Source organism: Triticum aestivum, chromosome 7D, assembly GCF_018294505.1.
Source record: "Triticum aestivum cultivar Chinese Spring chromosome 7D, IWGSC CS RefSeq v2.1, whole genome shotgun sequence".
NCBI lineage: Eukaryota > Viridiplantae > Streptophyta > Magnoliopsida > Poales > Poaceae > Triticum > Triticum aestivum.
The window spans coordinates 334,143,725-334,215,813 of record NC_057814.1 but is presented as its reverse complement, the minus strand read 5'-3'; positions in this window follow the sequence as shown (position 1 = coordinate 334,215,813).

Sequence of the window (72,089 nt, the reverse complement as noted above, 5' to 3'; positions counted from 1 at the left end):
GTATAGGGTTCCACCCCACATCATCTTGGTATCATGAGCCACATCGATCATGATTTTGGGGCACCCCTCTTTGTTTTCTAGCTTAGTTGTTGATTTTGTCCGTACTTCGAAAATTCCCCACAAAAATAGCCCCCAATTTTTTTTGTAATTTGTTGGTTTGATGATGTTTTGTTGGATTTGATCCATGGATTTGCTTTGTTACGAGTGGATCTAACTTTCCCGCAATTTTCCCCACTTTCCATCCACGAAATCTCTCCAATTTTGCCCCTGAAATCATCAATTTCCGCCTCCAAAATCGAGTTCCTCGAGTTCATCCTCGGATTTGGAGCTCGGACATCCGGCCTGTAGCCCCGGACATCTGGCCCCTCGGACATCCAGCCCGTGGCCCGGACATCCGGCTCCTGGAGCGCAATTCGCACGCGGTTCTGGACATCAGGTCCCGGATATCCGGCCCCGACCCCGGATGTCCGACCCCTGGAGCATCAGCCTCCCGTGTTTTACCGTTTTGACTGTAACTTTCACATCCGGAGTCCAATTTTCGCGTTCTTTAGCTCGTTGAGTAGCTATTGACATCCTCTATCCATCTAGATAGGATACATCACCATTTTACTCCATCAATTTTTTGGCACTTTGGCATCTTTGCCTAGGGCTTCCACCATAACTTCCGCAAAACCACCTTAGCCTTCCGCAACCTAACCCATTTTGTTCCCCATTGAATTAGTGGTTGTTTGAGTAGTGATTTGAGTCTCCTAAGGTGTTTCGGCTACTTAGGAACGGTTGCTTCTTCATCAACCACCACCATACACTTACGCCGACCCAACTTAACCCAATTTTGTTTGAGCTTGTTTGTGTTGTGAGTTGTGTCTCCTAAGGTGTTTCGGCTACTTAGGTACCGTGCTTCCAACTCCGACACCGTGTATAGTCCAATACCTTACCCTCCACTTCCGCATTACGTCTCAAAACCCATCATTGCATTTCCGCAATCCCATTGAGCTTCCGCAAAACCACTACCGCTTTCTCGCTACTACCATCTGACATTTGACGTTTTTGAGATTTTGAGTTCGCGGTTTTTCCGTTTCCTAAGGTGTTTCGGCTACTTAGGGACAAGTCTCCATCATCTTGGTATCTACATCAAGAACACCGCCACTCATCATCGCCACGGACGATAACCTCCATATCATGTTGGTATCGTGGTATCCCTCCATTGTATATTACCTTGCAATTGCATTGTTAACCCCTAGCCCATTTTGCGTTACTTGCCTATCGAGACTAGCCATTTGAGTATTGCCGGCAACGTTACTTGTGCACATTAGTGATCATTGGTCTACACCTTCCATTGCATATATACCATATCATATTGGTATCATCTTGCTATCATATCATCTCTCGTGTCACAAGATTGTTCCCGCATATACAAAATTGCTATCTTGGTTTGTGCATTTCGCATAGTGGCTATCCAAAAAAAGGATAAGCTTTTAAGCAAAGAAAAAGAGTGAACAAAGAGCTTGTAAGCAAGAGCCAAAGCATCATACCACATTGCATATAAGATTTTCATATCCGATCATCTTGGATCATCTTGAGAGAAACATCGGGAGCCATACATACATAGCATACTTGGGATAGAAGTTGATACATTTTGCATATCATAGGTTGTGCACAAGTGTCGTATCCGCCTATAGAGCAATCGTGCTAGCGTCTCTCTTGAGTTGTGAAACACGAGCGTTTTCTGTGGACTCCATGTGTGTGCGTTTCCGTGTGCCATTCATTGCTATTGGTCTACTTGTTTCACTTGCGAATTTGTGAATCTCTTTTAACATTATTGACTCTTGCTAACATTTTGCATTAAATTTTTGTGCCACTATCCTCACCGAGCTACTCCATAACCTTTAGTTTGTAGGTGTGAGTGAAAAAGTCCGGCACCAATTCCACTATTCTTTCATCTCACACTGAGTGAAACGGGATACATCCTCAACTTTGGGAAAAGGTAACTTGATATCGTTTATCTCATTTCCTACTCACCTCTACTCGAGTCTTGTGATGGATAGGCAAGGCATTTCACCTTCGGTCTACAACAACAACGACGAGTTCGATGCAACGAAAAACTGTACCGACACCAAGATGCAAGCTCAAATGGAGGAGATCAAAGCCCTCATCAAGTCCTACAAGCGAACTTCCTCATCTTCGAGAAGACGCTCAAGAGCACATGCTTCCGAGATACCATCTCCGGCAAGGTCACATCAGCATCGACACCATCAGCAACAAGAATGTGAAGGTCAAGAGCTCAACACCAAAAACCGCTCAACGACTTCACCATCTCCCTTGGCATCTTCGCCAACCGACTTCAAGGCATCTTCGCCTATGGACATACGGCATCTTCGACAACAAGCACCTCAAGACTATGCTCAAGAGAAACTCCCTAAGATCAAATCCATGACTTCCACGAGCTACTACGACCTCGACAACGACCACGATATTCCTTTCTATGGGACTCAAGAACCCGAGGAGTATCTCGAGTGGGAGAACCTAATGGACGACTACCTCAAGCTACATCAAGTTCCTCCCGAAGATCAAGTGAAGTGCGCCACAAGAAACTTCCACGACTACGCCTCGACATCATGGCTTCACACACCTTTGGAGACCTACGACATGAGTTGGCCCAAGACAAAGAGAGCTTTGCGGAGAGAGTTTGTGCCTCCAACCTACACGGAACAACTTCTATGCCAATTGGAGAACACCACCCAAGGATCCAAGTTCATCGACGAGTACTTCAAGGAGATGAAGCATGCCTTGCGACGAGCCGGCATGGATGACCCCCTGTCAATGAAGTTCCACTTCATGATGGGATTGAACAACGACATCTCCAAGACTATCTTCCTCAAGAACTACAAGTCCCTCGACGACAACTACATTGGTGCTCTCAAGGCAGAACAAGAACTCATGAAGGCCAAGGCTTCTCCACCCCAAGCACACTTCTCGAAGACCAAGCTCAAAGACGACGAGCATGAGGCTAGTACCACCAAGATGTCCAAGCCCGATGAGCTCCAAGATGATGCTCCCAAGTTTGACTTCATGATAGAGGCGAAGGTGTCCCGATGTTTCGTTGAGATGGTGGCTATCGTTTTCTGTGGGAGTCGACCTTGACGATCCGACTATGAACGTGCGAGACGTCGCGCCTTACCAATCGCTAAACCAACTTCCGAGGGTTATTGACCACGCCGGAGCACGATCAACCTGACCACGAGGTCCTGTTTCTTGCGAGCAAACGAAGAATGAGCAAGAAACTAAGATTGCAATCTGGATATTGCGAATATAAGAGGAAAGCTTTATTAATGAAGGTGGGGTTCTGTGACGCCTTGGTCTGGTCGCTGAACACAAACGAAGTATGCGAAGTTGCAGCTATGGCGAACTTTTAATCTAAACAAAACCCAAAGTCTAAACGGTGCCCTAAGGGCTGTATAAATGGAGGAAGAGGGGGGAATTTTGGGGCCCTTGGGGAAGGGGTCCGAAACCAACCCTATCTCTTGTTTCCCCACACATACGAACTCTAAAAACAGCCTATACTTATGTATTTCGAAATTACATGGGCCTGGCCCAATAATAAGGTGACGCAGCACCTAGAATAGCCTCTGGACAAAATTTATGATGGTGCATCTTGTATATTTAGTCCAAGGCTTCATGCACTCATTATGGTGGCTTCAAAGTCCTGAAATCATCACTTGTAACTCTGTTCTTGTTCCCCTTGCGCATGCCATCATCTCCATGCTTGATCTTGCTCCAATGATCATCCTTCTTGTCCAAGCTAGGCCCTTCATTTGTAAGCAAGAAAAATGTATCCAATTTAGGCAGCATCATATTCTCATGAACATTAGAATCATTACCAAGAAATGAAAGTACCTGGTAATTTAATTGGCGTGCACGAGCTCTAGTAATTGGTCCTGTATATGTATCAGTAGGGGCTGTGGGTGTAACTTTGTTAGTGATGTCCTCATCATCCTCCCCTTCTTGAATTGAAGTCGTCCTCGACGGAAGCTCATCTTCCTCACCCAAGTAAGGCTTCAAATCTGCAATGTTAAAAGTGGGACTAACCCCAAAATCTGAAGGCAGCTCAAGTTTATATGCATTATCATTTATTTTCTCTAACACCTTAAAAGGACCATCAGCACGTGGCATTAGCTTTGATTTGCGAAAATTAGGAAATCTATCCTTACGCAAATGTAACCAAATAAGATCTCCAGGTGCAAACACAACATGTTTTCTACCCTTAGCCCCAGCAAGTTTATATTAGCATTCATACACTCAATGTTTTTCTTAGTTAACTCATGCATCTTTAAGATCAATTCAGCACGTTGTTTAGCATCAAAATTAACCTTCTCCGAAGATGGAAGAGGCAACAAATAAATAGGTGCACGAGGTAGGAAACCATACACAATTTCAAAAGGGCACATCTTAGTAGTAGAATGCAGCGACCGATTATAAGCAAATTCAATATGAGGCAAGCATTCTTCCCACATTTTCTTGTTATTCTTCAAAACAGCCCTAAGCATAGTAGACAATGTTCTATTGACTACTTCAGTCTGACCATTAGTTTGGGGGTGACAAGTAGTACTAAAAAGCAGTTTAGTCCCCAACTTAGCCCATAAACATCTCCAAAAGTGGCTAAGAAATTTAGTATCACGATCTGAAACAACAGTATTTGGCACACCATGCAAGCGAATAATTTCGCGAAAGAACAAATCAGCAACATTAACAGCATCATCGCTTTTATGACATGGTATAAAGTGTGCCATTTTCGAGAATCTATCCACGACAACAAATATGCTATCCCTCCCCTTCTTTGTTCGAGGTAAACCGAAAACAAAGTCCATAGATATATCCTCCCAAGGAACACTAGGTACAGGCAAAGGCATATATAAACCAGGAGGATTGAGTCGTGACTTAGCTTTTTGACATGTAGTGCAGCGAGCAACAAAACGCTCAACATCCCGTCTCATCTTTGGCCAAAAGAAATGTGTAGCAAGTACGTCCTCCGTCTTCTTCACGCCAAAGTGTCCCATTAATCCTCCTCCATGCGCCTCCTGCAACAACAAAAGACGAACAGAGCTAGCAGGAATGCATAGCTTTTTAGCACGGAACACGAAGCCATCATTAATAATGAACTTGTTCCATGTTCTTCCTTCTTTACAATTCTGCATTACATCTTTAAAATCAGCATCATGCACATGTTGATCTTTGATGGTCTCTAAACCAAATATTTTGAAGTCAAGTTGTGAAAGCATAGTATAGCGACGAGACAATGCATCAGCAATAACATTTTATTTACCCTTCTTGTGTTTAATGACATAAGGGAAAGTCTCAATGAATTCAACCCATTTAGCATGTCTACGGTTCAGTTTTGCTTGACTTTTAATGTGTTTCAAAGATTCATGATCAGAATGTATAACAAATTCTTTGGGCCATAAATAATGTTGCCATGTTTCTATGGTTCGAACAAGAGCATATAATTCTTTATCATAAGTAGAATAGTTCAGACTAGGCCCACTGAATTTTTCAAAAAAGTATGCTGCAGGTTTGCCATCTTGTAATAACACACCTCCTAATCCAATTCCACTAGCATCACATTCAAGCTCAAAAGTCTTATTAAAATCAGGAAGTTGGAGTAAAGGAGCATGTGTCAACTTATCTTTCAATACCATGAAGGCTTCTTCCTGTGCGGTACCCCAAACAAAAGGCACATCCTTCTCTGTAAGCTCGTTGAGAGGTGCAGCAATGGTGCTAAAATCTCTCACAAAACGCCTATAGAAACCAGCGAGTCCAAGAAAACTCCTCACTTGTGTGACTGTTTTGGGCTGCGGCCAACTCTCAATAGCTTCAATCTTGGCTTTATCAACTTCAATTCCCTGTGGAGTAACAACATAGCCAAGAAAAGATACTTGGTCGGTGCAAAAGGTGCACTTCCCAAGTTTACCAAACAAACGTGCATCACGTAGAGCAATAAAAACAACACGTAAATGTTCCAAATGTTCTTCCAAAGATTTGCTATAAATCAGTATATCATCAAAATAGACTACCACAAATCGTCCAATGAAAGCACGTAAAACTTCGTTCATTAGTCTCATGAAAGTACTAGGTGCATTAGTAACCCAACAGGCATGACTAACCACTCATATAAACCAAACTTAGTTTTAAATGTTGTTTTCCATTCATCTCCCAGTTTCATACGAATTTGATGGTATCCACTACGCAAATCAACTTTTGAAAATATTGTAGAGCCACTCAATTCATCAAGCATATCATCTAGCCTAGGAATAGGATGACGATAACGAATAGTAATGTTATTAATGCCTCTACAATCAACACACATACGTGATGTACCATCCTTTTTAGGCACAAGTATAATAGGAACAACACAAGGACTAAGAGATTCGCGTATATAACCTTTGTCGAGCAGCTCCTGTACTTGACGCATAATCTCCTTCGTCTCCTCTGGATTGGTACGGTATGGTGCACGGTTGGGTAGCGATGCACCAGGAATTAAGTCAATTTGATGCTCAATCCCTCGAATAGGTGGTAATCCTGGTGGCACGTCTTGTGGAAAGACGTTGGCGAACTCCTGCAAAATGTTAGTGACAGCAGGGGGCAAAGAGGAAGGCACATCCTCGAATGAAAATAATGCCTCTTTGCACACAAAAGCATAGCAAACAAATTTGCTAAAATCTAGCTCATCAATATCAGATTTTGTGGCAAGTAAACATGCACTTTTCAATTTAATTTCAGAAGCAACACTAGATGCTTTATTATTAGGTTTCATTTGTTGCTCAAATTCTTTTGCCACAATCTGATTTTCACTCTTATTTTTCTCCTGTTTTGCTTTACTAGCTCTATTAATGTCATCTTTGAAAATGGAATCAGGAGTCATAGGAAGCAAAGTAATATTTTTATCCTTATGAACAAGAGTATACTGATTGTTTCTACCATGGTGTACAGAATTTTTATCAAATTGCCATGGTCTACCAAGTAATAAGGAGCATGCTTGCATAGGTACCACATCACAATCAACATAATCAGCATATGTTTAGATACTAAAATGCACACGAACAGTACGTGTTACCTTAACCTTTCCGTTGTTGTTGAACCATTGGATGTGTAAGGATGTGGATGTGGTCTTGTGGTGAGAGATAGCTTCTCCACCATCTCCATGCTAGCCAAGTTGTTGTAGCTCCCTCCATCTATGATGACGCGAACAGAACGTTCCTTCACAACTCCCTTTGTATGGAACAAATTATGCCTCTAATTTTGCTCTGCTTGTGTGACCTGCACACTCAGAACATGTTGAGCAACTAAACATTCATACCCGTCAGCGTCTTCAGGAGCCATGTATTGCGTCTCATTTTCAGAATCATCTCCACCATGTTCTTCACGTGTAATAAGAGCCAAAGTCTCCTCATCATAGTCAGTAGCGGACTCATACCCACCATCCTCAGTAGCAATCATCACACGCTGAGATTTGCATTCTCTCGCATAATGACCTCTTCCCTTACAACGACGACAAATAATATCACTTGTGTGCCATGTTGATGCCATGGAAGAAGAAGAGCTCTGTGCAGGCCCGACAGGTGTGCTCTTGGCAGATAGGGGTGGTTGTGCCTGCTTTCTTGTATCACGGTTGGAGGTGGCACCTGATGGAGGTGATGGTGCAGTCGAAGTAGAGGATGCACGTGGTGTCCATGATGAAGGTCGACCTGCAAAGTTAGTTCGCGCCAATGCCTGTCGATCCTGCACTTCACGTTCACCTTTACAAGCAAGATGGAATAAACGAGTGATATTATTATACTCCTTATACTCTAGAATGGTCTGAATCTCTCTATTTAATCCACCCATAAAACGTGCAAGCATAGCTTCATTATCCTCAACAATACCACATCTAATCATGCCAGTTTGTAATTCCTGATAATATTCCTCTACAGAATTTTTTCCTTGTCTTAAACACTGCAATTTTTGAAGTAATTCACGTTGGTAATATGGTGGAACCCAACGAGTACGCATAGCAGTTTTCAAAGCAGCCCAAGTAGTTGGAATATTATTCGGATATAATCTACGATGTTCAGACCACCACACACAAGCAAAACTAGTGAAAGCACAAAGTGCAGCAGCAACATGTCTCTCCTCGGGATATTCTAAACATGTAAAACGTTGTTCAGTTTCTAACTCCCAAGTAAGATATATATCAGGAACATATCTACCCTCAAATGGTGGAATATTCAATTTCAGTTTAGGAAGATGGTCATGATCTCGTACCTGAGCTGGTAATGCAGCCCTACCATTGCGATTATTTGCATGTGGACAACCGCGTGCTGGTGGTTGCACGTAGTTCTGATTTTGATCAACTTCATCCTCGTAATCTCCCGCATAATCATCCTCCGCCTCATCAGCAGAAGGAGCCACAGAAGTATCAACAGCAGCACCAACAGTTTCGCCAGGCTCAAGAGGGACACGGCTCGCTCAGCGGAGGGCTGTTTCGCGACGTGGAGGTAGTCGTTGTTGTGGCAGAGGTGCGGCAGGTGCAGCCGGTGGTGGTTGTGGAAGACGCGCAAGCACTTCATTAAATTTGTTATCGAGCTTTGTTTCGAACGTCTTCTCAAAGCCAGTTATCTTATCCATGGCCTCTTCAAAATTGTTCAGCACATCTTGCACCTGTTCAGTCATCATTTGCTGAAATTTATCATGCAACTCCTTATTCGTCGTGTTCTCCCAGTCAATCTTGTCGGCTTGTGATCCTAGCATGGTTAGCAGCAATAGAAACACACAAGAATATGATCCTACAGACTACTAACAAATGGTGGTGGTGGTGGGTGGCACAAATCCGTCAAGCAAATCTCAAATTCTTACCAGTTCTTACCCAGCAGCAGGCAGTGATCGGCAACCAATATAGTCAAAACTCTCAAAGCTTGGATAGAGCGATTACCAGGGAGAGTCAAACGCACGATGTAGATGTATGTGGAGCTGGTAAGGCTTATAATATGGTAGCAAAAAGGGTCAGCAATAATCAATTCAGAGATGCAAAGTTGAATAAATGCTCAACGACGGTACTGTGCTGGTCCTAGGCTAGACCATGCTAGAGACGCGAGCCTAGAACACTAACAAAATCACGGCGCTGCACGTAAACAAGGGAAAAGCACACTCTGGATTTTTTCGCTCTTTTTTTGTGCTCTTTTTTTTGCGCTCCTCTTTTTTTTGCGAAAAGTCACTATAATGGTGAGTGTCTCAAAACTCTTCCCAGGTCAAACTGACAGGATGGGCACGAATTTTTTTTGACTATTTTTTTCAGAAATCAGGGCAGCGATGACGAAAAAGCGCGACAAAAAATCACTATGATGGCGAGTGTCTCAAAAGACTCAGAAAAGCCTAAAAATAGGATAGGGAAAAAATATTTTCGGTCGCCGAAATTTTGGCCTAAAAACTGCCCGGGGGTCTCCAGACTCATTTTTTTTAGACCTACGCAGGCAAGGAAACACGAAACGAAAACTAGATGGATCTCGAAAACAAACCTAATATGAAAAGAACTCGGATTGGTGATGGACAGGCGGTGGTATATGTGGTATATGTGGACTCGGATTGGTGATGGACAGGCGGTGGTATATGTGGTATATGTGGACTCGGATTGGTGATGAACAAGCAGTGGTATATGTGGACTCGGATTGGTGAGGGACAAGCGGTGGTATATGTGGACTCGGATTGGTGATGGACAAGCGGTGGTATATGTGGACTCGGATTGGTGATGGACAAGCGGTGGTATATGTGGACTCGGATTGGTGGCGTGGTATATATGGACTCGGATTTGTGGCGGATATATGGTGGTATTTGGCGGCGGCGATGTGTCTGGTGTGGTGGTGGTATATGACAGCGGATGATGATGGTGCAGCGGCGGCGTGAATACCCGTGACCAGAACTCGAAACTCTAAAAGACTAGACGCTAAGACCAGCAACTAGACACGACGATGCAACCGCAAATTCAACAAAGCAAATACAGAGAAGATTATGCAAAGGCTCAGATTGGTTCGGATATGATGAACTAACCCTAATTTTTTTTGTGGCTTTTTCGTGGAGTGTAGTTATGAAGAACAAACTCGATCTAAACTACGAAAAACTGTAAAATCTCACCGAGCAACCTGAAAATCTGATACCACTTGATAGAGGCGAAGGTGTCCCGATGTTTTGATGAGATGGTGGCTATCGTTTTCTGTGGGAGTCAACCTTGACGATCCGACTACGAACGTGCGAGACGTCGCGCCTTAGCAATCGCTAAACCAACTTCCGAGGGTTATTGACCACGCGGGAGCACGATCAACCTGACCACGAGGGCCTGTTTCCTGCGAGCAAACGAAGAATGAGCAAGAAACTAAGATTGCAATCTGGATATTGCGAATATAAGAGGAAAGCTTTATTAATGAAGGTGGGGTTCTGTGACGCCTTGGTCTGGTCGTTGAACACAAACGAAGTACGCAAAGTTGCAGCTATGGCGAACTTTTAATCTAAATAAAACCCAAAGTCTAAACGGTGCCCTAAGGGCTGTATATATGGAGGAAGAGGGGGGAATTTCATCGCCCTTGGGGAAGGGGTCCGAGACCAAACCTATATCTTGTTTCCCCACACATACGGACTCTAAAAACAGCCTATACTTATGTATTTCAAAATTACATGGGCCTGGCCCAGTAATAAGGTGACGCAGCACCTAGAATAGCCTCTGGACGAAATTTATGATGTGGCATCTTGTATATTTCGTCCAAGGCTTCATGCACTCATTATGGTGGCTTCAAAGTCCTGAAATCATCACTTGTAACTCCGTTCTTGTTCCCCTTGCGCATGCCATCATCTCCATGCTTGATCTTGCTGCAATGATCATCCTTCTTGTCCAAGCTAGGCCCTTCATTTGTAAGCAAGACAAATGTATCCAGTTTAGGCAGCATCATATTCTCATGAACATTAGAATCATTACCAAGAAACAAAAGTACCTGGTAATTTAATTGGTGTGCGCGAGCTCTAGTAATTGGTCCTGTAGATTTATCAGTAGGGGTTGTGGGTGTAACTTTGTTATTGATGTCCTCATCACTTCACGGCCATCCCTCTTTGTGGCATTGATGATGCCGGGTCTACTTCGACTCTTTTTCAAGATGGTGCGGTGACGACTACGACTACGGAGACCATCAAGGACCAAGCTTTGCAGGCGAGCGACATGGTTGCGAGCAAGGATGATGCTTCCATCTTTGGAGGCAAGAGTGATGATGTGCCATCTTCGGCCTTCATCCACGGCGACGATGACGAGATGATCGAGCATGGGATTTTCCCTTCGGTCATGGAGGAGAGTGATGATGTGCCATCTTCGGCCTTCATCCATGGCGACGGCGATGAGATGGTTGAGCATGGGATTTTCCCTTCGACCACGGCGACGTATGATGACTCGAGTGACTTGTGCCACCATATTGAGAGTGAGAGAGAGTTCACCACTAGCCCCATATATGATGTGTTGCCACAATTCCCATGTGAGGAGAGCCACAGCCCCCACCACTTAAGTGAGATGAGTGACTCCACCATACGTGAGATTGAGTGCACCTATTTTGAGGGAGTGAGTGAACCACCACATAGAGAGAGTGAGGCCATTTGCATTTCTAACAACTTGACCTCTACCTCTATTGTGTCTTCTCATTTGGTGCTAGGTCCCATATATGATGAAGCGCCGATTTGCGACGACTTCATCCTATCTTTGGACAAGACGATGGCCATGGTGGAATATGATGCACCCCCCACATGGTTCCATCAAGATGATGATATTGACCACCATTTGATCTTTCCCACCTCACCTACACCACTTGAGTGGAATGCAGAAGGTAACATAGGTGACGGTGATGCTCTTGTCCCACTAGTGGACATTCTTGACATTGATTGCTTGCATGATGATGATCAACCTATTACCATGCTTCATGCTAGTATGATTTCCCCATGTGATGATTTACCCATTTTATGATGAGTATGATGATTGCCATGTGGAGTCTCTTAGTTGTGATGCCATGTTACATAGGATTTCTTGTGACAATTCTTTAGGTCACATCATGTTTGACAATCCGTTTGACTTGTCGTATGTTATGCATGAGATCCACCATATGTCATATTTGCAATCTCATCGTAGTGACTATGCCATTAAAATTAACCCAATTTGCACTTATGGCATAGATGACAAGCCCATGGTTATTGGCATTTGTTTCTCTTGTGATGATATTGATATGCTCCCTTTGCATTATTTATCTCATATGCCATGCCATGACCACCTAGCTTCGGATATGCATTGTTTTGGATGTTGTCCATTTTCTCTATATGATGTTTCCAATATTGATCATGAGGAGACCCCCATAGTTTCCTCATACATGTTAGGAGATTTTGATTCGTCCCATTCATTACATGATCCCAATACTTGTGTGCACAATATGCTCCCCATGAATAAAAATGCTATTGTTGTGCCACATACTTGCTATACTTGTATGCTCAATCTGCATCCCCATCGTGTTATACACAATAACTATTCTTTCATGATAGATGACATGTTCTTATACCATGCATCAAATTTCTTTGAGCGATTCTTATCTTGTGCTAACTCACACGTGCACATACACATCATGATGGATGATGTGTACATTTACCACATACACAATTTCTTTCGTTTGTGTCTCTTTTGTGTCGGTACCCTTGAATACTTGTCAACCTCACAATCCCATGAGTTGCCAAAACGAGCTCTAGAGAGAAATGATGACTTGGGATCCCATGGATTGCCTTTCCCACCGCTCTCTTCGTTCAAAGACTTTGTGCATTTCTTCTACATGGCCCTCACTTAGCTATCGGTTATTGTCCATTACATATTCTATGCCCATCTTGCCATGTTCACTTTGCATGATATGCTCATTCCTATGCCTTTGCCATGCATTTGTGACCCATGCTTTGCATTACACATGATGATTGATTCTACTACTTGTATGTGTATTTGCAAGCTTGGTGGAGATATTGCTTGTTATTGCCATGTTCCACTTATGACCCATTCCTATGATGCTACTATGATCTTGCTTTGTGTTCGTGCTTGCGATATGTCATGTGCATTGCCTATGCCTATTATTTGCTCACATGACATGATTGCCATGATTTCCTCTAGTATGTTGCATCTTCCCGCTACTAGCTTGCACGACTTGATTACTATGCTTGCTTATGTTGCATCACCAATGATTCATACTTGCTCATTTCATGCGGTTGATGACAACCATCTACATGCTTTGCACATGATTGTTATTGCTTCTTGTCATATATCTCCATGTGTTGCCTCTCTAATACTAGATGCTTTGCCATGTATTGAGTGCAACTATGGCTTTAGTCTTGCTAATGAGATTGCCCCCATATCATTCTCATATATATTTCGAGATGTTGACATATTCCTTGTGAAGCATGTTTGCCTTACCTCTTTGCACCATATACCTAGTGCCATGAATATAACCATTGTTGCATCTAATTATTCATGCACTTGTGCTTCTAATGATTATGTGCAAGAGAAGAGAACCATCATGATGGATGATGTGTTTATCTACCTTGCACATACATTCTTTGCTTTCTTTTGTGCATGTGTAGGATACTTGGACTTTGTGTCGACTTCCGCTTCACGTGAGTTGACCATTCGAGCTTTTGAGAGCGAGCCTCATACATTCGACCATGACTCGTTTCTACAACGCCTCTCCTACCACTTCGGCATTGTGAAGAATGCACAAGGACACGCCTTCAAGGTGACATCTTTCTTGAGCATGGATATTGCAGATCATACTACTTGTGTTGCTTGCACCATGAGACTTATTGTTCATCTTGGACTTGATTGCACACATGTTAGAGATCTTGCTTCGACTTGTCATTTTCACCATTCCATGCATCATGATATATATGCCTTGTGTGTTGCATCCAATTCTTGGATTACTTGCTCCTCTCATATGTTTGGTTGCAACAATGTCATCACTTCACATATGCCATGTCCCATTGATTGCTACATGCTTGCCTTGATTGCCTCACACATGATGAACAATTGCTCTTTCCATTGTATTGAGTGCCACAAGATATTCACTACACCCCATGCACATTATGCTTGGATTGTCTTGCAGACCCATGTGTTTAGACATATCACCTTCTTTGGTGTTGTGAATGATTCATATGCCTACCATAGACCTTTCATTGAGCAATTTGTGAATGCTTGCTATGACTTTGAGGTAGATGCTTCTACTCTTGTCACACACATTGGCATCACTACCTCACATTTACATGCTTGTCCCCATGCTATATTTGCTTGTGCTCAATTTATGTGCTTACATACCATGTCGCAATCCTTTGTCAAACCATATGCTTTGCATGATGATGACACTTGTTGGGTGAATCACCACTTGAATGCTTGGTTCTACTCTAACGTTAACCACATTTGTTTTTCCCGAGTGTTTATTGTCCTTACTCCTTTTGAAGGAATCACAAGACGGTGCAACATTGGAGAGTGCCCATTTCGAGCTTCAAGATGACGCGTACTTGGTGAACGTCCACTTCTACACGGCGAAGCCATCTCTTTCCCATGGTGATTTGGTTTTCGATCCAAGGTCGGATCTTTCCCAGGGGGGGAGATGATGCGGAGCATCCTATGGACATCACCATGTCAAGAGTCCGTTTGGCAAGTGACACGTGCAATCTCTACTTCACATACACAAAGGTGAATCATCTCCTTTACACGTGCTCACTTGACCCCTTCGAGGATGGTATACTACTTGACACTTCTCCCGTGTGCATGCATAGGTATTGTCGGAGCTTCACGGATGTTGAGGAGGAGTGCAAGCGCCAAGGAACAACTACAACATCCGCGAGGGAAGCCTGGAAGCGACGACTGAAGAAACGGAGATGCTGGAAGCTACAGCGGCTGGACATCCGGGCCAAAGGCCGGACATCCGGTGCCTGTGCAGCCTCCAAGGAGCTGCACCAACAGATGGGCGAAGCATCAGCGGCCGGACATCCAGCCCGTGTGCCCAGACATCCGGCGCCTCAGCAATGCCCAGACATCCGGCATCCCTCCCAGAAATCCGGCATCCCCTATCCAGAGAAGGACTCGAACTGCCACTTCAGCCCGGACATCCGGCCCATGCCCCGAACATCCGGCAACTCACGAACGGCCGCACATCCGGCCCCCAGCCCGGACATCCGGCGCCTGCCTGCGCGCAGAGTCGGGCCAGAGGCCCATGTATCCCTCTTTCTCACTTACCCTTTTGTGGCTTAGACTATATATAGACCCCCTCCTCCTCCTGTCTCACGAGGGCGCGCCTATTGGCATCTAGTGAAGTCCCCTTGCTGCTGACTTAGGAGTCTTTAACCTCGGGAGGCATGGTAAAGCTGCAAAGTTGTTAGAAAGCTTGGCGGGGCGCCTTGCTCTTCCTTGAGCGAGCCCTCAGGCATGAGCTAGCTGCAGCCTAGTGCACCACGTTGCGCTACCCTGGGGGCACGGACTGAAGGGGAGGCGCATGTCCACAAACTCGCTTGAGAGTATCTCGTGAGGATAGAAAAAGCCAAGGCTCTAGGGGAACAGGGCTATGGAAAAGTGTGTTTGCGTCGCGGGGCGGGCCCAACGCACACACACACCTGTGATGAGGACATCATACCATTGTTACACCCACAACCCCTACTTTTACATATATTGGACCAATTACTAGAGCTCGCGCACGCCAATTAAATTTTTAGGTACTTTCGTTTCTTGGTAATGATTCTAATGTCCATGAGAATATGATGCTGCCTAAATTGGATACATTTGTTTTGCTTACAAATGAAGGGCCTGGCATGGTGATGTAGGGTGGAACCCTATACGGCCGATCTTTCACGAAAGGAGCGGATACCAACTAAGAACACGAAGAACACACAGGGAAACACAGGGGAAAACACAAGAGGAACTCTCAAACCAACAAGATATGGTCACAAATATGCTAGATCCTCGAAACACGAGAGGAGATACAAGATCCATGATCAACAAAAGACGATAGAAAGGTAACCGGTTTTTCTCCGTGAGGAGGTTTTGATGGGGCCACCCAAGAGGGGGTCTTGAATCCAAGGTGATCTTCTCCGTAGAGGGGCTGCGGTTTCTCTCGTGGAGTAGATCCGTATGGATGACCAAAGCTCTATCTCACAAATGAGCTAAACCAATGCTAACCCTAGAAAGAGGGAGGAGGAGGAGTATATATAGTCTAGGGGAGCGAAAGGGTACATGGGCCTCGGCCCTTTACTGTGCGCAGACAGACGGAGCCGGATGTCCGGGCAACGGGCCGGATGTCCGGGTCTTCGCGAGGAGCCGGATGTCCGGGCTGAAAGGGTTCAGCTTCAGGCATGTCCTGTCACGGGCGCCGGATTTCCGGGCAGCGGCCGGATGTCCGGGCTGTCGGGCCGGATGTCCGGGTCCTGTAGCTTCAGCTGCTGGAACGTTGCGGTAGTGGATGTCTCAAGCGGCTGGATGTCCGGGGCTGGGGCCGAATGTCCGGGCCCTGGAGCTGCCTTCTTCTCCTTCCGTTGGTTCTCCTCATCCATGGACTTGGCGGCTTGTCCGTCTTCACGAGCATCTTCGGGAGGGTCCTCTTGACACCTAATCATGCACAGCATATCGGACTTAGGTAGTAGCCAAGTCTCGACTGGATCAATTGTGATATCACTAAGGAAATAAGTCACCTCGTTCTCGAGAGCTCTAGCTCGTGCTCGTGTCATAGGTCCTCTTGGCTCTTGATGAGACGATGGTAGGTCCATGGGGATGACCATAGGATGCTCCGCATCATATCCCCTCCCTTGGGAAAGATCTGACCTCAGATCAAAATCCTCATCACCATGGTACGGGGAGAGATCTTTGATGTTGAAGATGTCGCTCACAGAGTACTTGTCGCGTAGGATGTCGATCTTGTAGGCGTTGTTGTTGTAGCGTGCAAGCACCTTGAAGGGTCCATCCGCTCGGGGAAGAAGTTTTGACTTGTGTTCGTTGGGGAAGCGGTCCTTGCGAAGGTGTAGCCACACAAGATCTCCAATGTTGAATATCATGGGTTGCTTGTTGACATTGATCTTGGTCGCGAGTCGTTGTACTTGGCGCTTGATGGTGTGCCTTGTATCTTCATGCATCTTCTTGAGGTAGTTGACTCGGGCACTCGCGTCCATGCTTGTGCGCTCTTGTAGTGGTAGAGGAAGAATGTCCAATGGTGACAACGGGTTGAAGCCATAGACGACCTCGAAGGCAGATTTGCCGGAAGTCGAATGTCTTGCACGGTTGTAGGCGTACTAGGCGATTGGTAGGCACTCCTCCCACTCCTTGATGTTCTTCTTTATCAACACGCGTAGTAGAGTGGAGAGTGTACAGTTGGTCACCTCCGAAGAGAACAAAAGCTTGATTCCGAGCTTGGCGCACAATGTCTTCCAAAAGTAACTCAAGAACTTGACGTCGCGGTCCGAGACAATCGTCTTTGGCACTCCATGAAGGCACAAGATTTCCCTACAAAACAAATTTGCAACATGTGAAGCATCGTCTATCTTGTTGCAAGGAATGAAATGAGCCATTTTGGAGAATCGGTCCACAACAACAAAAACAGAATCCTTGCCATTTCTAGTTCTAGGTAAACCAAGGACAAAATCCATGCTAATATCTTCCCATGGTTGGTACGGAATTGGAAGAGGCATATATAGTCCATGAGATTGAGCTTTAGACTTAGCTTTGCGACATGTAGAGCATTGGTTGGTGAAGCGGTTGACGTCACGAAACATCTTGGGCCAAAAGTAGTTCTTGGAGAACGAAGAGAATACTCGGGGATGCAAAGTTTGTTAGCGCTCATAAGATAACCATCCTTGATGTAATATCGATCCCAAGAAGTATGCGTCAAACACTTGGCATAAGGAATAGCAAAAGTAGGATCATGCTCATACAAATCTTTTATGTGCTGAAAATCGATGACATTCAACTCAAGTTGAGTAACAAGCATGCATATACGGGAAAGTGCATCCGCCACAACATTTTCTTTGCCTTTTATGTATTTGATGACATAAGGAAAAGACTATAAATTCACTCCATTTAGCATGACACTTGTTCAACTTAGTTTGACCCTTAAGGTACTTAAGCGTTTCATGATCGGTATGGATGATAAATTCATGAGGGCGAAGGTAATGTTCCCATTCATGCAAAACTCGCAATAAAGCATATAGCTCTTTGTCATAGATGGGGTAGTTGAGTTGCGCTCCGGAGAGTTTCTCACTAAAGTATGCTATCGGGCGCTTCTCTTGCGTTAACACACCTCCTATGCCATTACCACTAGGATCACAACGAAATTCAAAAGGTTTGTCAAAGTTGGGTAATGCAAGCACGTGAGCATGAGTAAGCAAATTCTTAAGCTCATTGAATGCACTATCTTGAGATGGTCCCTAAACAAAGGGTGCATTCTTCTTGCTCAAAGCATGTCAAGGAGATGCAATGGTGCTAAAATCCTTCACAAAGCAATGGTAAAAACCGGCTAAACCAAGAAAACTACGCACTTGTTGCAAATTGGTTGGTTGGGGCCAACTTTTAATAGCATTGATCTTAGATTCATCAACATGAACACCCTTAGAAGATACTACAAAACCCAAGAAAACAAGCTTATCAACACCAAAGAGGCATTTTTCCATATTAGCATAGAGACGCTCTTTTCGAAGAGTTTGTAGCACGGTGCGAAGGTGGGTGACATGCTCTTTGAGGGATTTGCTAAAAACAAGGATATCGTCGAAGTAGACCACAACAAACTCACCAATGTAAAGGCGAAACACATAATGCATAAGGCCCATGAAAGTACAGGGTGCTTCCGATAAACACATAGGCATGACTAACCACTCATACAAACCAAACTTAGTTTTGAAAGCGGTTTTCCATTCATCACCCACTTGTATGCGTATTTGATAGTAACCACTTTTAAGATCAATTTTGGAAAAAATAGTGGCACCGCTAAGCTCATCAAGCATATCATCAAGGCGTGAAATGGGGTACCTATAGAGAACGGTGATAGCATTGATGGGTCTACAATCGGAACACATGCGAAAGCTACCTTCTCTTTTTGGCACTAGAATGACTGGTACGGCACATGGACTCAAACTTTCACGCACATGTCCATGATCTATGAGATGCCTTACTTGCCTTTGTATTTCTTTGGTTTCTTTGGGGTTGACTCGGTAGGGAGCTTTGTTTGGAAGTGGTGCTCCGGGGATGAGGACGATGCGGTGCTCGATGCCTCGTAGTGGTGGTAGACCCGAAGGTAGCTCGTCGGGGAGAACATCTTGAAATTCCTGCAAAAGAGAAGATAACACTAGAGGTAGATTGTGAGAGGTGTTAGCTTTTGGTGCCTCATCTTTGCACAAAAGGACATAGTGCATGACACTTGATGGGTTCTCACACACTTCTCTCATCTCACGTTTGGTGGCAAATAGGACTAAGTTGTTCTTGTCTCTCATCGTGGAGGCACTCAATTTTGGCTTGTGGCGCTCACTCTCTTTTTGGTGGTTCGCACGCTAACTATTCTCTCCACGATGGGTGGCTTGCTTGTCGGCGATCACTTGGCTTGCAGACATAGGTCGTAGCACATACTCCTTCCCATTCATCTTGAAGCTATAGTGGTTCGTACGCCCGTTGTGGATGACACCTCGGTCAAATTGCCATGGTCGTCCAAGAAGGAGGTGCCAAACGGTCATCGGAAGGACATCACACTCCAAAGTGTCTTCATAAGCTCCGATCTTGAAAGAGACTTGTACCCTATGCTCGACTTGGATGGTGTCGTTGTTGCTTAGCCATTGAACTTTGTAAGGGTGCGGGTGCTTCATCTTGACCAAGTTGAGTTTGGAGCATAGTTCTTCACTTGCTAAGTTATGGCAACTTCCTCCATCGATGATGACCTTGACGGACCTTCCATTGATGCCAGCTTTGGTGTGAAAGATATGGCATCTTTGGTCTTCTTCTTGTTGATATTGAAGAGTCAAGACCTTGCAGACAACGAGAGCGGGGCTCGAATCTTCGTCGCAAAAGACTTGATCATCTTCATCTTCGTTCACGCGCCGGTGCATGGCCATGTGCTCAAGGGCTTCCATCTCCTCTTCACTCATGGAGTAATAGGTTCCGTCGTCGTTGAGGATCATGGTGCGCTTGTTTGTGCAATCGAAGGACTTGTGGCCTCGGCCGCCGCATGTGAAGCATTCGAAGGAACTCGTCTTGATTGTCTCATCGGTTGGGGTAGATGATGATGAAGCTTTCGGTTTGAAGTTGCTTGTAGTAGGAGGACGACTTGAGGTTGTTGAAGTTTTCTTGTAACTTGACTTGTCGCCGTTGCTTGTAGATGGCTTGGTTGATGTAGGAGTCGGAGTCGGTGAAGCTTGATTGTTGGAGAAGCCATAGGACTTGGATGAGTACTTGGCCTACTTGAAGTCATCTTACACTTGACGTTCCGCTTTGGTAGCTTGATGCACTAGCTCGATGAGGTTCGAGTATGGTTGGAAGTCGGCGATCTTCTTGATAGGATGATTGAGTCCATTCAAGAAACATGCCATAGTTTGCTCATCATCTTCTGTGACATTGGCTCAGATCATGGCAATCTCCATTTCCTTGTAGTACTCTTCAACGCTCTTGGTTCCTTGCTTGAGTAGTTGGAGTTTCTTGAAGAGGTCGCAGTTGTAGTAGTTTGGCACAAAACGTGCTCTCATGACATCCTTCATTTGCGCCCAAGTTGTGATGGGCGGTTCACCTCGTGCTCCACGGCGCTCAAGGACTTGTTCCCACCAAATGAGGACGTAGTCTTGGAACTCAAGGGATGCCATCACGATCTTCTTCTCTTCTTCGTAGTTGTGCAAGCGGAAGATTTTGTCAACCTTCAATGCCTATGATATGTATTCTTCAGGGTCATTGCTTCCGTTGAACTTGGGCATGCTGAACTTTAGCTTGCAGTATCATTGCTCTTCATTGTGTTGGGGTCGGGGATGATGACGCCCATGTCCTTGAGGATTGACAATCTCATGTTGCTCTTGGCGAGGAGGGTTGTCGTTCTCATGTTGCTCTTCTCTTTGGGGATTTCCATTGTCTTCATGCTCGTGTTGAACTTGATGTTCTTGGTGAGCTTGTGGAGGAGCTTGTCGATGCACACGTGCTTGGAAAATCCTCTCTTGAGCTTCATCGCGAAGCGCTTCTTGGTGTAGACGAGCTTGTCGGCCTCGGTTGGCTATGACTCGACTTGAATCTCGAAGGGCACGTTGCGCCTCAAGTGCTTGAGCTGCTCGAAGTTGTTGTTCTTGGCGTTGTGCCTCGGCATCTTGTGCATCTTGGAGTTGTCGCGCTCGCTCCTCTTGTTCTTGTTGTCGTTGGCGTTGCCGTTCTTGTGCTTGCACGAATGTAGCTTGGTTTTGACGATGTCGATGCTCTTGAGAGTCGTTGTTGTGTGGAGGATTGCGGTTTGCTTGATGATCATGACGCGCGGCATGATGAAGAGTGTTCGATGTCGGGGTACTTGAGCCGGAGATAGTGTCGTCGGAGTGTCTACTTGAGCGGCTCCGTCTTGAGTAGGACGATGATGTAGAAGAGCGGTTGACCAACAAGGCGCGAATCTCGTCTATTATTGCATTGCTCTCTTGCTTTTGTTCGTCGATCTTGTGGTCAAAGTAGTCTCTTGTATGTTGCTCAAAGAGTCGCAAGTCGGTGGCGAGATGGTCGATGCGGTCGCTCATTGCTTGTTGCTCTTGATGCAAAGCTCGTTGTGCACCAAAGAGGTGGCTCTTCGTGACATATGATGACATGTCGTCATCTTGCTCCAAGAAGAATGGGTTGGTAGATGTACTTGGCCTATCCATCATTCGAAGCAAATATGTGAGTTGGAGAAATAGAAGAACTTGTACCAAATGTACCTTGACCGATGTTGAAGATGGATCAATGATCACTCAAATATGGAACAAGGAAATAGCACAATTGGTACCAATTCTTGTCGGTTTCTCACACCTACACAAGTAAAAGCTTATGGTGGAGCTTGGTTAGGATGGTGGCACATAATTTGATGCAATTGTTAGTGAGCTTCAATAATGTTGGAAAAGATTCGCAAATTTGCAAATGCAACAAGTAGACCAATAGCAAGATATGGTACACGGAAACACACACGCAAATAGATAGGTGGGGTCGTGCAACCAAGGAGTGAGCGAAAATGTGGAATCCACGAAAATTCTCTTGTTGCACAACACAAGAGAGACGCTAGCACGATTGCACAATAGGCGGATACGAACTTGTGCACAACCTACTAAGCAAAAATGCAACGAATTCTATCCCAAGTATGCTATAGGTATGGTATTTCGGTGATATGATCCAAGACGATCGAGTATGACAATCTTAATGTAGTATGATGCTATGGTTCTTGCTTATAAGCTCTTTGCTTATCTTTCCACTTTGCTTAAAAGCCTGTTTGGATCTTTTCTCATGTAATGCTTCACGAACCAAGATAGCAATTGAGTATATTCGATGACAACTTTGTGACACAAGTGATGATACCAAGATATGCACCACGATGATTTGGTATGGATGCTATGGGGAGTATGATCACTAATGTGCACAAGTCACGTTGCCGGCAATACTCAAAGGCTAGTCTCGATGGGTAAGCTACGCAAAATGGGCTATGGGGTTATTAATGCAATTGCAAGAAAGTATGATGATATCACGATACCAAGATGAGGTTACCGTTCATAGTAGAAGAATCCGTGGAGAAGATGAGTAGCGGTGATGTCGCTGTCGAACCGTACCTACATAGCCGAAACACAATAGGACACGGGAACCGCAACTCAAATTCTCAAAGGAAAACGATTCGAAATTGTCGGAGTTGGTAGCGGGAGAGCTATGGTGGTGCTATGCAGAAGTGGTGGGGTTATGCGGAAGTGGATGTGGGCACTGGAACAAAATTGGGCGAAAGTTAGACGGGAAACGGAGTGGTGGATGATAGTGAACCTGTTAGGGGCCGGATGTCCGGGCTGAAGGCCGGATGTCCGGGGTGGCCGGATGTCCGGGCTATCGGGCCGGATGTCCGGGCTCTAGATCCGTGGACGAACTCGATGAACACCGTGTGGAGATGTCAAATCCGGGCAAAATTCAAGAGATTTTGTGGATGGAATTGGGCAAAAGATGGGGAAAAGCTAGATCTACCTGCAACACACGAAATCCGCGGATCAAATCCAACAAAACTTCATCACACCAACAAATCACAAAAAAAAATTGGGGCTATTTTTGTGGGGCAATTTTTGAATTGGGAACAATAAACAAAACTAGGCTAGAAAACAAAGAGAGGGGGCTCCAAAATCATGATCAACGTGGCTCATGATACCAAGATGATGTAGGGTGGAACCCTATACTGCCGATCTTTCACGAAAGGAGCGGATCCCAACTAAGAACACGAAGAACACGCGGGAAACACAGGGGAAAACACAAGAGGAACTCTCAAACCAACAAGATATGGTCACACATATGCTAGATCCTCGAAACACGAGAGGAGATACAAGATCCACGATAAACAAAGGACGATACAAAGGTAACCGGTTCTTCTCCATGAGGAGGTCTTGATGGGGCCACCCAAGAGGGCGTCTTGAATCAAAGGTGATCTTCTCCGTAGAGGGGCCGCGGTCTCTCTCGTGGAGTAGATCCGTATGGATGAGCAAAGCTCTATCTCACAAATGAGCTAAACCAATGCTAACCCTAGAAAGAGGGAGGAGGAGGAGTATATATAGTCTAGGGGGCGAAAGGGTACATGGGCCTCGGCCCTTTACTGTGCGCAGACAGACGGAGCCGGATGTCCGGGCGACGGGCCGGATGTCCGGGTCTTCGCGAGGAGCCGGATGTTCGGGCCTTTGGCTGGATGTCCGGGCTAAAAGGGTTCAACTTCGGGCATGTTCTGTGACGGGCGCCAGATTTCCGGGCAGCGGCCGGATGTCCGGGCTGTCGAGCCGGATGTCCGGGGTTGGGGCCGGATGTCCGGGTCCTGTAGCTTCAGCGGCTGGAACGTTGCGGTAGTAGATGTCTCTAGGGGCGGATGTCCGGGGCTGGGGCCGGATGTCCGGGCCCTGGAGCTGCCTTCATCTCCTTCCGTTGGTTCTCCTCATCCACGGACTACGCGGCTTGTACGTCTTCACGAGCATCTTCGGGATGGTCCTCTTGACACCTAATCATGCACAACATATCGGACTTAGGTAGTAGCCATGTCTCGAGTGGATCAAGTGTGATATCACTAAGGAAAGAAGTCACCTCATTCTCGAGAGCTCTAGCTCATGCTCGTGTCATAGGTCCTCTTGGCTCTTGATGAGACGATGGTAGGTCCATGGGGATGACCATAGGATGCTCCGCATCACATGGATAAGAGGGATCAACACTGGAGCAAGACCAAGCATGGAGAGGATGGCATGCGCAAGGGGAACAAGAACGGAGTTACAAGTGATGATTTCAGGACTTTGAAGCCACCATAATGACTGCATGAAGCCTTGGATGAAATATACAAGATGCCACTTCATAAATTTCGTCCAAAGGCTATTCTAGGTGCTGCGTCACCTTATTATTTGGCGAGGCCCATGTAATTTCGAAATACATAAGTATAGGCTGTTTTTAGAGTCTGTATGTGTGGGGAAACAAGAGATAGGGTTGGTATCAGACCCCTTCCCCAAGGGCCACGAAATCCCCCCCCCTCTTCCTCCATATATACAGCCCTTAGGGCACCGTTTAGACTTTGGGTTTTTGTTTAGATTAAAGTTCGCCATAGCTGCAACTTCGCGTACTTCGTTTGTGTTCAACAACCAGACAAAGGTGTCACAGAACCCCACCTTTATCAATAAAGCTTTCCTCTTATATTCGCAATATCCAGATTGCAATCTTAGTTTCTTGCTTGGTCTTCATTTGCCTGCAGGAAACAGACCTTCGTGGTCAGGTTGATCGTACTCCGGCGTGGTCAATAACCTCTCAGAGTTGGTTTAGCGATTGCTAAGGCGCGAAGTCCTCGCACGTTCGTAGTCAGATCGTCAAAGTCGACTTCCTCCAAAACGATAGCCACCATCTCATCGAAAGACGGGACACCTTTGCCTCTATCAACCTGCCCAGCCCCCGCGCGCGAGACGCGCGAGGAAGAGCGACGGGCAACTGGGGCTCTCCTAGGCCAAGATCGAAGGGCAAGAGAGAAGACGAAGGGGAAATCCAAGTTGGCAATCGAAAACACGGAACTCCAAATTCCATTAAAAGGTTTGCAAACCAACTACAGAAAGCAAGCAAATGAACAGCCGTGTCCGGCACCTTGACTAGTCTTCTCACCAGCGTGGAGCTAAGTGCTGCCACTAGGACATGGGAGGGAGCCCCCGAGGCCCGAGGGCGGCACTTCGGAGACTTCGGGGCGTGTACAACCCCACTCATTATTACATGAGAGTGTCACGAGCGGAGACCTTCACAGGCACTGGGCCTTGCTTCATCGGTAGAACTTCCGGAGGTGCTGGATGTTCCAGGCGTTCTGGATGGGGATCCCGTCCTGCGTCTCCAGGCGCGCGGCGCCAGGCCTAGAGACACGGGCGACCCTAAACGGGCCCTCCCACGTGGGTGAGAGCTTATGAAGCCCTTCCCTTGAGAGCACCCGCCTTAGGACGAGATCACCCACCTTGAGCGTCCTGGAGCGGACGCTGCGGCAGTGGTACCGCCGCAGCGCCTGTTAGTACCTTGCCGCTCGGAGCGAGGCTTGGCTGCGGCGTTCCTCCCCTAGCACGACATCCATCCCCCGTGAGGCGTCCTGGCGTTCCTCGTCAAACGCCAAGACCCGCGCGGAGCGAGGCTTGACCTCGTGTGGGAGAACCGCTTCGGCTCTGTAGACGAGGAAGAATGGAGTCTCCTCGGTCGGCTTGGTCACGGTGGTGCGGATGGACCACATTACGGACTGGAGCTCGTCCAACCAGCCCCTGCCGCAGGCCTCGAGCTTCTTCTTGAAAGTTCTTTCCTTGAGGCCCCTCGGGACCTCCGCGTTGGCGCGCTCGGCTTGGCCGTTGCTCCTGGGGTGCGCCACTGAAGCGTAGCATATCTGTGTTCCAAGGTTAGCACAGTATTTTTTGAAGAGGTTACTAGTGAACTGTGAGCCATTGTCGGTGATGATACGATTGGGGACCCCGAACCGGCTCACGAGGACCTTGATGAACTTGACCGCCGAGCCAGCTGGGATGGTGTGGACGGGCTCCACCTCCGCCAACTTGGTGAACTTGTCGAAGGCGACGTAGAGGTAGCGGTAGCCCCCAGGAGCTCGAGGAAATGGGGCCAAGATGTCCAGCCCCCAGACCGCAAACGGCCACGAGAGCGGGATGGTCTAGAGACCCTGAGCAGGTTGGTGGATTTGCTTGGCATGGAACTGGCAGGCTTCACAGGTTCTCACCAGCTCGGCAGCATCGCTGAGCGCCGTGGGCCAGTAGAATCCGCTGCGGAACACCTTGCCCACCAAGGTGCGTGATGATGAGTGATGCCCGCAGTCTCCGCCATGTATGTCAGTTAACAGCTCACACCCCTGCTCCCTGGAGATGCATCACAAGGAAACATCATTTGGTCATTTTTGGTAGAGCTCACCGTCATGAATGCAGTAGGCAGTGGCCTGCCGAGCCACGCGCTCCGCGTCTTCCTCCTTCTCCGGCAGGGTTCCCTGAAGCAGGTACGCCTTGAACTCTTTGGTCCAGCACCCCTCTTGAGGTTCGAGCGCGAGGAGCAGACGCGCTCCCGAGGTTGGGCCGCAAGCGGGGGCTTCTGAGATGGGCGCTGGGGGGAGCTCCTCCTGCGGTGGTGTTGGACCTGCAACAGGAGGGGCCACTGAGGGCTTGAAGAGACGCTCCTCGAAGACACCAGGCTCCAAGAATTGCTTCTCGATTTTGCGTACCTCTTGGCGATGTCGTCTGCTTCCATGTATGTGCCGCGTGACACGTGCTGCAGTTCCAGCCCCAAGAATTGCTTCTCGATTTTGCGTACCTCCGCCAGGTATGCCTCCATGTGTTCATCCTTCGGCCCGTATACTTTGTTGGAGAAGTTGACGAGGAGCTGGGAGTCACCCTTGATAGTGAGGTGCTTCACGCCCAAGGCAGCCGCAGCCTTAAGACCGGCAATCAAGCCTTCGTACTCCATGATGTTGTTGGAGACCTTTTCACCGTGTTGGATGTAGAGCTGCACAACGTAGTAGAGCTTGTCCTGAGTGGGCGAGATGAGCACGGCTCCACCCCCCGCGCCTTGACGTGCGAAGGCGCCATCAAAGTACATGACCCAGCCGTATGGTGCCTCGCTTCCTGGAGAGAGGGATCGGTCCTCGCCTGCTTCGGGCCCTGGAGCGTCGGTCTATTCTACCAAGAAATCTGCGAGTGCCACCCCCTTGATGATCCTGGTTGTGCTGAACTCCAACTGGAGTGCCTGCGATTCGATATTCCATTCGGTGACTCTACCCGCGGTGTTGGGGCTCCGGAGCACCCTTTCCAGGGGTAAGCCGGGACGACCTTGATGGGGTGGCCTTGGAAGTAGTGGCGCAGCTTGCGGGAGGCGACGAGGAGCGCGAGCAAGAGCTTCTGTGGCATGGTGTAGCATGCCCGCGCGTCATGCAGTACCATGCTGACAAAGTACACCGGGTGCTTGACGAGGGCAGAAGTGTGGGTGGAGTCCTGCACCTCCTGAGGCGGGGGGGGGGGCCTCAGGAGCTTGGTCGTTTGCTGAGGTGACCGCGGCCTCAGGAGCGCCGTCCTGTGGAGCCTTATCGTCTGTTGGCACTTCCGAGGCTTCAGTGGTGCCGTCCTAGAGTCGCGTCGTCTTTGCGGGGCGCGTGGCGTCGCTCGGCGGGGCCCCGTCCTGGCACTCTTCTCGGACAGCCACCAATGCCGTGTTGGCTGAGTGGGGCGTGGCGGCCAGGTATAGCACCAAGGGCTCCAGAGGACGCGGTGCTACCATCACCGGCGGGCTGGTGAGGTACTTCTTGAGATCTTGGAATGCTGCATTAGCCTCCGGAGCCCACTCGAACAGGCCCTTCTTTTTCATCAGCTTGAAGAACGGGACGGCGCGCTCCCTCAGCTTGGAGATGAAGTGCCCCAGCGAGGTTACGAAGCCCGCCAGTTTTTGCATTTCCTTGAGAGTCTGTAGTGGGCTCATTTCTTCTATCGCCTTGACCTTCTCTGGGTTTGCCTCGATCCCCTTGTGTGACACAAGAAAACCCAGGAACTTACTAGAGGGGACACCAAACACACATTTCTCCGGGTTGAGCCGCAGGTCCACCTTGCGCAGGCTGGCAAATGTTTCTTCTAGGTCCTGGATGAGGGTCCTAGCCTCCCGGGACTTCACCACTATGTCATCGACGTAGGCCTCGGCGTTCCTCCCGAGCTGCCGGCCCAGAGCGATGTGCATCAGCCGCTGGAAGGTCGCTCCGGCATTGCGCAACCCAAAAGGCACGCAGGTGTAGCAATACACCCCGCATGGGGTCAAGAAGGCTGTCTTCTCGACGTCCTGCACTGCCATCTTGATCTGGTGGTAACCTGAGAAGGCATCCAGAAAACACAGCAGGTCGCACTCGGCAGTGGAGTTGACGATCTGATCAATGCGCGGGAGCGGGAGCGGATCTTGAGGGCAAGCCTTGTTAAGGTTGGTGAAGTCGACGCACATGCGTTCCTTCCCGCCCTTCTTGGGGAGGACGACCGGGTTCGCCAGCCATTCCGGGTACCGCACCTCCCGAATGACACCAGCTTCCTGTAGTTTGCGGGTTTCTTGGACGATGAAAGACTGCTTCTTCGTGGACTGCCACCGCGCCTTCTGCTTCACCGGGCGCACATTGGGGCACACCCTCAGGTGGTGCTCGATTATCCCCCTCAGGATCTCGACCAGATCCTTGGGTTCCCAGGCGAACACCTCTTTGTTCTTGCACTGGAAGTTCACCACTGCCTTCTCTTGATCCGGGGGGAGGCCAACGCCTATGGTGAAGGTGGCGCCCGACGCTCCGCCCTCGTCAAGCAGCACCTTCTTTGTCTCAGCTGCTTCTTCTTTGCTGGAGCAGCCCCCGGAGCCCCTGGGGCTCCTTCCTCCTTTGGCCGCGCGGCGGCCGCGGCCCTGAAGGCGAGCTTGAGGGCCGCTAGTGCCTCCTTGGTGTCCCCGGCCATGGTGAGGACGCCGCTGCTCCCCGGCATCTTCATGAGGTTGTAGGCAGGATGAGTTGCTGCCATGAACTTGGCCAAGGTCGGGTACCCGAGGATGGCGTTGTACGGGAGACTGATGCGGGCGATGTCGAAGTCAATGAGCTTGGCGCGGGTAGTTGTCACGGGCACCGAAGGTCACGGGGAGGCGGATTTGCCCTAGGGGGAAGGTGGAGCCGTCGACGACTCCCGAGAAGGGCTTGGTGGGGCGGAGCCGGCCATGTGGCACGGGAAGCAAGCCGAAAGCTTCCACAGACAGCACGTTAAGGCCAGCTCCGCCGTCGATGAGGGTCTTGGTGACCGCCACATTGCAGATGGTGGGGGTGCAGAGCATCGGGAGTGCGCCAACGCCCACGATGGTCGCGGGGTGCTCTCTTGAGTCGAAGGTGAGGTCAGCCCTGGGTGTCGCCCATCCCGTAGGAGCTCCCTGTTGCACGTGGGCGGCGCCCACCTAGCGGAAGAACTGCTTGACATGGCGGTCCGAGGGCGGCGCCTGTGAGCCACCGAGGAGAGCTGCAACGACATGGGGTGCTGGTGCCGCGAAGCGCCCGATGAAGAGGACGAGCAGCTCCTCCCAAGATGCCACTGAAGACCCTAGCAAGTTGAGAAACCAGGCGCGCAGCGCGCCCACCAGGTCCATGGGGAGCCAGTTTGCCATGACCTTGTCGTTGCCACCGGCCGCCGAGACAGCCTCCTCGTATGCTTGGAGAAAGCCTGCCGGGTCCGCCACGCTGTCGTATCGGGGCGGCAAGTCCGGCCTGAACTTGGGCGGCCACTACACCCGCCACAGGGTGGGGGTGAAGGCCCGGAGGCCCTCGGCTCCTCCGAGGGCACACGTCGGTCCAGTCGATAGAGAAGCATCTGCCATGAGAGCCGAACAACAGAGCATGGCGGATGGAGTGGTGGATCTCCAACGCACCCCTACCTGGCGCGCCAAATGTGGGATTCAGTGTTCCACAGACCCTTGAGAGGTTCGAACTCTAGGGTGCGTGCAAAGAACTTGTCCTCCCCAGTCTGCCTACTCACCGATCCCACGGCCTAGCTCGATGAACCTAATAGACAAGAGACACAACAGTTTACCCAGGTTCGGGCCACTTTGCGGTGTAAGACCCTACTCCTGCTTTGTGGTGGATTGGCCTCGAGGGGCTGAGGATGAACTAGTACAATGGTAGAACAGCTTCAGGAGGTGAGGTGTTCTTGTGCTCGATGAGCTGGTGAGTTGGTCAGGGTGGAATGGATCCGATCCCCTCTATGGTGGTGGCTAGGTCCTATTTATAGTGGCCTTGGTCCTCTTCCCAAATGTAGGCGGGAAGGGATCCCACAACGGCCAATTCAAAGGGAGACAACTTGTACAAGTTATCCTGACAAAAGTAGTCTTCGCGTGCAAAAGCATCTGGTGGTGACGCCGCGGTGGGCTCCGCGATGACCTCCGTCATGCCGTCCTGGTGGTCTTGGTCTTGTTGCACCGGAATGGAAACCTTTACTTGACCCCTCGGGACTCCGCGCTCGCGCTTGCCTCCTTAGCACCAAAGAGGAAACTAGTACACTGTGCCCACTGGCGCCCGCCTGGACTTGGTCGTCATGGCTCACGTCATATGAACCTCGCGAGGTGCACCTTGCATAGATATCTCCACTCCTCGGGAGCCAGCCTGGGGAAGCCGCCCCCAGGGAGGTCTTGGTGTCGTCCGCCTCGCGAGGTTCTTGGGTTGTTGTTGCTAAAGCTGGGCCATACCGGGCAGTCGACGGAGCCACGCCGTGGTCCGCAGGCAGGCAAGTCTAGGTACCCCCGTTCCCAGGACGCCGACAGCTATGCCCTGATAACCCACAAGTATAGGGGATCGCAACAGTTTTCGAGGGTAGAGTATTCAACCCAAATTTATTGATTGGACACAAGGGGAGCCAAAGAATATTCTCAAGTATTAGCAACTGAGTTGTCAATTCAGCCACATCTGGATAACTTAATATCTGCAGCAAAGTATTTAGTAGCAAAGTAATATGATAGTAGTGGTAACGGTAACAAAAGTAACGGTAGCAAAAGTAATATTTTTGGTGTTTTGTAGTGATTGTAACAGTAGCAACGGAAGAGTAAATAAGCAAAGAACAAAATAGGAAAAGCTCGTAGGCATTGGATTGGTGATGGAGAATTATGCCGGATGCGGTTCATCATGTAACAATCATAACATAGGGTGACACAGAACTAGCTCCAATTCATCAATGTAATGTAGGCATGTATTCTGAATATAGTCATACGTGCTTATGGAAAAGAACTTGCATGACATCTTTTGTCCTACCCTCCCGTGGCAGCGGGGTCCTAATGGAAACTAAGGGATATTAAGGCCTCCTTTTAATAGAGAACCAGAACAAAGCATTAGCAAATAGTGAATACATGAACTCCTCAAACTATGGTCATCACCGGGAGTGGTCCCGATTATTGTCACTTCGGGGTTGCCGGATCATAACACATAGTAGGTGACTATAGACTTGCAAGATAGGATGAAGAACTCACATATATTCATGAAAACATAATAGGTTCAGATCTGAAATCATGGCACTCGGGCCCAAGTGACAAGTATTAAGCATAGCAAAGTCATAGCAACATCAATCTCAGAACATAGTGGATACTAGGGATCAAACCCTAACAAAACTAACTCGATTACATGATAGATCTCATCCAACCCATCACCGTCCAGCAAGCCTACGATGGAATTACTCACGCACGGCGGTGAGCATCATGAAATTGGTGATGGAGGATGGTTGATGATGACGACGACGACGAATCCCCCTCTCCGGAGCCCTGAACGGACTCCAGATCAGCCCTCCCGAGAGGTTTTAGGGCTTGACGGCGGCTCCATATCGTAAAACGCGATGAATTCTTCTCTCTGGTTTTTTTCTCCCCGAAAGCAAATATATAGAGTTGGAGTTGAGGTCGGAGGAACTCTAGGGGACCCACGAGGTAGGGGGCGTGCCCTAGGGGGGCGCGCCCCCCACCCTCATGGACAGGGTGTGGGCCCCCTGGTCTTCATCTTTTGCAAGGATTTTTTATTATTTCCAAATAGACGTTCCGTGGAGTTTCAGGTCATTCCGAGAACTTTTGTTTCTGCACATAAATAACACCATGGAAAGTCTGCTGAAAACAACGTCAGTCCGGGTTAGTTCCATTCAAATCATGCAAGTTAGAGTCCAAAACAAGGGCAAAAGTGTTTTGAAAAGTAGATACGACGGAGACGTATCAACTCCCCCAAGCTTAAACTTTTGCTTGTCCTCAAGCAATTCTGTTGATAAACTGAAAGTGATAAAGAAAAACTTTTACAAACTCTGTCTGCTCTTGTTGTTGTAAATATGTAAAGCCAGCATTCAAGTTTTCAGCAAAGATTATGACTAACCACGTTTGCAATAACTCTTAGGTCTCATGTTTACTCATATCAATAGCATAATCAACTAGCGAGCTATAATAATAAATCTTGGATGACAACACTTTCTCAAAACAATCATAATATGATATAACAAGATGGTATCTTGCTAGCCCTTTCTGAGACTGCAAAACATAAATGCAGAGCACCTTTAAAGATCAAGGACTGACTAGACATTGTAATTCATGGTAAAATAGATCCAGTCATAGTCATACCCAGCATAAATTAATAGTAATGAATGCAAATGACAGCTGCGCTCTCCAGCTAGTGCTTTTTAATAAGAGGGTGATGACTCAACATAAAAGTAAATAGATAGGCCCTTCGCAGAGGGAAGCAGGGATTGGTAGAGGTGCCAGAGCTCAGTTTTGAAATAGAGATAAATAATATTTTGAGCGGCATACTTTCATTGTCAACATAACAACCAAGAGATGGCGATACCTTCCATGCTACACACATTATAGGCGGTTCCCAAACAGAATGGTAAAGTTTATACTCCCCCTCCACCAACAAGCATCAATCCATGACTTGCTCGAAACAACGAGTGTCTCCAACTAGCAACAGTCCCAGGGGGAGTTTTGTTTGCAATTATTTTGATTTAGTTTGCATAAAGCATGGGACTGGGCATCCCGGTGACCAGCCATTTTCTCGTGAGTGAGGAGCGGAGTCCACTCCTCTTGAGAATAACCCGCCTAGCATGGAAGATAAGGGCAGCCCTAGTTGATACATGAGCTATTCGAGCATACAAAACATAATGTTTATTTGAAGGTTTAGAGTTTGGCACATACAAATTTACTTGGAACGGCAGGTAGATACCGCATATAGGAAGGTATAGTGGAATCATATGGAATAACTTTGGGGTTTAAGGGATTGGATGCACAAGCAGTATTCCCGCTTAGTACAAGTGAAGGCTAGCAAAGGACTGGGAAGCGACCAACTAGAGAGCGACAACAGTCATCAACATGCATTAAAATTAATGAACATTGAGTACAAGCATGAGTAGGATATAATCCACCATGAACATAAATATCATGAAGGCTATGTTGATTTGTTTCAACTACATGTGTGAACATGTGCCAAGTCGAGTCACTTAAATCATTCAAAGGAGGATACCACCCAACTATACCACATCACAACCATTTTAATAGCATGTTGGCATGCAAGGTAAACCATTATAACTCATAGCTAATCAAGCATGGCACAAGCAACTATGATCTCTAATTATCATTGCAAACATGTTTATTCATAATAAGCTGAATCAGGAACGATGAACTCATCATATTTACAAAAACAAGAGAGGTCGAGTTCATACCATCTTTTCTCATCTCAGTCAGTCCATCATATATCGTCATAATTGCCTTTCACTTGCACAACCAAACGATGTGAATAATAATAAGAGTGCATGTGCATTGGACTAAGCTGGAATCTGCGAGCATTCAATAAACAGGAGAAGACAAGGCAATATGGGCTCTTGGTTAAATCAACAATAATGCATATAAGAGCCACTTCAACAATTTAAACATGGTCTTCTCCTATCGACCCCCAAAGAAAAGGAAATAAATAAAACTACTTACACGGGAAAGCTCCCAACAAGCAAAAGAAGAACGGGAAATATTTTTGGGTTTTCTTTTAATTATTACTACTATGGCAAGAAAAGTAAACTAACTAGAAGCTACACTAATTTTTTTGGGTTTTTCTTAAGGTTTAACAAACACACAAGAAGAAAGCAAGAAAAAGAAAATAAACTAGCATGGATATTACAGTGAAAAAGTATGAGCACCGACATCTAGCAATGAGTGTGCGTGAACATAAATGTAATGTCGATGGGAAATACGTACTCCCCCAAGCTTAGGCTTTTGGCCTAAGTTGGTCTATTGCCAAGGATGGCCTGGCGGATACCCGTAGGCGTAGCTGGTGTCGTACTGAGATGAAGAGGACTCTGACTGCCACTGGCTGGCAGTCATCTCCGGATCCCAAAGTAATCAGACTGTCGTGGAGGCTCAATTTGTGGTTCCAGCTCCGGGGCTGGTGTAGGGTTCCGGTAGGCTTGAATGGCCGCCCACGGAACGAGATACGGACCTTCAGATAAATTAAACAAGGAAGGAGCAGGCAAGGTAATAGTCTCAGGGTGATGTTTATCAAAGAACAATTTGTATTTAAGCTCCCCTTCGCTATTCTTAACAATAAAGTCATGCGCTAACATACTCTTATAATCTAAATAAGCATTGGGCAACAATTTTTATTCTTTCTCATAGAGCCTAATAGGTATGTTATAATGTGCAGCTAGGCGTGAAGCATAAATACCTCCAAAGATGGGACCCTTAGTACGGTTCAGACTTAACCGTTTAGCAATAATGCCGCCCATACTAACAGTGTTATCGGAATATAAACCATGGAGCAAAATGATAATATTAGGGACACTAAGGTTTCCACAGTTTCCGCGACCAATTAAGCAACGACTAGCAAATATAGCAAAGTAGCGTAAAACGGGAAAATGTATGCTAGTGATTCTTGCATCAGAAACCTTCCTAGTTTCCCCCGCAGTAATGGTGTCAATAAACCCATCCACATGTTTGCGATGTGGTTCATCTAAGGTACCCTCGAAGGGTATTTTGCAAACCTCGCAAAATTCATCTAGTGGCATCTTCTTAACAACATCATATAAATGAAACTCTACTGAAGGAGGTGATTCCTTAGGAAAATAGTAGAAGTTTTGCACAAAAGTATTGGTGAGTAAGAGATACTGATGACGTTGGTCGCGGAGGAAGTCGGTGAGGCCAGCATTCTCAACCAATGATAGAAATCATCATAAATCCCGGCTTTTCTCAAGAAATCATCGGAGGGCCATTCACACGGCCGGACCTCCGCGGTGCGAAGCAAATTATATTTGGGCCTCTGTGCTTCTTCATTTTGCTTTTCCTTCGAGCTTCGGCTCGACGAGCCCCTCAAAAATCTCTTCATTATTTTCTGAAATATTCTGAAATTTTTAGTAACTTCAAACAAAAAGTGAACCAACCTCAATAAAATTGATAGCAACTACTCCTATAAATGCCTAGAGCCTATATTATGCATTAGAAATACTTGGAACCATATAAATTAGACATGCAAGCTCAAGAACATGGTCACCTAGGCAGCACAAATTTGCAATGAATAAAGCACTAGAACAAAAACTAATTGGACCAATGGAGGAGTCACATACCAAGGAACAATCTCCCCAAGCAGTTTTGTGAGAGGTGCTTTGAGCAAGGAGATCGAAAATCGCAGAAAAATGAGCTAGAACTCGTGCTTGAGCTAGATATTTTTGTTTGTGGGAGGAAGAAGGAGTGTATGGGTGCAGGGATAAGTGGAGGAGGGCCACCGTGGGCCCACGAGGTAGGGGCGCGCCCTGGGGGGTAGGGCGCGCCCTCCACCCTCGTGGCCAGGTGCTTGCCCCTCCTGTTGTGTGCTCAGTGCCAGATATTCTCAAATATTCCAGAAAAAATCATGTTCCATTTTCAGGGCATTTGGAGAACTTTTATTTTCGGGGTATTTTTATATTGCACAGATAAATCAAAAAACAGACAGAAAAATACTATTTTTACTTTATTTCAACTAAATAACAGAAAGTAGAAAGAGGGTACAGAAGGTTGTGCCTTCTAGTTTCATCCATCTCATGCTCATCAAAAAGAATCCACTAACAAGGTTGATCAAGTCTTGTTAACAAACTCATTCCGAATAACATGGAACCGGAGAAATTTCGAATAACACTATGTTACCTCAACGGGCATATGCACATCCCCTATAATAAGAATATCATATTTCTTCTTGACAGTAGGAAGAGGAAATTCAAAACCTCCAAATATAATCGATGAAATTTTCCAATAGAGTTGACAATATGAACTTGAGGTTATTTCCTCGGAAAGTGTACCGTATGCTCATTACCATTAACATGAAAAGTGACATTGCCTTTGTTGCAATCAATAACAGCCCCTGCAGTATTCAAAAAGGGTCTTCCAAGAATAATAGACATACTATCGTCCTCAGGAATATCAAGAATAACAAAGTCCGTTAAAATAGTAATGTTTGCAACCACGACAGGCACATCCTCACAAATACTGACAGGTATAGCAGTTGATTTATCGGCCATTTGCAAAGATATTTCAGTAGGTGTCAACTAATTCAAGTCAAGTGTATGATATAAAGAGAGAGGCATAACACTAACACCGGCTCCAAGATCACATAAAGCAGTTTTAACATAGTTTCTTTTAATGGAGCATGGTATAGTAGGTACTCCTGGATCTCCAAGTTTCTTTGGTATTCCACCCTTAAACGTATAATTAGCAAGCATGGTGGAAATCTCAGCTTCCGGTATCTTTCTTATATTAGTGACAATTTCTTTCATATACTTACCATAAGGATTCATTTTGAGCATATCAGTTAATCGCATACGCAAAAACATAGGTCTAATTATTTTAGCAAAGTGCTCAAAGTCCTCATCATCCTCTTTCTTGGATGGTTTGGGAGGAAAAGGCATGGGTTTCTGAACCCATGGTTCTCTAGCAACAAAGTCTCTCTTATCATAACATTGATTCTTTGATTGTGGGTTATCAAGATCAACAGCAGGTTCAATTTCTACATCATTATCATTACTAGGTTGAGCATCATCCTGAACATCATCGTTAACATTTTCACTAGGTTCATGTTCATTACCAGATTGTGTTTCATCATCAGAAATAGATATATCATTTGGATTCTCAGGTGGTTCAGCAATAGGTTCACTAGAAGCATGCAAAGTCCTATCATTTTTCTTTTTCTTCTTTTTAGAAGGACTAGGTGCATCAATATTATTTCTCTGAGAATCTTGCTCAATTCTCTTAGGGTGGCCTTCGGGATACAAAGGTTCCTGAGTCATTCTACCAGTTCTAGTAGCCACTCTAACAGCATAATCATTTTTCTTACTATTCATTTCATTGAGCAAATCATTTTGAGCTTTAAGTACTTGTTCTACTTGAGTGGTAACCATAGAAGCATGTTTAGTAATGAGTTTAAGTTCTCCTTTAACTCTAGACATATAATCACCTAAGTGTTCAAGTGTATTGGAATTGTATTTCATTTGTCTACCAAAATAAGCATTGAAGTTTTCTTGTTTGACAATAAAATTGTCAAACTCTTCTAAGCATTGTCTAGCAGACTTATAGTGAGGAATATCACCTTCATCGAATCTATAAAGAGTATTTACCTTTACTACCTGTGTCGGGTTATCAAGACCATGAGGTTCTTCAATAGGTAATGGATTAAGATCATATGTTTCTTCAACAGGCGGTAGATTAAGACCATGTATTTCTTGAATAGGAGGTAAATTCTTAACATCTTCAGCTTTAATAGCTTTTTCTTTCATAGATTTCTTTGCCTCTTGCATATCTTCAGGACTGAGAAATAGAACACCTCTCTTCTTCGGAGTTGGTTTAGGAATAGGCTCAGGAGTTGGATCTGGAGCTGGCTCAGGAAGTGTCCAATTATTTTCATTTGTCAACATATTATTCAATAGAATTTCAGCTTCATCCGGTGTTCTTTCCCTGAAAACAAAACCAGCACAACTATCCAGGTAATCTCTGGAAGCATCGGTTAGACCATTATAAAAGATATCAAGTATTTCATTTTTCTTAAGAGGATGATCAGGCAAAGCATTAAGTAGCTTGAGAAGCCTCCCCCAAGCTTGTGGGAGACTCTCTTCTTCAATTTGCACAAAGTTGTATATTTCCCTCAAAGCAGCTTGTTTCTTATGAGCAGGGAAATATTTAGCAGAGAAGTAATAAATCATATCCTGGGGACTACGCACACAACCAAGATCAAGGGAATTAAACCATATCTTAGCATCACCCTTTAATGAGAACGGAAATATTTTAAGGATATAAAAGTAGCGAGATCTCTCATCATTAGTGAACAGGGTGGCTATATCATTTAATTTACTAACATGTGCCACAACAGTTTCAAATTCATAGCCATGAAAAGGATCAGATTCAACCAAAGTAACTATATCAGGATCAACAGAGAATTCATAATCCTTATCAGTAACACAGATAGGTGAAGTAGCAAAAGCAGGGTCAGGTTTCATTCTATCATTAAGAGATTGCTGATTCCATTTAGCTAATAACCTCTTGAGTTCATATCTATCTTTGCAAGCTAAAATAGCTAAAGAAGTTTCTTAATTAAAAACATAACCCTCAGGAATAACAGGCAAGTCTTCATCATCACTTTCATCAATATAATCAGTTTCAATAATTTCTTTCTCTCTAGCCCTAGCAATTTGTTTATCAAGAAATTCACCAAGGGGCACAGTAGTATCAAGCATAGAAGTAGTTTCATCATAAATCATGCATAGAGAAGTGGCATCATCAATAACGTGCGACATATCAGAACGAATAGCAGAAGCAGGTTTAGGTGTCGCAAGCTTACTCAAAACAGAAGGTGAATCAAGTGCAGAGCTAGATGGCAATTCCTTACCTCCCCTCGTAGTTGAGGGATAAATTGTTGTCTTAGCGTCTTTCAAGTTCTTCATAGTGACGAGCAGATATAAATCCCAAGTGATCAAAGAATAGAGCTATGCTCCCCGGCAACGGCGCCAGAAAATAGTCTTGATAACCCACAAGTATAGGGGATCGCAACAGTTTTCGAGGGTAGAGTATTCAACCAGAATTTATTGATTCGACACAAGGGGAGCCAAAGAATATTCTCAAGTATTAGCAACTGAGTTGTCAATTCAGCCACACCTGGATAACTTAAAATCTGCAGCAAAGTATTTAGTAGCAAAGTAATATGATACTAGTGGAAACGGTAACAAAAGTAACGGTAGATAAAGTAATATTTTTGATGTTTTGTAGTGATTGTAACAGTACCAACGGAAGAGTAAATAAGCGAAGAACAATTAGGAAAAGCTCGTAGGCATTGGATCGGTGATGGAGAATTATGTCGGATGCGGTTCATCATGTAACAATCATAACATAGGGTGACACAGAACTAGCTCCAATTCATCAATGTAATGTAGGCATGTATTCCGAATATAGTCATACGTGCTTATGGAAAAGAACTTGCATGACATCTTTTGTCCTACCCTCCCGTGGCAGCGGGGTCCTAATGGAAACTAAGGGATATTAAGGCCTCCTTTTAATAGAGAACCGGAACAAAGCATTAGCAAATAGTGAATACATGAACTCCTCAAACTATGGTCATCACCGGGAGTGGTCCCGATTATTGTCACTTCGGGGTTGCCGGATCATAACACATAGTAGGTGCCTATAGACTTGCAAGATAGGATCAAGAACTCACATATATTCATGAAAACATAATAGGTTTAGATCTGAAATCATGGCACTCGGGCCCTAGTGACAAGCATTAAGCATAGCAAAATCATAGCAACATCATCTCAGAACATAGTGGATACTAGGGATCAAAACCTAACAAAACTAACTCGATTACATGATAGATCTCATCCAACCCATCACCGTCCAGCAAGCCTACGATGGAATTACTCACGCACGGCGGTGAGCATCATGAAATTGGTGATGGAGGATGGTTGATGATGACGACGACGACGAATCCCCCTCTCCGGAGCCCGAACGGACTCCAGATCAGCCCTCCCGAGAGGTTTTAGGGCTTGGCGGCGGCTCCGTATCGTAAAACGCGATGAATTCTTCTCTCTGGTTTTTTTCTCCCCGAAAGCAAATATATAGAGTTGGAGTTGAGGTTGGAGGAACTCCAGGGGGCCCACGAGGTAGGGGGCGCGCCCCCACCCTCGTGGACAGGGTGTGGGCCCCCTGGTCTTCATCTTTTGCAAGGATTTTTTATTATTTCCAAATAGACGTTCCGTGGAGTTTCAGGTCATTCCGAGAACTTTTGTTTCTGCACATAAATAACACCATGGAAAGTCTGCTGAAAACAACGTCAGTCCGGGTTAGTTCCATTCAAATCATGCAAGTTAGAGTCCAAAACAAGGGCAAAAGTGTTTGGAAAAGTAGATACGACGGAGACTTATCATGCCCCCCTGGACCTGAGGAACCTGTAGAATCTCCGGCGGACCGCATCAGGGATCTCCCGGATGGCATCCTTAGGGAGATCATCTCCCTTCTCTCCACCAAGGATGGCTGCTGCACACAAGTCCTTGCATCTTAGTGGCGCACTCTGTGGCGCACCACACCTCTTAATCTCGACTGTCGTCAGCTATCTGTCGATGATGATTCTGAACTCCCCGGAGCCATCATCTCCTCCCACCAGGGCTTCGTTCAATGCATCTGCATCCCGGCATGCTACCTGATGGACATACCCTGCACGGTGGCCGCCTGGCTGACATCCCGTCAATTCGATAAACTCCAGCAGCTTGAGTTCTACCATGATTATGTATGTAACATACCAGGAACCGATGTATCTGTGCCCTCACCACCGATGTCCATCTCGTGGTTTTCCTCCTCTCTCTACACCGCCACCTTCGCCCGGTGCCATCTAGCAGACAATCTGGTCCAAATGCTTCGACTCCCACTGCTAAAAAAACTTGCGCTCGTGGTGGTTGATCTGTCGGAGGCCGCACTGCACAGCATCATCCACTCCAGCTGCCCTGCCCTGGAGCGCTTGCTACTTGTTTTTGGAATAGAAATTCATATCCTTTGTCTCCAAATAAAGTTGCCCCACCTTGTAAGCATGGGAATTTGTTTTTTTGGACATGATCTCATCATCGAAGATGCCCCTTCACTTCAAAGGTTTCTCCTTGATTCTATTATAGTACCTTCGCAAATAATTGTAGTCTCTGCGCCTAAACTGGAGACCTTGGGTGCAATTCATGATCCTTTTAGATGGTTCAAGATGGTGTTTGGCTCCACACCTATTGAGGTACTGTATATTATTCACGTAAACTTTGGTAATCTGCTTTTTTCATTTGTGCGCATAAGTATCATCTTGGAGTACACTTTTGGTACTAATATTATGTTCTATGCTCAATGAAGATCTTGTCCATCCTATCAGTGGTGGTGGATTCTGTCAAGACCATACATATCAGTATGTGGTGTTTTGGTCTGAACACGATTATTGACTTGTTGCAATGCTTTCCATGTCTGGAGAATTTGTATATGAAGGTGATGATTTCACGCACATTGAAAGCCCATATATAATGTACTATAATTAATCGTTCAGCTATCACTCTTTCAACATAATCTTTTTTAGACATTAAGTGTTTTCAATCTTCATCTCTATTTAGGCACTAACAAATGGAGAAAAAAGTATAACCAATCGAGGGTTCAAGAAGCACCTGGATTTTCTCAGATCTCATGACATTCGTTTGAAGACAGTAACGCTGGAAGGATATGCATCCAACAATGCAAACACTAGCTTTGTCAAATTCTTCAGGTTGAATGCGAGGGCACTGTTGTCCGCGAGGATTAAGTTTTTCGACAAGAAATTTCTTACGGCTGCAAGTGTTGAACATCATAAAAAGAAGTTTCAGGTGGACCTAAGGGCTTTTGATCGTGCTCGGCTTCTATTTACAACAGATTGTCATCATGGACCAGTAGAATTTCAGGCCCTGTATCTTGATTTTATGGATCAGACCGATCCATTTGATTTGTGACTGCCGAAAACTTTGGTTGAGTTAGATGTCATTGTCCTGTTCAATGTGGATTTTGTCTAAACCTAATGAGCAATTAATTTTTTATCGAGCTTTTGTACTATTTGTAAGCTGGAGTTAGATATTGTTACCCTTTTCAACTCGGCTTTGACCCATATTTTCTTTCATACTGGGCCAACGGCTTGCCATTTCTTTAATTAAGACATAAATATTATAAGCATTCACAACATAGGGAAAGAACCTCACTCTCACGGGATCCTTGAGATCTTTGTTCATTACAGAACCTCAAGTTCTTAGCGCCCACCAGCACCCACAAACTTATTTTCAGGTAGCACACCAAATGGGCTGTACTTCTTAATAAGAAAGGTTGCATGGTAGTGACAGATTTGGATTTGTCATTTGGGACCAACGAGGAAAAAGCCTATCCAGGGCGGTGCCGACTCGACAGTAAACATTGAGAAACCTGGTTTTAAAATTACTGTAAATCCAAAACTCGCCTCAAAATCATGAAACTTGGCATGGTGTTATGACATAGCACCAGCATGCTCTCATAAAAAAATTGTCCAATTTGGGACAAGTTTTGGTACAAACTTCATACAAACCGGAGCTTCTCTCAAAAAGGCTCATGGTTCCGAGAGGGACCTTGTCACCTATGTGTGCGAAACGACATACGCTGTCTCCTCCCGCCTTAATTTATTTTACAAAGGCAGCATGCAACTATAGTAGCGGCGTCCTAAAAATATGAAATTATTCATGGTTCGTTTTTCCTTTTTATACATTATTTGAGTTTTCTAGGCATTTTGGAACATACTTTGGTGTGTGCAAAGGTCATGTGTGTACTAGCCACATATGTAATTGGATGTTCAATCTGTTTATGGAATCAAGTCCTTATAAGTTATAAGTACATATGTTGTTGTTCTGTGTGCAATGACATCGCATACGGACCATACTGGGGAACCCGCCGGTGACGATATCATCAATCGCTGACAATTGTATACCACCAAGCGTTTACCCACAACACACACGGCTTATTAGCAGCAATCCTCTGTATTATTATCGGTCTTCGCACACATTTCTGATTATAGACATGTTTGCCGCTTATCACACACATCTTGTCAAATTGAACCATTTCTGTTCTCTTGGCTCAAAGCAAATAGTTCATCCAAGTGAACTGTATGCCGTATATCGCAGATACCTCGATATGGCTGACCTTTCTTTTATGTTGCCTAATCACAAACAGTTCATCCGAGTGAAATGTATGCTGTATATCGCACACGCCTTCATCTGGCTACCCGTTTCTGTTCTTCTTCCTCATCGCAAACAATTAATTGAACCGAACCGTATGCCCTGCATCGCACATGCAACTAAAATCGGAACCGTGTTTTTGGCTCCGCCATCGCAAACGTTTTGCATCTTTTTTGACGGTTTTTTTACATCATCGTTTGCAATTAATGCATCGCACACATTTTCGTCAAAGGGTCTCTGATCGTAGTATCGCGTTAGCAGCGTCCTGCAGTAGTGTAGGCATCCAAGAAGGAAAGCAGGTCGCACCCGGAGGTGGAATCCACGATCTGGTTGATGCGCGGCAAGGGGAATGGGTCCTTCGGGCACGCTTTGTTTAGATCTATGAAATCTATGCAAAGCCTCCATTTCCCATTCGCCTTGCGCACTACAACTAGATTTTCCAACCAAGTAGGTTGCAATACCCCTCTTCCCAAACCAGCTGCCTCAAGTTTCTTGATCTCTTCGGCAATAAACTGTTGCCGCTCCAAAGCTTGCTTTCTGACATTCTGTTTGATGGGCCGGGCATGTGAGCAGACAGCAAGGTGGTGCTCGATTACCTCCTTGGGAACACCGGGGATGTCAATGGTTGCCATACAAACACATCGACATTCACCCACAGGAAGGCAATGAGCGCGCTTTCCTATTTGTCGCCGAGGGTGGCATTGATAGTAAATGTACCATCAGTGCCAACCAGCCCTGTCGGGACCTTCTTCACAGCGGGTGCAACATCCTTTGATCTCTTGCTATTGGAACTCTCCGGCAAGTCATCCACAGGCGCAGTGCACTCTGAGGAGGCGCGCTTCCCGAATTCCTTGCTGGCATCCTTGCTAGCTTTCTTCCCTTTCTTGCTTTTTTGGCGGGACCGGTAGCTTTCGCGGCCTCTATAGCGTCTGCTTCCCCGTACATCTTGTCCATGCATATGATTGCGTCCTTCTTGTCTGATGGAATGGAAATGACGGCCATTGGTCCTGGCATCTTCAGCATGTTGTAGGCATAGTGGGATGCCGCCATGAATTTTGCCAGGGCTGGGCGACCAAGGATTCCATTTGTACGGCAGGGGGAGGTCAACCACATCAAACAAGATCTTCTCAGTCCGGTAGTTCAACTCCTCCCCCACCCAAATGTTACCGGTAGTGTGATCTTCCCCTTAGGAAAACTTCTGTAGGGGTTGATCCCTTGAAAAGTACCAGTAACGTTGAGCTCTTCATCTGCTATCTGAAGCTTGCTGATGACCTTGGGAGATATTAGATTCAACCCGACCCCGCCGGCAACCAACATCTTTGTGACCTTGAGGTTGCGTATTGTTGGTGAGACCAACAAGGGCAAACACCCCACCGCGGTGGTGCGGTCAGGGTGATCCTCTTCATCAAAGACGATGGGCATGCGGGACCATTTGAGTGGCTTCCGAGAATCTTTCATTGGCTCCACATCATTGACCTCACGCGCCAACTATTTAAGCTGGTGGTGGGAGGAGTGCAAGGACGCACCTCCGTCAATGCATAGGGTGTCAGTGGCCTTCTAGAACTCCTGCTCACTTGTTTCATCCTCATCCCCTTCATCACTCTCGTCATCGCATCCCTTCTTCTCATGGCCTTTGGCGGGTTTCCCTTGGTGCTGAGGGACCTTGCCGGGACGACCTCCTCTGCCACCTCGGCCTTTCCCGCCAACACCATCTTGATCTCTCTCCTTGTCATGTTTCTCGTACTCACCCTTCTGCTTCTCGATGAGTTGCTCAACCTGATGACACTCTTGAAGATCGTGGCCCTTGGTCCGATGGATCTTGCAGTACGACCCATCAGCCTTCCCAGCCTTCTCGGTAGTCGTGGCTTCCCGACAATTAGTGCACACGGCAACTTCCTTGCCGGGAACCTCGGTCTTGGCCTTCTTGCCGGTACTAGGAGTGCTCAATCCTTCTACAACCAGCACTGCTTTATCCTTGAGCTTCTTGTTGTGTTTCTTGTGCTTCTTCTTCTGATTGGCAGCGTCGTCATCATCCTCTGAGTCAACGTTGATGCCATCTTCTTCACTAAGGAGTCGCCTCCCTTCCTATGTTCGGGCACACTTATCCGCCAGAGTGTATAGCTCATTCACAGTCTTGGGAAACCGGACGTTCAACTTAGAACGTATCCTGTGGTTGCCTACGTTGGACTGGAACGCGACTATCACAGCTGCCAGGTGGATGTCTGGAATGTTCCTGTGCACCCTGCTGAACCTCTGCATGTACTTCCGCAAACTATCTCCTTCCTTCTTTGGGAGGAGCTGCAATTCGCTGGGCCATCCTGGTTCTTGATGACCGCCCGTGAAGGCGCCAACAAATTCATGGCATAGGCCAGCCCAGGTCGAGATGGAGTTTTCCAGCAAGTGTATCAGCCACGACCTCACGTTTGCCTTGAGTACCAAAGGGAAGTAGTTGGCGAGCAATTTCTCATCTCGACCTCCGGCGGCTTGAACAGGGATGGTATAGATGCTCAAGAACTCTGCCGGGTTCAATCTTCCGTCATACTTTTCTGGTATCTCTAGCTTGAATGTACGGGCAGATGGCCAACGGACTTGCCGCAGCTCGCGAGTGAAGGTGGGGTACCCAACCTCGAAAGGCAGGTATCCGTCTCCATCGGGCATGGGTTCGTCGATGTCATGGCCATTGCGCCTATCGGACTGGCGGTGGGTTTTGCGGCGTTGTTCGATGGTGACGCGCGCGTCCTCCCTCCATCAGTCTTCCAGGATTCGGCGTTGGTCTCGACGTGCCCGAGGATCGGATGAAGCCATTGATATGCCGTCGGGTTCTTGGTCGCGCAGCTCTGGTTGCGGCCCCTGCGCTAGCTGCCGTGGAGGGGACTGCACCGTGGGGGTGCCCCCTTCGGTACGGCCTGTGGCTTGGGCTGTTGTCGCCGCGTGTGGAGGCCGTGGCAGGCCTGCTCGCTGTGATCCCTCCACCTTGGCGAAACCAATCAAGCTCTGAATTGTGGCTCTCCATTCATCCATTTGATCGGCCATCGACGGGAATCCCAAGAGGAGTTGAGCCCGTGCCATGGCCTCCGAAGCGATGCTAGGCATGGACGACGACGCAGATCGTGATGTCGCCCGGCTTCAGACGGTGCCAGTAGTGATGGCGCCATGCTCTCGTAGCCGTGAGCCGGTCGCCAACGTGGCGTGGCGACGAGGTGGATGCACTCGGGGATTGGTGACCCCATCTGGCGCATCGTCTTGGCTAGCTTGTTTCGGGGGTGGCGCGTGCCCTATTGCCGCACCCGCTACGGGGGTGGCCAGAGTGCCGCGGTTCGCTCCAGAGCAAGCACCATCGCTGCGGCTGCGCCCTTCAGCAGGGTGGAGAGGTGGGGATGGAATAATTTCTCCACCCGTACCTTGCGGAGCGAGGCCGCCGGGATATTGTTGATGCTGTCCTCCTCCGGCGCCTCCCGCTCCCATTTCGGCCGTAGTGGAAATGGTGACGGCGCCGCCCGCACCGGCCATGTCCCCCGCAGCGTCCATGTTCCCGTGCGCCCCCGTAGTCCCCACGGCATTGGTGGCCGCATGCGAAGGGCCTTCGAGGTGGAGAGGTGAGCCGTGGCACCGGGCTTTTTCTTGGGCGCCATGGATGACAAAGCCGTTGATGAAGAAAATGATGGTGAAGATGACGCGATGCTTAGACCCTCGAGTTCGCGCGAGCGCCTCCTCCTACCTGGTGCGCCAAAGATGTCGTGGTAAAACAAGACCATCTATGGGGCCATCGACCCCCTTGTGGTTCGTCAAGGGGGAAGGGCACATTGCACAAAGAGCGGAGAGCATCGAGCAGCACGACAACATTGAGACCGGCAGTTTTTACCCAGGTTCAGGCCGCCGCGAGGCATAAAACCCTACTCCTGCTTTGGTGGATTGATGTATGGACCGTGTGGAGACGGAGCGCTCTTGCCCGACAAGGTTTCCGCGGGACGAGAGCAGCTATGCGCGTATTAGTGTACAGAGGTCTGAATCCTTTCTAAGGTAGCCACAGTCCTCCTTTTATAGGTTAAGGGGTTACCACAATGGCAAATAGTCATTATCCCATGATTAGATAGCCACAGTGCTATCATACCTAACTCTGCAGATAGGGCAGAGTGCATTAAATGAACCGCTTAGTGTCACATCGTGGTGTGGCCTGGCAAGCCTTGCCGCGCCATGCAGCCACCTTCTCCCCTATCTGCGTGACACGTTTCCTGGATGGGTGTAATTTAGAGGTGTTCTCCTTCGGAAATGGCTGCCACATGACAAGTAACAGCCACTTAATCACTTGGGGGCTCGACACCACACCGATAGGTGACTTGCGTTGCCGTGAGGTGGACCGGTGGAGCCTTGACGGGGTGTTCCGCCCTCGGCGTCCTCGGCAAGCTTGCCGGGGCAGCCCTAAGACTTGTCCTTGGGGTAACCTCGACCCCGCCAGGCTCGCCTGCCCGGCAAGGGAGGTTTTCCTTGGTGATATCTTGCTCCTTTAGTCTCTTCTTCTTGGCCTTGTCTTGGATGCTCCAACCTTCCTCTTAAGCATGTGTACAATCTGGGCAACATACACCTGGGGTTTGTTGCACGGACATGTACATATGTTATTGGTAACGATCCAGGCTTCGACCCTTTCTGCGTATGGGGCAATGAGATATCGATGAAACGGCATCAAGTGAGGAAGCTGATAAAGATTGTTAGTAAAATGGGTCAAAAGATGGCAATTAAACTATTTGTTTACACTTTATCCAAGACAAAAGCGAACTGCAGGATGGTAAGTAAGAACTCTGCACATTCTTTGAGTGGTTCTCAAACTACATGATTGGTGGGCATGCAAAGGTTAAAGTATTTCTACCAAAAGACGATGATTATCTAGATGTTTTCATGAAGACCATGAAGGATGGGCGGTCGGCCTTCACAAAGGGTTGGACTAGAGTAGTGTGTGCCTTCTGCATGGAGGAGGGCACAATATGGGCATTCCGCTTCACCTTGTTCAGCAACCAGAATGTATTTCGCCTCTTTCTTTACCGTCTTTAATAGTACAAGTATACAACTGTGGTTCATCATTCTTTATTTGGTGCTTATGTAATTCTTGAACATATGTACCTATGAATCGAATAATGCATTGGTTGTTAGAACCTGATGGATATGAATAAAGCTATAACATACTTTCAAATTCAAATCCGGTACAATTTGAAATAGCAAGAATTAAATTACGGTGAAATTATGCTCTGTGGGTCGTTACGGCACACACGGTCGGTAAAACACAAACGTTTGTGATATACACCATAATCCGACACGGTTGATAGAGAGGAAATGTGTGCAAACATGCACACAGTTGCCATTTGCAAAGCGTATGTGATGTCAGACAATATCACAAACGGTGCGGGCAAACTGAACGTTTGTGATAGTTGCCTTATCATACACAATTTGCAACCATGAACTGTTTTTGATGTGGTACGCATCATAAATGTTTCACCACAGAATAGCATGTGCGATAGTTGTCATGTACGACAATTTTACGATGGTCCGACGTTTCATAATCCTACCCGACACGCATATGACGATTAGCTAATCTTCTTAATTAGTTATCGCATACGGTTCTTGTCGGATTCTGGGTTCCGGCAAACCCTTGTGAGGTTCGAACTCTGTGCACACGAAGGATTCTCTCTCTCGCTACTTCGCCCGCTCAACGATCTCACGGCCTAGCTCGACGAACCCGAAGAACGCGAGACATGGAGGTTTATACTCGTTCGGGCCACCGTTGTGGTGTAATACCCTACTCCAGTCTGGTGGTGGTGGATTGCCCCGAAGGCTACGGATGAAGTAGTACAAGGGACGAACAGCCTCCAGAGGAGAGGTGTTCTTGTGCTCGGTGAGCTGATGCGTGTGAGGGAGATCCGAATGACCCATCCAAGAGGAGTCCCCCCTTCCTATGGTGGTGGCTAGTCCTGTTTATAGAGGCCCCGGTCCTCTTACCAAATGTTAGGCGGGAAGGGATCCCACAATGGCCAAGTTTGAAGGGGGACAACTAGTACAAGCTATCCTGACAAAAGGTGGTCTTTGCCTGCCAAAGGCTCTTGTGGTGAGCTGTTGTTGGCTCCTTGGTGACCTCCGTCCTGCCGTCCTGCTGGTCTTGGTCTCGTTGCACCGATATGGAAACCTTTGCCTGATGCCTCGGGACTCCTCGTCTGCGCTTGCCTCTTTAGCACGAAAGAGGAAACTGGTAATCTGCGCCCGCTAGCGCCTGCCTGGCCTTGGTCATCACGGCTCACGTCATGTGAACCTCGCGAGGTGCCCCTTGCATAGATATCTCCGCTCCTCGGGAGCCAGCCTAGAGAGGCCGCCTCCAGGGAGGTCTTGGTGTCGTCCGCCTCGCGAGGCTTGGCCCCTCGCGAGGGTCTTGAGCTGTTGTTGCCGAAACTGGGCCATACCGAGCCGTTGGCGGAGCCACGCCGTAGGCCGCAGGCAGGCAAGTCTGGGTACCCCCCTTCCCAGGACGCTGACAATAGCCCTCGGGCCCAAGGCGCGCTCGAACTTGGCTTCGAGGCGCAGCCAAGGGGCAAGTGTGGAGCGCCGCGGGCCCCAACCGCCTGCGGCCTTGATCGACGCGTGGTGATTGACATGACGTGGGCACCTCCGCTTCCCCACGGTGCCTCGGCAACCGTCCTCGACTTGACGAGACACTGCTGCATGCAGAAGGAAAACCATCATTGCGTGTGATCATGGAGGCCGGCGGTTGGCCTCCCGCTGACTATAAATGAGGAGAGGGGCGGATCCCCCGTTGCTCATCTCCTTCTTCTCGCATTGCGCTCCCCCTTCTTCCTCCTTGCTTCATCATCTTGCCGTGACTCCCATGGTGCCGATCAAGAGATTCTCTTCCGCTGAGAAAGGAAAAACCCCCTGCGAGGAACAAGGGCCACTTCCACCGAAGAAGAGGTTGGCCCGCTCCCGTGATGTCGTCATGAGGCAGGAAGTGACGAGGCCTTGGTACGAGCGGCCTCCGCCTGGTTATCCGCTGCCCTTGTATACCCAAGCCTCCGCCTGGTTATCCGCAGCGCCCGGGCTATGGTCGCACGGGCCGCCGTCCCACGAACCCACGCCGAGGGCTCCTCGCGGGAGTTCGTGGTATGGGCGGCGATGCCACCGCGTACATGGATCAAGTTTTCGTGGTTCTTCGCCGGAGAGATGCCGCAGAGAGGGTCGATCGAGCTGTGGTTGCAGCATGCCGAGTGCAGCACCACGGCAACAGGTGCGGAGGTCGAGGTCGTCTCCCCGGGTAAGATCTTCATGACCCGTGGATGGGGCGAGGTCGCTCACGCCTGCCGCGCGGAGGGGGCCCTTGCCATCCATTTCGAGTATGACGGCGCTTCCACGCTGTTCTTCGTCTTCGACGAGGAAGGCCGCCGCCTGGAGTGCTGCCCTGGAGGGGGTAGCCAGGGTGGCGCAGCGGCTGGCACTGGGCCCGCCCTTGGTCCTGCCGACAGCTCCTCCAGCAGTAGCGACGGTGCCTGGGAGTCCAGCGAGCCTCCCGAGCCTGTCGAGGCTCCGGAGACGGGCGACGATAGCTACGTGCCCCCGAGCTCTCGCCGTGCCCAGAGCGCAGCAACGGCATGCGCTCGTCGTCGTCATTGATCTGGATGGGGTTGGCGTCGGCCTCCCGTGGCCCACTGTTGATGATGGCGTCGGCGGCGACGCCTGTAGATATGACTCCTGGAAGCCTTCTTCTTTTGTTCCCTGCAAGGAATCGAGATGAACCCCGTAGGGGTGTGTAAAGAATCAGTAGTGCTTTTGCAGCGACGTTATTCCCATTATGAAATTCGTGATTGCGCGTCTTGCTTCGGCACTGTCCCCCCTTTTTGTCCTCGCGGCAGCTTAGTGCTCTACGCCGACAGGTCCCAGTCCCTAGGCAGGCGTCAGCTGTCGCTGGTATGCCAGGTCGCGATGCAGTGGTCAAGGCCAGGAGGTGAGCGGCCCAAGGTCCGGTAAGAGCTCCTGAGGCACGATGCTCAAGAGGTCCCCCTTGGCGTGCAAGCTGCTTCCTAAAGGTAGAAAAGGAAGGCGACATTGCCGGAGCAAGGCTGCAGGAGCCGGAAATCCTAAGTCACGGTGCTGGGCTGACTTGAATACGTGACTTATCTTATCAAGCCTGAGGCGGTTTCCTTGTGCAGCGCCCAATTCGTTCGTCAGCGGTGGTGGTATGGCTGGGTTAGGCCCGTGCTAGCTTCCCGCTCTTTTTCGCACTCTTCTAGGTGCTCTGCGTCCTCGGGTCCCGACCCTCGAGCGAGCTCAGCCGCCGCTGGTATGCCAGGTCGTGGTGCCGTGGTCATGGCCAGGGGGTGAGGGCTGGAGAGTCAGTAAGAGCTCCTGAGACGCGATGCTCAGGAGCCCCCGTTTAACGCGCAAGCGAATTGCATGAGAAAAGGAAGGAGCTTGCAGTGCCTCCCATAGTTAGGCTCCGGAGATTCCTGCAGGTTAGCGCGAGGGGAGAATACAGATTGCAATCGCATTTGCTGCCCTGCCGCTGGTCTTTCCGCAAGAAGATGAAGGCACAGAGGATCTGGTGAGGTGACGTGCACGGGGCTGGCCGCGAGCCAGAGCTCAATCTCTCAGGTTTATCAGCGTTGCAGGGACGGACCAGAGCACAAGCACCGTGCCAACATGTGGAATCCTTGTCGTGGGATGAGTAGAAGGTCGGTCAGCAACGCGGGATGCCGTGAAGTGTACTCAGGCAGGTATAAAATCATATTAGGTGGGGTGAGCAACACTAGTTCAGGTAGATGCAAGGATGATACATGCCACCGGGACGGACCCGAGCGGCCTGGGGATGATGAGCCCGAGGGGCGCCCCTAACAGAGTAATCTAAAGATGCAAAAGGATACATGTCGCAGGGATAGGCCCATGTGACCTGCGGATGATGCATCCCGAGGGGCGGCCCCAGCTGAATGAACCGGAAAGAGTCACCTGGTACCGTTGCTGGAGAGATGTTGAAGTGGACGAAGATGTATGCTGGAGAAGTCGTCCTCACGAGCCGCCATGGTCCTGAGCCTCGGGAGGCTCTGGGGGCCCGGGTGGTTCTTGAAGAACCGTCGCCATCTTTGCCAGGACTGCGTGATGCCTGGCCTCCTGAGCCGCCAGAACGCTCTGCAAGTGGCGCTGGAAGGTGATAGCCGCGTTCGGGAAGCCGAAGGGCATGCGAACGTAGCTGTGAGGTGGACCTTCGCACCGTCCAACACGCGAAGGCCAGAAACGCGCCTGGGATGCCGCCCTGTTGAGTCCTGGGATGTCGACGCAGACGCGCAGCTCGTCATCCTCGCCAGGACGCGGGGCTGCGCCAGGTGGTGGGCGGCGGTCGCCGCGCATGGCCCTTGCTTCTTGAAGCTCCTCGATCGCCTTGGTGATGAACTCCTGAGCACTAGGCACTCCACGCCTTATGCCCTCTTGTGGGAAGCGTGCGGCGAAGCATGCCTCCACGTGGTGCCCGAGCGCCTCCCTCGTGACGTTGGCTAGGTCTGAGGCCCTCCAGAAGAGAGCCCCAGTCCCAGCCTGAGGAGGGCGTCGGGCGCGCCTTCCTATGCGAGGGTGGGAGGCGCCCTTTCTGCGGGCGCAGGTCCTGAAGAGGTGCCACTGGAGACGCCGTTCTCCTGAGGCCCTTGGTGGAGCAGCTGCTTTTTCTTCTTTGGGACGGCCTCAGGAGGGTAGATGGTGCCTTCATTGTCTGGGTCTTCGACCGCCGCAGCCTGGTAGGCGTGCTTGAGGGAGCACATCGTGTCCTTCTCTTCGCAGGCAACTGTGATGACGCCGCAGCTCCCTGGCATCTTGAGGACATTGTAACCATGATGAGTCACCGCCATGAACTTGGCCAGGGCTGGATACCCGAGGATAGTGGTGTAGGGATGGCGAATGTGGGTGACGTCGAAGTCGATGAGCTCGGTACGGTAGTTGTCGCGCTTGCCGAAGGTGACGGGGAGGCGGATCTGCCCTATCGGGGTGGTGGAGCCGTCGGTCACTCCTGAGACGGGCTTAGTAGGCTGCAGCTGATCATATGGCACCTGGAGGCGGTCGAACGTCTCGACGGAGAGGACATTGAGCCCTGCGCCGACGTCGATGAGGGCCTTGGTGACCTGGACGTTGCTGATGATGGGCGAACAGAGCATCGGGAGGGCGCCAGCAGTTGCCGCGCACTTGAGCTGGTTGGACGAGCTGAAGGTAATGGTGCACTTGGACCACCTGAGTGGCCGCGAGGCCTCGAGCCTGGGGAGAGTCGCGTTCACCTCGCGGGCGAACTGCTTGAAGATGCGCTGGGAGGCTGGGGCCTGGGCGCCACCCAAGATGCAGGCGATGGCGCGCGGCTCCTGGAAGCCCCCAGCCCCCTCGTCTTGATGATGGTCGTCGTTCCTCCTTGGTGGTGGCGGCAGCGGAGGGAGGCCGGCCTTTCCCTGAGGATGGTCCTCACGAGGCTGCTCCCTCCAGGCGCCCTCGCAATGCTGGTCCTGCCAGCTGTCCTCATGAGGCCGGTCGCACCACTCCTAGCGGGGGCCGCGGTCGTCCCAGCGTCCTCCACTTTGTCCTCCTCCTCGGTCGTAGCCCCGGTCGCTGCGCTCGGGGCGTCGACCGAAGCACCCATCACGGATGGCCCTGAGCTCCTGACAGTCATTGGTGTTGTGGCTGTGTGCGTTGTGGAAGCCGCAGAATGGACGGCTACCCTTGGACGACTCCGGGTGGTCGCAGCCACGCTTCATCTCTGGCTCGGCCGCGAGCACGGCCGCTCCCTTGCGCTACACATCCTTGGTCTTGGCCTTCTTGTCTTCTGGGTCAGCAGCTGGAAGATCGAGGAGGGAGAGGCACCCCTCCTCAGCTCTTGTGCACTTGGTCGCCATGTTGGACATCTCTAGGGCCGTGCATAGGTCCTTGTGGATGGCGAGCTCCTCCTTCATCGTGACGTCGCAGACGCCAACGAAGAACACGGAGATGATGGCCTCGTCCGTCACCTTGGGGATCTTGAGGCGGACACTGTTGAAGCGCTGGATGTACTTCTGCAGGGTTTCCCCTGGCTGCTGCTTGATGCGCCGTAGGTCACCCGCGGTCGGCGAATGGTCGCGAGTGCCCTGGAAGTTGGCGACGAAACGCTCGCGCATCTCACCCCAGGAGGAGATCGATCATGCGGGCAAGTTCAGGAGCCACGAGCGCGCGCCATCTTTGAGGGCCATGGGGAACCAGTTCGCCATGACCTTCTCGTCGCCGTTGGCCGCCTCGATGCTCAGCTCGTAGAGCTGCAAGAACTCTGCAGGGTTGGGGGTGCCGTCGTAGCGCGGAGGCAGGTCTGGCTTGAACTTGCCGGGCCAGACGACGCTGCGCAGCTCGAGAGTGAAGGCACGGCAGCCTACCGTGGTCACTGGAGCCCGTCGCGGAGGCGGAGCCTGGTCCTGGTATCCACGCGCCGCCGCCACAGGCGGCACACGGTCTTGACGCGGTGGTGCTGGGAGTGCAGGAGCGTTTTCTTGCGGCCGAGGGACTTCTTGGCAGCTTCCTTCTTCGTGCGCGGGCACCCTGCGTGGCGGGTCGCGCCGCGGGGCCCCGCGTTTTGGTGCGAGGGCGCCATCTTGATGTGGAGGCGGTGGAGGTGCCCCAAGGGCTACATCGCACGCAGCAGGAGGTGGACGAGGCAGCGAGAGAGATGGTGCGGGAGAGCCCCCGGCGGCGCTGACGAGTTCGGCGATGCGGTCCAGCCAGTCCTCGTAGAGGTCGTCGACGGGGCGGTAACGCAGGAGCTCGCGCGCCATAAGCAGCGCGGCCTGCGCATCCGTGAGCGCGTGACGAGCGTGGGACGACGAGCCGGCCGGAGTCAGCGACGGGGTGGCTGTGCGTCCATGCCGCCGCACAGAGGGGTGCAGTGATGAAGCCTGCTGCTCGTTCCCCGCCGGCCGGTGGCGGCGTTGGCAGCGGGCGATGGAGAGCAATGGGGAGGCCCGCCGACGGGCGCCGTCTAAGTGACGCGAGCGTTGAGGGCGGCTCGGTGCTCTGCGCGGGCTCGACGAGCATCAGCCATGAAACTGGCGGAGCGGTGGAGCGTGGATCGACGGAGGAAAAGCTTCGGCGCACCCCTACCTAGCGTGCCAATGTCCGATTCTGGGTTCCGGCAAACCCTTGTGAGGTTCGAACTCTGGGGTGCGCACAAAGGATTCTCTCTCTTGCTAGTTCGCCCGCTCAACGATCTCACGGCCTAGCTCGACGAACCCGAAGAACGCGAGACACGGAGGTTTATACTGGTTCGGGCCACCGTTGTGCTGTAATACCCTACTCCAGTGTGGTGGTGGTGGATTGCCCCGAAGGCTACAGATGAACTAGTACAAGGGACGAACAGCCTCCGGAGGAGAGGTGTTCTTGTGCTTGGTGAGCTGATGTGTGTGAGGGAGATCCGAATGACCCGTCCAAGAGGAGTCCCCCCTTCCTATGGTGGTGGCCAGATCTATTTATAGAGGCCCCGGTGTAACACCCCGGATGTAACTTTCCATATTTGTAACTCCAACTCTTGCCATTTTCGGCTATATGTTATGATATTCTCTTCGTGGTTGGGTTTTTGTCTTTCGTTTTGCATTTTGTTCATGTCATGCATCTCATATCATGTCATCATGCGCATCTCATTTGCATACGTGTTCGTCTCATGCATCCGAGCATTTTCCCCGTTGTCCGTTTTGCAATCCGACACTCCCACATGCACCGGCGCACCCCTCTTGTCTCTTTTCGTGAGCGGGTGTTAAACGTTCTCGGAATGGACCGAGTCTTGCCAAGTGGCCTTGGTACACCACCGGTAGACCACCTGTCAAGTTTCGTTCCATTTGGACGTCGTTTGATACTCCAATGGTTAACCGGGTAACCGCAAAGGCCTTTTGAGTGTTGCAGCCAAACACCCCTCCAAAACAGCCCAATAACCCATCTAAGTCACTTCCATGCTCTCCGTCGTTCGATCACGATCGTGTGGGCGAAAACTACACCCCATTTGGAGTCTCCTAGCTCCCTCTACCTATAAATATGTGCACCCCATACAAATCCTGGGTTCCGAAACCCTAGCCTCACCCCTCTCCGCCGGCGGACACGTCCGGATCGGGCCGGACGCGTCCGCCGCCGCACCTGCACCAACCGCAGACCGCCACGTGGCAAGCCGCCGCTCCCACCGCCGCCGGCCCGCCGAGCCCATCCCCGGCGCCCGCGGGCCCGTACGCCGCCGCCCGCGCCCGCTTCGTCCTCCGCCCGCAGGCGCCCGAGCGCCCGACCGCCGCCGCCACGATCCTCGCCGTCGCCGCCCTTGGAGCGCCGCCGCCGCCCGGATCGGGAGGATCCCGAGCGCCTCCGCCGCCTGTCTGCGCCTTCCCGTGCGGCGCCCGCCGGCCGCCGCGACCCCGCTGCCCTCCAGCCTCGCCGCCGGCGCCCAGCGCGCCCGAGATTCCCCGAGCTCCGGCCGCCCCTTCCTCCAACTCCGGCGACTACCCCGACGGTCCTCGGTTCGTGTGCGAAGAACCCTAGATCTGAGAGGTTGACCCCGAGATTTCTGTCCTTTTGCTGTTATATTATGTTGCCACCTTTGAGCAGTCATATCTCCTTGCATACTGCTCCGTTTCATGCGCATGATATATTGAAACGTTCAACACGAGATGCTCTTCATTTTGTTCCATTGTGACCTGCTTGTTGGAGTCCACCTTGATGCCCAAATCTCTGATGCAAGAGTGCTATATGATGTTTACTGCTGTTACTTATCAGAACTTGATGTTTTGTTATTTTTGTTGCATTTGATGTGTGCATCTTATGAGCATGAGCTCTACATGTGTTTTGATCTATGCCATGCCATCCTTACAAAGGTGCTTTCCATGTCTTTTTGTGATCTATGTGGTGACTAGCACAAGCATGCAAACTAGGCTTCGTGATGTTTCTGTTTTCAGGGACTTAGAATTTTGCTGTCTTTTCCTGCTGTTATTTTGATGCCATGTATCCATGTGGCTACAGTGAGAGACATGCTTATTTTGAGATACTTCACTAAGGATGTTTTGAACATATAGTTGTGCTCTATCCATCCATGCCCCTGTTTGCAATTACGGAGTGCCCTAGAATGTCTCAATCTTGCTCTACTTTTGCTATAAAATGTTCCTGGCAGAATGTTAACATGACATTCAATTTTTCTAAGGTTGTTGTAGTTGATCCATACATGCTATGAACTTTATCTTGCCATGGATAGCTTCATGAAAATGCCATCTTGCTGTAGGTATGCTTGTTTTGTCATGCATTGCTTTGTGATGAGTGAATCGAGCTCACAAAGATGCCCTCATAATTCTGTTAATGACATGCTCTGTTTTCTGCTGTCTGAAACCTGTTAACGAAACTTGCTATGTTTACATGGGTGCCATCATATCTTCTGTGCATTTTTGGCTGATGATCAGTAAGGGATTTTTGTTCTATGCATTTAGTAGATTCTTTTCATGCCTTGTTTTGCCATGATAGGTTCCTGTAGCATGTTGATTGCTTGCTCAGAACACTGCTACCTGATGCTGTTTAAGCCATGTTCAGTATCTGTGAAGCTGATATCTTTTGCATTTTTGCCATGCTTGTTTGAACCTGTTATTGTGTGATCTAGCCGTAGCTCAGTGTTCATATTTTGTCAAGCATCTCTTGTAGATCACTGCCATATGCTTTGTCGCTATGTTGGGGTGCTGTAGCATAGTTACTTGATGTATTCTAAGTGCTATCATGCTGTTAATCGCAGAATTGTGTCATCCTTGTTTTGCTTGCCTTTTGCAAACCGTGCATCCGTTTTCGGTGATCTTTATATTGATTTCGACCAAAATCATCTCATCTTTCCAGCGGCATACTTGGTTTGCCAAGTTGATGCCTTGTTCATCCTTTTTCTTCCGGAGCACGCATATCACATCTCGCATATCATGCATGTATTGCATCATGTTGCTTGTGCATTTCCCGTGATTGATTGTGGTTCCATTGCTTGTGTTCTTGCTGTGGGTAGAGCCAGGAGACGAGTTCGTGAACGAGGAACCTGTTGAGTACGCTTACGAGGATCAAGCTTTCGACAACTCTGAGAACATTGCAGGCAAGATGACCATACCCTCGAAATCACTTATATCTTTGCTTGCTAGTTGTTCGTTCTATTGCTATGCTGCGCTACCTACCACTTGCTATATCATGCCTCCCATATTGCCATGTCAAGCCTCTAACCATCCTTTCCTAGCAAACCGTTGTTTGGCTAAGTTACCGCTTTTGCTCAGCCCTTCTTATAGCGTTGCTAGTTGCAGGTGAAGTTGAAGTGGGTTCCATGTTGGAACATGGATATTTTGGGATATCACAATATCTCTTATTTAATTAATGCATCTATATACTTGGTAAAGGGTGGAAGGCTCGGCCTTATGCCTGGTGTTTTGTTCCACTTTTGCCTCCCTAGTTTCCGTCATACCGGTGTTATGTTCCTTGATTTTGCGTTCCTTACGCGGTTGGGTGATTTATGGGACCCCCTTGACAGTTCGCTTTGAATAAAACTCCTCCAGCAAGGCCCAACCTTGGTTTTACCATTTGACCACCTACCACCTATATTTTTCACTTGGGTTTTCGCGAGCCCGAGGGTCATCTTTATTTTAGACCCCCCCCCCCGGGGGGGGGGGCAGTGCTCCTTCGAGTGTTGGTCCGAACCGAGCTGCCTGCGGGGCCACCTTGGGGAAACTTGAGGGCTGGTTTTACTCGTAGCTACTCTCATCCGGTGTTGCCCTGAGAACGAGATATGTGCAGCTCCTATCGGGATTTGTCGGCACATCGGGCGGCTTTGCTGGTCTTGTTTTACCATTGTCGAAATGTCTTGTAAACCGGGATTCCGAGACTGATCGGGTCTTCCCGGGAGAAGGAATATCCTTCGTTGACCATGAAAGCTGATAATGGGCTAAGTTGGGACACCCCTGCAGGGCATTATCTTTCGAAAGCCGTGCCCGCGGTTATGTGGCAGATGGGAATTCGTTAATGTCCGGTTGTAGAGAACTTGACACTTGACTTAATTAAAATACATCAACTGTGTGTGTAGCAGTGATGGTCTCTTTTCGGCGGAGTCCGGGAAGTGAGCACGGTTTGGGTTATGTATGAACGTAAGTAGTTTCAGGATCACTTCTTGATCACTTCTAGCTTCTCGACCGTTGCGTTGCTCCTCTTCTCGCTCTTATTTGCATATGTTAGCCACCATATATGCTTAGTGCTTGCTGCAGCTCCACCTCATTACCCCATCCTTCCTACAAGCTTAAATAGTCTTAATCTCGCGGGTGTGAGATTGCTGAGTCCTCATGACTCACAGATTCTACCAAAACAGTTGCAGGTGCCGACGATACCAGTGCAGATGACGCAACCGAGCTCAAGTGGGAGTTCGACGAGGAACGTGGTCATTACTATGTTTCGTTTCCTGATGATCAGTAGTGGAGCCCAGTTGGGACGATCGGGGATCTAGCATTTGGGGTTACCTTCTTCTCATTTGGATTTGACCGTAGTCGGTCTATGTGTGGATTTTGGATGATGTATGAATTTAATTTATGTATTGTGTGAAGTGTCGATTGTAAGCCAACTCTCTTTATCCCATTCTTGTTCATTACATGGGATTGTGTGAAGATGACCCTTCTTGCGACAATACCTACAATGCGGTTATGCCTCTAAGTCGTGCCTCGACACGTGGGAGATATAGCCGCATCATGGGTGTTACACCAGGTCCTCTTCCCAAATGTTAGGCGCGAAGGGATCCCACAACGGCCAAGTTTGAAGGGGGACAACTAGTTCAAGCTATCTTGACAAAAGGTGGTCTTCGCCTGCCAAAGGCTCTTGTGGTGACGCTGCTGTGGGCTCCTTGGTGACCTCCGTCCTGCCGTCCTGCTGGTCTTGGTCTCGTTGCATCGATATGGAAACCTTTGCCTGATGCCTCGGGACTCCTCGTCTGCGCTTGCCTCTTTAGCACGAAAGAGGAAACTGGTACTCTGCGCCCTCTGGCGCCCGCCTGGCCTTGGTCGTCACGGCTCACGTCATGTGAACCTCGCGAGGTGCCCCTTGCATAGATATCTCCGCTCCTCGGGAGCCAGCCTAGCGAGGCCGCCTCCAGGGAGGTCTTGGTGTCGTCCGCCTCGCGAGGGTCTTGAGCTGTTGTTGCCGAAACTGGGCCGTAACGGGCCGTTGGCGGAGCCACGCCGTGGGCCGCAGGCAGGCAAGTATGGGTACCCCCATTTCCAGGACGCCGACAGTTCTGGAAAAGAGAATGTGGGTGATTATCTGCTTATCATACACGTTCTATTATTATGAACCGTTTGTGATGGCCCGCACATAGTAAACATAGCACCACAGAATACCGACTGCGATGGCCATGCGAGCACAAACAAGTTGCAAGGATGCAGCGTTTGGGTGGCTGCCTATCCCCGACAGTTTTTGGGTCGTGCGGGAAGGACCCCTGATGTGGAGCATCCTATGGTCATCCCCATGGACTTGCCATCGTCTCACCAAGTGTCAAGAGGACCAATGAGACGATCACGAGCTAGAGCCCTCGAGACCGAGGTGACATCTTTCCCAAGTGATATTCCATATGATCCACTCGAGACATGGTTACTACCTAAGTCCGGAATGTTGTGCATTATCAGGTACCAAGAAGGCCCTCTCGAAGGTGCACGTGAAGACGGACAAGTCCCCAAGTATAGGACCAGGACATCCGGCCACAAGCCCCGGACATACGGACCCTGGAGCATCATCCACAGCCACCGCCCTCCAGTCAAGGCTACAGGGGCCCGGACTCCAGCCCAGCCCGGACTTCCGGCCCAACGCCCGGAAATCCGGCTCCTCCTATCCAGAGAACAACCAAATCGGCCAAGTCAGCCCGGACATGCGGCCCAGGCCCCGGACATTCAGCCCGTCATGAGCAGCCGGACATTCGGCCACCAGCCCAGAAATACAGACCACAGCTCTCCAGAGAGCACCGAAGCCAGACCCTGCCAGCCCGGACATCCGGCCCCTCGGCGGACATCCGGCTCCTCGTGAAGGCCCGGACATCCGGCCTGACCCCGGACGTCAGGCTCCGCCTATCTGCGCACAGTAAAGGGCCGAGGCCCATGTATCCCTTCGCCCCCTTAGACTATATATACCCCTTCTCCTCCCTCTTTCTAGGGTTAGCAAAGGATTAGCTCATTTGAGAGATAGAGCTTTGCTCATCCGCTTGATACCTCCTCCATCGGTGTTCACGACCTCTATGGAGAAGATCCCCGAAGTGGATTCAAGACCCCTCACGGGAATACCCCTCAATACCTCCTCACGAAGAAGAACTACAGCCTCTTGTATCGTCTTTTGTTGTGTTTGGATCTTGTACCACTCTCTATGTTCATGGATCTAGCACATGTGTGATCGTTTCTCGTTGATTTGAGTGTTTCCTCTCGTTTTCGCCTCGTGTTTCCCCTCGTGTTCTTCATAGGATCCGCTCCAATCATGAAAGATCGTCCCTAGGGTTTCCACCCTACAACATCTTGGTATCATGATGTCGGTGCTACAAACCCTTGTGTGTGTTGCCCTGACTTTACACAGGCTCAACAACAAGGTTACAACATCCAAGACAAGGCCAAGCGGAACAAATAACTCTTTGATAAATAAAAGGGAGGATCAAGAAGACCAAGACAAGCCAAATGAGCAAGATATCACTAAGGAAAAACCTCCCTCACCTGGCAGGCGAGCCCAGTCAGGTCGAGGCCGCATCGAAGACAAGTCTCAAGACTTGTAGGGGGCACCAAGGGCGGATCACCCCGCCAAGGCTCTACCGCTCCACCTCACAACAACGCAAGTCACCTATCAGTGCGGTGTCGAGCCCCCAGGTGGTTAAGTGGCTGTCATTTGGCATGTGGCAGCCATTTCTGAGGAAGAACACCCCTAAATGACCCCGTCCAGAGGCGTGTCATGCAGACAGGCGAGAAGGTGGTTGAATAGCATGGCAAGGCTTGCCGGGCTACACCCACGATGTGACACTAAGCGATGCATTTAATGTGCCTTGTCTTGTGTGCAAAGTTAGGTATGATAGCACTGTGGCTATCTAATCGCTTGATGAGGACATGGCCACCACAGTTACACCCATATCCCCTGCTATTTTACCTCTTAGAACAGTTGCTAGAGCTCAGATATGCCAATTAAATTATCAGGTACTTTCGTTTCTTGGTAATGTTTCTAGTGTTCATGAGAATATGATGCTGCCTAACTTAGATACATTTGTGTTGTTTGCAATTGAAGGGCCTAGCACGGACAAGAAGGTTGAACATTGGAGCATGGTCAAGCACGGAGATGAAGGTGCGTGCGAGGAGAACAAGAACGGAGGTTCAAGTGGAGATTTCCGGACTTTGAAGCCACCATGATGACATACAAGAAGATGGACGAAATATACAAGATAGCCTTTCATAAATTTCGTCCATAGCTTATTATTGGTGTGGCGCGACCTTATTTTGGGCCAGGCCCATGTAATCTATTTTTAGAGTCCATATTGTAGGGGAAACGACTTAGGAGGTGTTTTAGTCCCACCTTGCCAAGGGTGGACAAAATCCCCTCTCTTTTCCCTATAAATATAACCCTTAAGGCATCGTTTAGACTTGGATTTTATTTAGTTAAAAGTTAGCCATCGCTGCAACTTCGTGTACTTTGTTTGTGTCCAACGACCAAACCAAGACCGCTTATGAAACCCCACTTTTATCAATACTTCATCCATATTCACAATATCAGATTGCTTAATCATATTCTTGCTTGTTCTTCGATTGCTTGCAGGAATAGACCTTCGTGGTCTGGTTGATCGTGCTCCGGCGTGGTCAATAACCTCTCGGAGTTGGTTTAGCGATTGCTAAGGCGCAACGTCGTGCACGTTTGTAGTCGGATCATCAAAGTCGGCTCCACCAAATCGATAGTTATCATCTCATCGAAAGATCGGGACACCCTCGCCTCTATCAAGTGTTATCAGTTTTCAGGTTGCTCGGTGAGATTTTTCAGTTTTTACTAGTCTAGATTGCATCCGTTCTTCATACCTAGAGTCCAAGAAAAAGCCAAAAAAAGAGGTCAGATTAGTTCATCTGTGTCCCAGACAGTCTGAGCCTTTTCGCCATTACTACTTAGTTTTTGCATTGTTGAATTTTCGGTTGCATCGTGTGTCGAGTTGCTAGTTTTTGGTGTCTAGATTTTTAGAGTTTCGAGTTCTGGTCACGTTTTGTTCACGCCGCATCTGCATACACCATCTTTGTTGTCATCTTCCGCTATCACCACTCACCGCCGTTGTTCATCGTCATCATCTCATCAGTTCATCTTGCAGTCGTATTCATCTTCGAGAGAGAAAATTGAATTGCTACATTGGAATGGAAAAGGAGAGAGCATAAAGGACTACTGATCGGTTGTTTTTCTCGGAAGAAAGAGTTGTGCAAAAAGAAAAAGAGCAGATTTCATATAGAAGAAGTGGAGATCGGAGGAAAAAAAGTTGGCGTGTTGGTTGTTTGGGCGTACAGATCCGTTTTCTTTGGAGAAAGATTTTGGAAGTTAAAAAATCAATTGCCTTGGATCATCACGTTTGGAGAAAAAAAAGGAAGTCTTACTAGTTGTGCTCCGGCGTGGTCAATAACCTCTCAGAGTTGGTTTAGCGATTGCTAAGGTGCGACGTCCTCGCACGTTCGTAGTCGGATCGTCAAAGTCAACTTCCTCCAAAACGATAGCCACCATCTCATCGAAAGACGGGACACCTTTGCCCCTATCATCGTGCAAAAATGTGGTTTTCTTCTTTGTCTCGCAATAGTATCGATTCTTGGGATAAGTGCAAAGATGCTTCTATTACTAAGTATTCTCCGCCCGCGAAAATTATTTCCATTAGAACTCAGATCATGGATTTTAAGCAACTTGAACATGAACATGTTGCGCAATCTTGGGAAAGAATGAAATTGATGCTAAGAAATTGTCCTACTCATTGTTTAAATCTTTAGATGATTATACAAAAATTTTATGCAGGATTGAATTTCGTTTCTAGAAATCTTTTAGATTCCATCGCGGGTGGTACTTTTATGGAAATTACTTTAGGTGAAGCTACTAAATTGCTAGATAATATTATGAAAAATTATTGACAATGGCATACCGGAAGAGCACCTACTAGTAAAAAAGTTAATTCGATTGAAGAAATTTCTAATTTGAGTGAAAAGGTTGGTGCTCTTATGAAATTGGATGCTAATAAAAATTCTCCTATTGATCTTAATGATGTCCCTTTGTCTACTTTGATTGAGCAAAATAGTGATGTCGTAGATGTGAATTTTATCTCGCGAAACAACTTTAATAACAATGCTTATAGAGGTAATTTTAATCCTAGGCCTTTCCCGGGAAATTTTCTCTAATAATTATGGTAATTCCTATGGTAATCCTTCTCATAATAAAAATAGGAACACCTCTGATCTTGAGAATAATATTAAAGAATTTATCAATGCTCAAAAAGCTTTCAATACTACGATAGAAGAAAAGTTGAATAAGATTCATGATATGCCTAGAAGCATTGATAGAATTTCCCACGACGTAGAAAATCTCAAGTTGAAATTTTTTTGCCCAATGTTGAAGAATCAATTAAAGCTTTATATGTTTCTATGGATGAAAGTAAGAAAAGAACCGCTATGCTTAGCGCTAAAAGAGAATTTTTAGAAAGAGCATATTTTGATACCAATTGCTTTAATAAAAATGATGAAGATCTTAAACTGATTGGTGTTTCTTCTATTTATTCTTTGTTTGGTAAAATTAAAATTGAGGATAAAGGGACTGAAGAAGAGTCAACTTTAGCTAGAAGGCGTCCCGACAATTCGGGGGGTGAAAATCTTGATGAAAAAATTGATAAAAGTGGGCTTGGAGAGGTCAAAACTTTAACTAGTGATGTGCCCACTCTTTTGGATTACAAAGACTTTAATTATGATAATTGCTCCTTGATTGATTGTACTCCCTCCGTCCCATAATATAGGAGCGTTTTTGGCACTCACTAGTGTAAAAAATGCTCTTACATTACGGGACGGAGGGAGTATTTCTTTGTTACAATCCATGATAAATTAACCCCATGCCTATGAACAAACTAAAGCTTTTACTAAACATATCGTAGATGCCATGATGAAAGCTTTAGAAGAAAAGTTGGAATTAGAGATTTCAATTCCTATAAAATTACATGATGAATGGGAACCTACTATCAAAGTCAAGATTAAAAATTATGAGTGTTTTGCTTTATGTGATTTGGGTACTAGTGTTTCCACAATTCCAAAATCTTTATGTGATGTGCTTGGTCTTACCAATGTTGAAGAATGTTCTCTTAATTTGCACTTGGTGGATTGTACTATTAAAAAGCCTATGGGAAGAATTAATGATGTTCTTATTCTTGCAAATAGGAATTATGTGCCCATAGATTTTATTGTTCTTGATATTGATTGCAATCTGTCTTGTCCAATTATACTTGGTAGACCGTTTTTACGCACTATAGGTGCCGTGATTGATATGAAAGAAGGCAATATTAAATTTGAATTTCCACTAAGGAAGGGTATGGAACACTTCCCTAGAACAAGAATTAGGCCACCATCTGAATCAATCATGCGGGCATGTTATGGATCTAGAACTAAAGATGATAATACTTTAATATATGCATTATGCCTAGCTAGGGGCATAAAACTATAGGGCTTGTTGGGAGGCAACCCAATGAATAAATTTTATTTTACCTTTTTCTTTCTATTTGCACAATTATGCTAATGTTATGATTGTGTTTTTTTTATGTTTTAATTAGTTTTTTGTGCCAAGTAAAGCCTTTGGGATTATGTTTGGTGGTAGTTGATTTGATCTTGTTGAAAAACACAAACTTTTGCGTCCAGTAAAATATCTTTAATAAATCACAGAAGTGACGAAAAATTCTGAAGTTTTTACACAAGATTGATATACAAATTGCCTGCGTTTTCCTAATTTTTCAAAAAAAAATGGAGTTACAGAAGTATATGGAGTTTTCAGATTGCTACAGGCTATTCTGTTTTTGACATATTCTATTTTCTTTGTGTTGTGTGCTTATTTTGATGAATATATGGTTTGTATCGGGGGGTATAAGCCATGGTAAAGCTGGAATACAGTAGATATAATGCAAAAATAAAATATGAATGGTTTGCAATAGTACTTAGAGTGGTGATTTGCTTTCTTATACTAACAGATCTCGCGAAACAACTTTAATAACAATGCTTATAGAGGTAATTTTAATCCTAGGCCTTTCCCGGGAAATTTCCTCTAATAATTATTGTAATTCCTATGGTAACCCTTCTCATAATAATAATAGGAACACCTCTGATCTTGAGAATAATATTAAAGAATTTATCAATGCTCAAAAAGCTTTCAATACTACGATAGAGGAAAAGTTGAATAAGATTGATGATATGCCTAGAAGCATTGATAGAATTTCCCACGACGTAGAAAATCTCAAGTTGAAAATTTTTGTGCCCAAGGTTGAAGAATCAATTAAAGCTTTATATGTTTCTATGGATGAAAGTAAGAAAAGAACCGCTATGCTTATAGCTAAAAGAGAATTTTTAGAAAGAGCATTCGCTACCGATTGCTTTAATAAAAATGATGAAGATCTTAAACTGATTGGTGTTTCTTCTATTTATTCTTTGTTTGGTAAAATTAAATTGAGGATAAAGGGACTGAAGAAGAGTCAACTTTATCTAGAAGGCGTCCCGACAATTCGGAGGGTGAAAATCTTGATGAAAAATTTGATAAAAGTGGGTTTGGAGAGGTCAAAACTTTAACTAGTGATGTGCCCACTCTTTTGGATTACAAAGACTTTAATTATGATAATTGCTCCTTGATTGATTGTATTTCTTTGTTACAATCCATGATAAATTCACCCCATGCTTATGAACAAAATAAAGCTTTTACTAAACATATCATAGATGCCATGATGAAAGCTTTAGAAGAAAAGTTGGAATTAGAGATTTCAATTCCTAGAAAATTACATGATGAATGGGAACCTACTATCAAAGTCAAGATTAAAAATTATGAGTGTTTTGCTTTATGTGATTTGGGTGCTAGTGTTTCCACAATTCCGAAATCTTTATGTGATGTGCTTGGTCTTACCGATGTTGAAGAATGTTCTCTTAATTTGCACTTGGTGGATTATACTATTAAAAAGCCTATGGGAAGAATTAATGATGTTCTTATTCTTGCAAATAGGAATTATGTGCCCATAGATTTTATTGTTCTTGGTATTGATTGCAATCTGTCTTGTCCAATTATACTTGGTAGACTGTTTTTATGCACTATAGGTGCCGTGATGGATATGAAAGAAGGCAATATTAAATTTGAATTTCCACTAAGGAAGGGTATGGAACACTTCCCTAGAACAAGAATTAGGCCACCATCTGAATCAATCATGCGGGCATGTTATGGATCTAGAACTAAAGATGATACTTTAATATATGCATTATGCCTAGCTAGGGGCATAAAACGATATCGCTTGTTGGGAGGCAACCCAATGAATAAATTTTATTTTACCTTTTTCTTTCTATTTGCACAATTATGCTAATGTTATGATTGTGTTTTTTATGTTTTAATTAGTTTTTTGTGCCAAGTAAAGCCTTTGGGATTATGTTTGGTGGTAGTTGATTTGATCTTGTTGAAAAACACAAACTTTTGCATCCAGTAAAATAATTTTAATAAATCACAGAAGTGACGAAAAATTCTGAAGTTTTTACACAAGATTGATATACAAATTGCCTACGTTTTCCCAATTTTTCAGAATTTTTGGAGTTATAGAAGTATACGAAGTTTTCAGATTGCTACAAACTATTCTGTTTTTTGACAGATTCTATTTTCTTTGTGTTGTGTGCTTATTTTGATGAATCTATGGTTTGTATCGGGGGGTATAAGCCATGGTAAAGTTGGAATACAATAGATATAATGCAAAAATAAAATATGAATGTGTTTGCAATAGTACTTAGAGTGGTGATTTGCTTTCTTATACTAACAGATCTCACAAAGGTTTTGTTGAGTTTTATGTGATTGAAGTTTTCAAGTTTTTGGTGAGATCACGATGGATGAAGGAATAAGGAGTAAGAAGAGCCTAAGCTTGGGATGCCCCATGACACCCCAAGTTATTATCCAAAGAGAAACAAGCAAGTAAGCTTGGGGATGCCCCGGAAGGCATCCCCTCTTTCTTCTAATGACCATCATTATTTTACTTGGAGCTATATTTTTATTCGTCACATGTCATGAGTTTTTCTTGGAGCGTCTTGTATGATATGAGTCTTTGCTTGTTTTGCTTTTTAGTTTCTGTCATCTATCCTTGCTGAACACACTTATTTGAGAGAGCCAAAATTATGCTATGATTTGTTATAATTGCTCTTCATTGCTTCACTTAAATTTTTTGAGCTATGGAATTGCTCTAGTGCTTCACTTATATCTTTTTGAGCACGGTGTGCTTTAATATTTTTTAAGAAATTCTCTCATGCTTCACTTATATTATTTTGAGAGACAAAAAAATTATGCTCATGTTCTTCACTTAAATTTGTTTGTGTTTATCAAAAGCAATTGCAACATATGAAATTAGTGCCAAAGTGATAGATATTCAAGAGGGATATAATAAAAACTTTCATGAAGATCATTGGATAAAATAAATTGATTCTTTGTAATAGTTTTGCGATATGATGATAATAATATCTGAGTCATGTTGGTGAGTAATTATGCTTTAGTAAGAATATTGGTGTTAAGGTTTGTGATTCCCTATGCAAGCATGAAAATCAATAGTTATGCAATGAAATTACATCCTACTTGTGGTGCATTATTCGGTGTTAGTTATGCTTAATGCTCGCTTATGTGGTTTTTCGTTTCTTGGTTGGATGCTTCTCAATCTATTTGCTAGCCTTCACTTGTACTAAGTAGAGATACTACTTGTACATCCAAAATCCTTAAACCCAGCTTTGCCATATGACTCCACCATACCTACCTATATACGGTATTCCCATACCGTTCTAAGCAAATTTGTATGTGTCATCTCTAATTTTCAAAATAAATTTCGTTTTTGTGTGCCCGTACCGCTCATGAAGCGGCAGGGGGTGGCCATTATTTTCCATGCTAGATGTGTTATTCTCAAGATGAGTGTTTATTCACTTGTCGTTGCACGACAGTACGGCGGTAATAGGGATGCCCAATCCCAAAATGAAAAAGAAATTTACTTTATATTGTCAAGTAATAAATTCCTTGGAAAGTGTTGGTATGGACAGTACCCGTGGATACGGCTAGCTGTGGAATGTGAAAGAATGGTGGAAAAAGGAATAAACTTTATTTTCTATTTGGGAACCGCCTATGATATATCTAGCTTGGAAAGTGTTGGGAATTACTCGATCATTTTCGTTGACGGGAGAAGTATGCCTCTCAAAAAATTTATCTTTCAATTTAAGCTTTGAGATCTGGCACCTCTTCAAATCCGTACTTCCCTCTGCGAAGGGCCTTTCTATTTACTTTATGCAATTTTTATTTTTATTTGAGTCTCCATCTTCTCTTATAAAGCACCAACTAAGGGGCACTATGATCGTACTTGAGCATTGGGTATAGCTAATATGCAAGTGTGTTTCATGAATGGATCAATAATTGAGCATGATGGGCTAGGGATAACTTGCTTTAGTGTTGATATTTCGAAAGACATGGTTGCTTGTTGATATTCTTGAGTATTTAATTCTTCATGTCAAAACTAGACTATTGCTCTGAATCATATAGAAGTCCAAATGTCCATGCTACAAAACAAAAGAATATGTGATGAACATGTTAGGCAACATTCCACATCAAAAAGTATGTTTTTATCATTTGCCTACTCGAGGACGAGTAGGAATTAAGCTTCAAGATGCCGATACGTCTCTGATATGTCTCCATCGTATCTATAATTTTTGATTATTTCATGCCAATATTATACAACTTTCACATGTTTTTGGCAACTTTTTATATGATTTATTGGACTAACAAATTGATCCAGTGCCTAGTGCCAGTTCCTGTTTGTTGCATGTTTTTTGTATCGCAGAAAATCCATATCAAATGAAGTCCAAATGCAATAAAATTGTACGGATAATTATTTTAGAATTTATGTGATTTTTGGGAGTTGGAATCACCTCAAACGGAGGCCCACACAGCCCACAAGATACCAGGGCGCGCTAGAGGCCCCTAGCGTGTGGTGGTGGGTTGTGCCCTCCTCGAACATCGGTTGGAGCTCTACTTCGGGCGCAAGAAAGCTTATATCCGGAAAAAAATCGTGTTAAAATCTCAGCGCAATCGGAGTTACGGATCTCCCGGAATATAAGAAACGGTTTTCGGCCAGATCTGGGGAACGCGAAACAAAAGAGAACAGAGAGGGAGATCCAATCTTGGAGGGGCTCCCGCCCCTCCGCCACCATGGATACCATGGACCAGAGGGGGAACTCTCCTCCCATCTAGGGGGGAGGCCAAGGAATAAGAAGAAGAAGGAGGGGGCTCTCTCCCCCTCTCTCCCAGTGGCGCCGGAGTGCCGCCGGGGCTAGGATCGCGACGGCGATCTACATCAACAATCTTGCTACTGTCTACGCCAACTTTCTCCCCCTCTATGCAGCGGTGTAGCACCCCTTCTTCCCGTTGTAATCTCTACTTAAACATGGTGCTCAACTCCATATATTATTTCCCAATGATATTTGGTTATCCTATGATATTTGAGTAGATCCGTTTTGTCCTATGGGTTAATCGTGATCTTGGTTGGTATGATTGTATATTTTATTTATGGTGCCATCCTACGGTGCCCTCCGTCTCGCGCAAACATGAGGGGCCTCCACTATAGGGTGTTGCAATATGTTCATGGTTTGCTTATTGTCGGTGTTGCGGGGGTGACAGCAGCCTAAACGCGGATAAGTGGGTTATGGCGTATGGGAGTAAAGAGGACTTGATACTTAATGCTATGGTTGGGTTTCACGACCTTAATGATCTTTAGTAGTTGCGTATGCTTGCTAGGGGTCCAATCATAGGTGCATATGATCCAAGTAGAGAAAGTATGTTAGCTCATGCCTCTCCCTCATATAAAATTACAAGAATGATTACCGGTACTTGTTATCGATTGCCTAGGGTCAAATGACTTTCTTGTTGACAAAAGCTATCCACTTTTATTACCTTGCAATTTATCCATAGTTTTATTCTCGCAAAGTACTCGTAGTTTTATCCTTGAAAAATAGTTTCATACTTGTTTCCGGTAAAGCAAACGTCAAGTGTGCGTAGAGTTGTATTGGTGGTCGATAGAACTTGAGGGAATATTTGTTCCGCCTTTATCTCCTCATTGGGTTCGACACTCTTATTTATCGAAGAAGGCTACAAACGATCCCCTATACTTGTGCGCTATCAAGACCTTTTTCTGGCGCCGTTGCCGGGGAGCAATAGCGTGGGGTGAATATTCTCGTATGCACTTGTTTGCTTTATCACTAAGTAGTTTTTATTTTCTGTTCTAAGTTGTTCTCTATCTTTAGTTATGGATATGGAACACGAAACACCAAAAAAATTAGTTGTACTTGCTACTCATG